Genomic DNA, 60,948 nt, shown 5'->3' with positions numbered 1-60,948 from the left:
TTTCTTGGATTTTCACTTACACCAATCGGTAGAGCAGTGGGGATGTTTCTCGAAAGATGTATTCAGCAGTTCTTAGTAAATGCAACAAATTATCAGCCGAAAAAACATTCAGTAGAGATGTGGCACCACTCCCACAAGAAATAATAATAATCCTGTGACGCAGAGATACCACAAGTAAAACACCACAAGAAACTTACGCCACTTGCCTTAATTCCTGAAAAACTGTGTTTTAAGGAAGCTGTGATGAATTCTATCATCAACTTCCAACGATCCTGCAACAGAGTGACTTTAACCTCAGTCATTATTTTGCTTAACCACAGGTCGAGAGGGCGGCAAACTCTTTTAAAAACATTGAAGTAAAACGTGAATATATGGAGAGATCTGCCCTCTAAATCATTTTCCAACACTTGTTGGTAATAATCATCTGCATTATTTCTCATAAACGAGAGCGTGAATTACGATCTTTTGGAAAAAATGCTTTTCATACCAATAATTCCAAGACCAAGCTTCTGTTTTCGGAACAGTAATTCAATGACATTCACCAAACAAAATTTCACAGCTCGTAATCTTCAACATGAATGAACTGAAGAAAAATTCTTATGTGATATCCATTATTGGACATGTCCGAAAGAACAAATGCAATTTCGATCCCTCACCCATTATTAGTCAAGGAAAACACAAAGAAATTAATAATATTAGCTGCCCGTCCGTATGCACATAATCCTCGGACTCGTTCGGGAATCGGCGAAATGTTGCGAGTAATGAGGATAATAGGTAAGTGGCACATCGGTAGTGTGTGAGTAAGTTGAGAGTTAGGGTCTGACGGGAGACTTGCTACAAATAGTTTGCACAGCTGCGATGAATACTGTGACCCGATGGCGCTGTGGTTCGAATCCCAATCCGACACAAATTTTCAACTTCTGTACCTGATTTAAATCAGTACCCATGGGAAGCCAATGTCATTAATTTCTTCGTGTACAGAACACAAAATAGAATCAAACGAGCTTAGAAATGACGCAGTAACCCGTCTCGAAAAACTTAATACTTCGAAATCTCTTGAAGAATACACCAGTGCATGTGAATACCCGGAAATATAAAGGCGTGCGGAATGATACAGAGGTAGACCAAACTCATCTTAAAGTGTGGAACAGAGTCCGGGCACAGTACATAAGCTAGCACGATATTATCTGGTAATATTGCATTTCGTACGGACTCCTGATACCATGCCGTCCGTCAAACTAAAGTAGTTTCATCGCAACAGCATGCTCCTTCAAACAGAGCTCCATATCCAGGCACGTCTTAACACTTCGAGGTACTGTACCCAAAACTCTTTGCTACCAGAGTGGCTGACTTCCTTTCGGACAAACAAGCACATGGAGTTCTCATCCGGCAAAGCGCGCAACGGAGCGATGGACAACTGCAAGCGAAAGACTGTATCCGATACTGTGGCTGATGAAAATGTTTACGAAAGTGTCTGAGCCGTTACGTGTTGAAGATGGTGAAGTTGTATAGTAATTACAACGTATTTCGGAAAGGGCAAAATGGACTTCAGAAAATCAAAGAGCCCGCTAGTAGCCACATTTCAAATGCAACATATCTTGTCGTGTTTCAGCAACGCCGCCTGTGGCTTTCTCGCACCCTGGACACCGAGGACGTCACGGGTATAGAGGAATGATGGCTGCGTGGGAAGGATACCACGCAGTGATGGCCAAGCGTAAGAGCAGCACTCAGGAATTACTTGTAATAAGAATCGAGATGCAACAATACATTCGTATTTTTACATCTCAAAAAGAGACCACTGTTTCTTCTCAATAGCACTTAGTGTTCACTAATAGATTTGAGTGCCATGTGAAGTCGTTGCTCGTCTTGGTCAGAGTCGTGAAGTACCGTGGCTGCCGTCATTCGATTCTTAATTTCATCAAATGTTACATCGGTGCTAGAGGAGGTTCTTGGTTCACTTTATAGGAAATACAAAAAGTTAGTTATATGTGGTGACTTCAATATTAATTGTATAAGTGACTGTGCAAGGAAGAAGATGCTGGTAGACCTCTTTAATACATATAATCTTATGCAAACCGTATTCTTTACAACGAGAGTGTAAGGGAACAGTAGAACAACCATAGACAACATTTTTGTTCATTCCTCATTACTAGAAGGGCATTCTGTTAGCAAAAAGGTGAATGGCCTTTCAGATCATGATGCACAAATTTTAACTTTAAAAGATTTTTGTGCTGCAACACGTGTTAAATATAGTCATCAGCTGTTCAGGAAAGCTGATCCAGTTGCTGTAGAGACCTTTGTAAACCTTATAAAGGAACAAGAGTGGCAAGATGTTTATAGCGCTGATACAGTAGACGATAAATACAATGCTTTTCTCAAGACAACTATCATGCTCTTTGAAAGTTGCTTTCTGTTAGAACGTTTAAAACAGGGTACTTGCACAAACAGGCCGCCTGGGTGGCTGACTAGAGGGATAAGAATATCTAGTAGAACAAAGTGGCAATTATACCAAAACGTTAGAAACAGTCAAAATCTAAATGCAGCAGCCCATTGCAAACAGTATTGTAAGGTGCTTAAAAATGTTATTAGGAAGGCAAAAAGTATGTGGTATGCAGATAGAATAGCTAAGTCTCAGGATTAAATTAAAACAATGTGGTCAGTCGTAAAGGAAGTTACTGGTCTGCAGAGACAGGTCGAGGATACAGAATCAGTGCGTAGTGGGAATGTCCGTGTTACTGATAAGTGGCATATATGTACAGTATTTAATAATCACTCTCTGAATATAGCAGGTGAACTAAATAGAAACCTAGTCCCAACGGGGAATCATATAGCTCTCTTAGAAAAAAGTGTTCCGAGACTATTACCTGAAATGCTCCTCCATGATACTGACAAGAGGGAAATTGAGTTAATAATTAAATCACTAAATACCAAGAACTCTCATGGATATGACGGGGTATCTAGCAGAATACTGAAGTATTGTTCTATGTATGTTAACCCAGTTCTCAGCCATATCTGTAACTTTTCCTTTAGGAGTGGTCGGTTTCCTGACCGATTAAAGTACTTGGTATTGAAGCCACTTTATAAAAAGGGAGACATTGATAAAGTTGACAATTTTAGACCTATTTCTATGCCATCGGTGTTTGCTAAAGTTATCGAGAAGGTTGTATATACAAGGTTACTGGAGCATTTAAATTCACATAATTTGCTGTCAAATGTTCAATTTGGTTTTAGAAATGGCTTAACAACTGAAAATGCTATATTCTCTTTACTCTGTGAGGTTTTGGAAGGATTAAATAAAAGCTTGCGAACGCTAGGTGTTTTCTTTGATTTGACGAAGGCTTTTGACTGTGTTGATCACAAAATATTACTGCAGAAGTTGGACCATTATGGAGTAAGGGGAGTAGCTTGCAATTGGTTCGCCTCTTACTTTAAGAACAGAAAGCAGAGGATAATTCTCCGCATTATTGAGAGTGGTAGTGGTGTTCCGTCCCAATGGGGCACTGTTAAGTGGGGCGTTCCCCAAGGGTCGGTGCTGGGGCCACTGCTGTTTCTTATTTATATAAATGATATGCCATCTAGTATTACAGGTGATTCAAAAATATTTCTGTTTGCTGATGACACCAGCTTGATAGTGAAGGATCTTGTGTGTAATATTGAAACAGTAACAAATAATGTACTTCATGAAATAAGTTCGTGGCTTGTGGAAAATAATTTGATGCTAAATCACAGTAAGACTCAGTTTTTACAGTTTCTAACTCACAATTCAACAAGAACCGATATTTAGATCAGACAGAATAGGCATATTATAAGCGAGACGGAACAGTTCAAGTTCCTAGGTGTTCGGGTAGATAGTAAGCTGTTGTGGAAAGCCCATGTCCAGGATCTTGTTCAGAAGCTAAATGCTGCTTTATTTACCATTAGAACACTATCTGAAATAAGTGACACTTCAACACGAAAAGTAGTCTACTTCGCATATTTTCATACGCTTATGTCGTCTGGTATTATTGTTTGGGGTAATTCTTCTGATTCAAAAACGGTATTTTTTGGCTCAAAAACGGGCTGTTCGAGCTATATGTGGTGTAAGTTCGAGAACGTCTTGACGACCCCTGTTCAAAAATCTGGGAATTCTGACATTGTCCTCACAGTATATATTTTCTTTAATGTCGTTTGTTGTTAGCAATATTAGCCTACTCCCAAGAGTTAGCAGCTTTCACTCAGTTAATACTAGGCAGAAATCAAATCTGCATGTAGAATGCACTTCCTTGACTCTTGTGCAGAAAGGAGTGCAGTATTCTGCTGCATCCATTTTCATATAAGCTACCACAAGAAATCAAAAATTTTAGCAGTAGCCCAAACTCTTTTAAGTCTAAACTGAAGAGTTTCCTCATGGCTCACTCCTTCTATTCTGTCGAGGAGCTCCTGGAAGAGCTAAAAAATTAAGCAAATTCCAGTGTTACATTGTTGATTTTCTTCATTTAAACTTACGACTTGTCACCTGAATATGTTTTTTTATATTTCATTTTATCTGTTTCTAGTATCGTGTTATAATTTCATGTATTGACTCGTTCCATGACCATGGAGACTTCTCCTTAATTTGGTCCCACGGAACAATAAATAAACAAATAAAATAAAAATAATTGAGGGTAACTGATCAAAAATGGTTCAGATGGCTCTGAGCACTATTGGACTCAACTGCTGTGGTCATAAGTCCCCTAGAACTTAGAACTACTTACACCTAACTAACTTAAGGACATCACACACATTCATGCCCGAGGCAGGATTCGAATCTGCGTCCGTAGCGGTCGCGCGGTTCCGGACTGTAGCGCCTAGAACCGCTCGGCCACTCCAACTGGCGGTAACTGATGAACAACATGCTGCTTCTTTGTGTGAACTAAATGTAACGATATACTTGGCCTCGCCAACATGGGCGTGAAACGTTCTTTGGCCTCACCAGCATGAGCGTGAAACTTTCTCGAAAATTTAAAAGTGCAAACACATTATTTAGCTCCGTCTACAGTATGAGATGACGGAAAGAGATCTTGCATCTGGCGGGCTAGCAAATTCACTTCCCTCACTTCTTTGTAAGAGGGCCGATTTCGATTCCAAGTTGCAGACAAGAAAAGGCTAGCCTTCACCATGATGCTCAGGTTTATGCACTGAAAAAAGTATTAGAAAGTGTAATATTATATTTTTTACTACTGGAATATAAAAGCAGTAATCTGTAGGATCTTTTATATGAATGCGTGGGGTCACTTCTTTCGAACATGGCCTTTTTTATCTTTATTTATTCGTTAATTTTTTGGTTAAACCTTACCACTTGCTACTCAAAAAAGAAAGAAACCAAATGGGCTATAACCCTATATCGTTTCCACCGCTTAGAAAAGGAAGGAAAAAACACCCAACCGTATCGAGTCGTGGCCTGTAACAGTTTTTTGCTATTTCTAATGAATTAAACAAAAAAACAAGACAAACAGGACGACAGAAAATTAAAAAAATACGTCTGACAATCCACCTGAAGAGGGTTCATGAGGAAAATACACTTTTTTGTTGTTTTCGTTTCTTTCTTTTCTGTCAAGCTTACCAAATACAAGGTACCGAGAATGAAACATTCGAACAGAAAAGGGACTCTACATTTTCAATTCCTTGATGATTAAATACCAGACACAGCATTTTCGCAAAAAGTTCACGATAATGTGACATCCTCGTAAAAGGCACAAGGGCCCCGGTCATGCCTGCTCCCATCGCATAATGCACATAATGAAGTGGCTTGTCGTGCATTATGTTCATTACGTCGATAACCTTCTCCTCACCAACGTTCGACTTTTCCTCATTAGCCACGAGAGTGATCGCTTTATCAAGCAGAAATCTATAGATATCATACGTGAATCCTGGTACCTATTTTGACTGGAATTGCTCAGTTGCCCTGAAGATGGCACAGTAAATCGCTTAAAATGGTAGCCAAATAAAATAACAGTTTAGAAATTAGATAGTTGAAAGGCGTTTGATTTGGCAGTCTGTAAAATCTCTCTTCTCTACAAAAAGAAGATTTCAGACCAGGGAGGCGTCATTCTCACACTAAGCACATTCATGTTTCGGCAAACAACGTCTACTTCGATGGGGCTACAGTCCCTCATTTACGGAGAGATGTAATCTTTCCAGGCTGACCATATCCAGTTCCTACAAACAGGCCGTTAAGCTTCCTAGACAGTCATGTCTATGTAGTATTTGTTTTTTTGCTGCCGGCTAAAGGACCCTGGTGACTTCCTTGCGTCAGGGTGGGTAGAGTCTTCCCTCGACTAAACTCATGCAACAACCGCTCTGGCCATCTCGTTCCAGCTTGTAACATGAGAATGATTGGTGTTTTATGACCTTACTACCATTTGCACAAAAGCACAGATTCCAGCGGTCTGCTTAAATGGCTTCGTCGACCCACTTTTCGCCAACTGTCCACCTTCGGGATCGGCTGTCGCTCGGTCTAGTAACATATTTTGCGAACCGGTGCTCTCCTGATCCACTCCTAAGTGGAAAGAGAGGAATGTCTTGGCCTGAAGTCACTCTGTAGGTACAATCCACTGAGCGCTGCTTTCCTTAATCAATCACACATTCAGGTCACTGGACTCAGCATTTGTGCTCCCCCCCCCGCAGTCCATCTCCCGTTATCTGTCGCCACCACTGCAGCCCCTCAGGTACAAGTTCTCTACAGCCTTCACATGCAGATATATGAACATTCTGGCCACAGTTTCCTGATGTGAAAAAAGTCGTAAATCACATATATCAAGTGTAGTACTGGGGAACACCGAGTTCGTAGACCTAAAATATGAATATTAATCTGACTGTCTGTTTTTAAAGAGAAATAGTGCCGTACCACCTCTCTAACGCCCCGTAATCCAATAATTTCTGCATGAGGAGTGTCCCACTTCAATAAAGAAGTTACTGTGACACAAATCAGAAGAAATTATGACACTGTAATTGGGTTTTGAGAATGACGCGCAGGACGATAACAGCTTTGCCAAATAGAAATAAAAATAAAACTCACCCTGTCTTGACCCCATTCAACAAAAGGTTATACACACATTCACTGCTGAATGCCTGCAAGAGTTATGAGATTTTCTGGGTGTCAGAATTGTTCCTGTAGACCCTCAGGGCTTCGACATACATCCCTGACCATAAATACAATGACTGAACCGTTAAAAATATCATGAAGACAGTTAACTAATCCATTTACAACGAAGCTGAGGTCAGAGGTGATTGGTTTCCCTAACCACAATACAACATCGTTGAGCGTTGAGCAGAGATTTTGTGATTCACAGTGATTCAATCCAAGTATTGAGGAAATCTAGTTCATTTCGAAGAACATAATAAATGGGGTAACAGAAAACAAAATTTAAATGATTTGTCTAACAAAGTCCCACTTTACACAAATGACAAAGTCAAAACAAAAACACGAGTCAGTTTCAAAAAATGGTTTGAATGTTAATGTATTTGTTGTGTGTGATTCTTCATTAATCTTAGCTCTTAGAGGAGTGTGACCTTGTACCCTAGTAGACATCTAAAAGTGGTGTTGTCCCTCATGACAAAAACATAGTAAGAAAGAAAAGTTAAAAGAATACATATAACCTACTAAAATAAATACAGCTAGGCACACAAAAATGACAAATAAAAAACACAAACATATTTCAGGTCTCCTACTGCTCCCTTCTCAAGGTTCTTAGGGAGCCCAAAAATTAACTTTTTTCAAATAAACACAGCATTACACTCAAGAGGTGTGTGAGATATTGGATGTCGGAGGCGCAGTGCATGAGTTGGTGGTAAGACAAGGGTCATCCCCTTACCCTTCCATCATCTGTGGTGGCAACGGTGTTTGTGGCAGGACCTGGCTACAGTATACAGCAGCAACAGGAAGGCATCTGGACTATTGACAGACCATAATCATTGGCACATGTTTTAGAGCTGCCTTTTTATAGTAAATATCTACAGAAGCACATATAGAGAGAATCATTACGTAAATATGAACTGATGGTCTTTAAACTTTACAGTATTCTTAATGGAAAGAAGAGCCTTATTGCTTTCTTTCATTTAAATAATGTTCCGATCGTCGATACTTAATCTCTCATCTAATACAGATAAACTAATCATTTCCATTTGCGAAGCCATGTTGCTGCTGTGTATGTCAGTGTTATTGTAGTTTCCCAACACTTTTCATGCACCCCAATGGGCTAAGCACTCACAGCTGGCACATTCATACTGCAAGCATTCTCACACCATGCAACACTTACGTGTAATTATTCTATCCATTTCCAAGTTTAGCTGAATTTAACCCTTCCTACTTTACGCTACTCTCGACTTTGGTACGTCTCCTGATGTTAACTTATTGGATGATGGAGCTTATGTGGCTATCTGGCGCAGAATCTGGGTCCAGTGCTGTTCACTGCCATCTGTACACTCCTCTCTGTGCTGTCATCATATATCAAACATCTACACGAATTAACCATTCCCTCTGAAACTGACCAATAGCTCTCAAAAATCGATGTACAGGTCATCAATTAACAGCTGCTGGAATGAAATAATGTTTAGTGCAGGAAGATTTATATCTTCCGTGTTCATCTGTTCCCATTCGACGTATCCTTCCTATCCATCTATAAACGCACTATCCTGACTCGCACTCCAAGCCCTCAAGTCACGTAATAGAAAAATTTCCCTGTAATGGATCTCTTGTGCTGGCGATCCACAATCGAAATACCACAAGGCAAACATCATTGCAGTACTTGCGATACTCCATAGGCGCAAGTCACAGACGAAAAAGTACCACCAGCCAAAAATATGGAACCATAGGTGGTTACCTAGAAGTGTAACCACACTTGAAATCCACTAACGACAACACGTACCACAACTGGTGATATCCCTAATCGAACCACAGTGATAAAAATAACCATACTCTAACGTCAGTACGTCTCTAGAGTGGGCGACTCATGTTCATCTCTCAAGATATCCTCATCGGTATCGGTGGCATGATTCAGTTCACGCCAAGATCGACTATCGGATCACAAATCAACTTCTGTGGCACCACTATCGCCTCCTCACTCTGAATGGTGGACTAGACCTTGGGTACGCTCCTCCGGCAAAGGACAAATTATCGACTGAAGAAATGAAACCATTCATTCCAAGACGAATTCTGAGAAGAATTGTGTCTCTAAGACATGTGTAAATATTTTTGAATCAAAAATGCAGTTTTCACCTTGTCGCAACGCATACTTTTGCCGTTGCTTCACAAGCTGCTAATTCAGCAGTGTTCAAGTGTTGAACAACCAGTTTTGTCATAATTCCAAGACGTTTCTGCCAAGAAATCGGCCCAATCCCGTCCACGAAATAATTTTCTGGCTATGAGACATGAGAGAATACCAGTACGTCATAAATTTGCCGTAAATTATCAAAGTGGAAACGCTGGACAGAAGACTACGAACGGGGCACTTATTGATGTCACAGTAGAAGATCTTATCCGCTAATTATAATAATAAATCTCTCAAGAAGTGTAAGTGCAAACAAGTAAAGAACAATATACTAAATGACGGCATAAAATACTCGGTAACAAATGAAATCTAACTTTAACTTCATGGAATAACTGTACAAGTTTTATTCTATGAAAGGTTTCACTAGGCGGATTTGGTGAATCCCTAAGGACTTCTTGGATTTCAGTGTTTCGAGTTCCACCGCGTTTGGATGAGGTAGTCCACAAACCCGAAAAGGTCCAATATAGAGTGATTAAAACTTGTGGCATAGATGCTTTTGCTTATTCGGTAGCCGGAAGATTCTGCTGAGTACTTTTTGTCCAATCTGAAACTCTTGTTTCCTAGCTTACCTGTCTCTTCGTACGTGCCACCCTCAGACGTCTGAGAGCCAGTTCTAGAATATTTTTATGTTGGTTCCGGGTTCACGGTGGAACGTCTATTTACTCGCGAATCTGGTCTTGGGGCTGCCAATTTTTAGGACTATTACTGGTGCTATTCTTGTCAGTCCGTGTGATAACTCTTTCACTGCGTCCTGGAAATCATCTAAGAAAGTATCCCAGGTTACGTGCAATCTCGCAAATTAGATGCGGAAAAGATTTCCAAGGCTTTTCATTATGGAAGAAACGATTGGGGATGCCTTGCGAATGCATAAATTAGTGGTGTCCTGTGCCGTATCAACATGGCCTTCCATTTGTTTGGGCTAAACTGAGGTCCATTGTCGGAGATGATTCTGCGCATATGTCCCACTTGTGACAGGATATCCTTGCAAAAAGCCTTGCTCACAGTTTCCGCGGTAGCTTTCTTCAGTAGCGCCAGTGCGACGTATTTATACGTTAGCTCCATGACAAATCGTACGTGGCGGTAGTCCTGCTCGTGCATTAAAAGCCGCGCGGGATAGCCGTGCCAGGGGCCCTGTCGCGATTCTAGAGGCTCCCCCCGTCGGAGGTTCGAGTCTTCCCTCGGGCATGGGTGTGTGTGTGTTGTCCTTCGCGTAAGTTAGTTTAAGTTAGATGAAGTAGTGCGTAAGCCTAGGGACCGATGATCTCAGCAGCTTGGTCCCATAGTGATAACCACAAATTTCCAAATTTCGTGCAAGAGAGAGCCGACATGAGGTCTGTGGCGGCCACATGCTTTAATTTGATCGGAATAATAAGGTACTATGGTGCCTGCATTCTGACTGTTGTGTGTTTCGATTTCTTTTATATCCTTACACACCGCCAGTTCGCTTCTCCCCACCTTCCTATATCTTTGAAATAGCGCAGTGCGTGTAGCTTCAAATACTAACTTGTGGCACCGAAGTGGACGTAACTCAAGTTTGCGTGCCATAGAACTTTATTTACGATTTTATTAGTTGTGCTGACGCGCCACAATGTATGTTCCTCTTCGCCACGGTAGAAAAGCACCCCTGTACCTAACAAATAGAACGGCGTAATTTCTGTTTCTGCCCGGTCCTTGACTCTCCCCATCAAGACTGACAGAGCTAGGTCTTTCTCCTGTTCCTTCCTGATGTCTTTCAAGCTCGCGGTCACATAACTTTCAATGCTACGTTATATGTGATCCTCCTGCAATGGATTTACACTGTTTCTCTCCAGTCTAATAGGTGATTGTGACAACGTATCAGCAATGACGTTCTCTTTCTGAGGTACGAGAGTGATTGTAAAATGAAATTCTTGTAATGCGAGAGCCCAACATCTTATCAGGCTTTTACTGCGGAGTGTTGCTGTGAGAGGAAGCTTTTTGGTTGTTGTAAACTATCGTTTCTCGACCATGCAAGAAGAATCTGAATTTCTCAAAGCCACAGACCACCGCCAGTGTTTCCAACTCGGTGACTGAGTTGCTTTTCTTGCATTTGCTCATGACACGGCTTCCGAAAGCTATGGTTTTGTGTACCATATCACCACCTCCTTTGACCTCTGTAAGATCATAACCCCCAGACCAGAATAGGAATTGTCCATGGTCATACAAAATCATCTTCTGAATTGGGGTGAGACAGGATAGGCACACTAACGATCTCGTTTTAGAGGGTTCCAAATTTATTCTCAGCCGCATCGTCTCAAACTCACGCAGACTTTTTTCCAGTAAGTTGGCAAGTCTTAGTGTTTCCAACTATTTTATATGTGTATAAACCTCTTGTAGAAACTGACAATACCAAGAAACTCACGGAGTGGTTTCTGTGTTGTTGGGATGGGAATTTCCGTATGACTTCTAGTTTTTCTGTATCCGGGGAGTATCCCTCTGCCGTAATAATGTGGCCCATGAATTTGACTTTGGACCTCCCGATACATGATTTGGCTATATTTGCAGTAACACCACACTCTCTGAAGATACGGAGGATTTCCCCAAACAAATGTGTTTCCTCCTTTTCGACTCCGCAATCAGTAGGTCATTCACAAAGCCGATGATTTTTCGCTTAGTAAAGTCACAAAGGATTCTGTCTAGTCCCCAAATGAAAGTAGCCAAAGAGACATACAAACCAAATAGTAACCGCTCTAATTGATAGCGTTTAAAGAACCTAAGACTTGCTCTGTATTTTCGGGGTCGGGTCCGAGGGCTATTTGCCAGAAGCTCTATCTTGAATCGATCGAGAAAAAGACAATGACTCCGTGGAAATTTTGTAGCAGCTCCTCTAGCTTTTCGAGTATATCTGATTCCGGTTCATCTATTATGTTGATTTGGCACGAATCTAGCACCAAGTGAATTGTGCCGTCTTGTTCCCCAACCAGAGTAATCGTATTATCCTTCGTGGAGGTCGCTGGTTCTATATCATCGTCCAGCATTTGCTTAATTTTCAAGTAGACTTTCTGCCGATGTGCGAATGGTATCGTACAGGGAGGAACAAAATATTAGTTGTGATCCTGTAACCGGAACGCATATTCCAAGTTTCTAATAGCACCTATCTTTGGCAAGAATACATCTGCGCTCTCTCTTAACTGACTCTCTAAATCCTCCTTGCTGCGCTTTGGATCATCGTGAAGATTGCTCAACATGCAGTCTATTGCACTAAGCTCCTCTTGTGTCATCGGTCTTCTTCCGCATCGACGTGGTGGTCCAGTATTTGTCCAATAATAAGTAGTGAAATTAAATTTATTGCTATAAGAATAGCCAGATGTCCATTTGGAAAGTCCAATCCAAACACTATCTCGACAGACAGAGCGGAGACTACCAGGAAGATTGTCTCTACCATATGGCCTTTGTGGTTAACCACCAGTGGATTCTGGAACAGCTCATCACTGTGCTTCCCCATCAACGAACCTTTTATTCTTGTTGTAGTGATTTTGAGCGCAGGCCATGTGTGCTTTTCAATGCATGTGTTGTATGCATTCTCTTCATAAGGCCGTAATGTGGCTCACACTATCGATAATTCTCGTCAGCACGATGTCACCTATGGTTAGATGAATGATGGAGTGTAAACCCTGTCTGCTAATTACCTCTTCCGATATTATGCGTGGCTTTGTTTTGGGCTAATGCCACAGAAGTCACCTGCTACGGTTTATGTTTCAGGGGTTCGTTGATCTGATTTCCGTTGCGTTGTTGTGGTGACCACGTTGCTGTCCTCGCCTACCAATCCTTCCATTATTCCCTGTTTGCCCTACTTCCAGACCGACTGCACGAAGTGGTTAGAATTTTGTTATTTCTCACCTGTTGCTATTTCCGTTTTCGTGAAATTTACCGCCTTTCGTCCCCCGTCGGCTTCTATCGTTCCATTGAGACCCATTATAAAATCCTTGGATGTAATACTAGTTTCTTGTTACCCAGTTTCTATTTGTATTTTAGCCGTTATTATTGCTTCGAGATGTACCTAGAGAATTTTGCTGATTATGTCTCATTCAGTCTCATGCGTTTAATGCTTCCCTGATTAAGACTAACTCTCGTAGAGCGCTTTTGAATGACTCGATAGTGTCATTACAATTGCCAATGAGCAGTTACTGGCACCTCAATGGCAGTTTCATTCATCAGTGTTGCTTTATCTCCTTATACGGATGGTCCAGGTAAAAGGTCTTGTTGACAAACGCCTCGAAAACATTAACCGGACTGCGGCACCCCTATGCTGCGTAATAGCTTCCTGACACAACCTCCTTTTTAATCTTTTTCGGGTGTCCTGTGACCAGTAGGTATTTAGGAAACCTCTCTGAATTCGCCGTAACTGCGGCAGTTCGCTGCAACGCTACGCATTTCCTCTCCTATTGAATCTTCCAGGTATCCTCAGACCAATTCAAATTTCTATACTAGTGTCCATTACTCAGGTAGCACCCTAACATACTGAGCAATCCATGTCTTGGAGTGTGCTGAATTGTTGTTCTCTTTGCAAAAATTTATATTTTGAATTCAGAGAAACTGTTTTACTTCGAAATATTCATAATTTAACGCCCCTGGACTTCCTCTAAATTCTGGCGCACATGCGCCCAGCATTTCATGGCCGACCGATCCCTGAATGTTGCTGTATCTTTGTCTTGTGTCATCAGAGTCACGTAGTAATTTTTCCGTACATCTGAGTCGCGCGCAATTGTGGTGCGGCTCGGCAACTTGTGCACTACGCAATTATGACAGCGCGCTCTCGGCCGTGCGTTGTACCCCGTTAAAGAAGGCGCTCCTGCAGTAATCGGTCTTTGCGTGGATGTGGCTCCAGGTTGGGTTGCAAAATTTTGGCTTTGATATTCCTGGTAACCGACGAACTCATGGGGACGTGCTGTTACTTCTGGTTGAATTTCTGCTCGAGTAACTTGTTCGCACATTTGTCCCTTCTCATCCGACAGCTCATTCTGCTCGTCTTTGATTTCTAACATTTCTTCCTGTGTCTTTTCAGCTACTCTTTATGCCTGTATTTTTAAGAGCAGAAATAGCCTCTTTGGTTGTGCCTTCTTCGACCTTTGCCGGCGCTGCCAGATCTCACGCAGTCTCGGCATTTTTCTTTGCATCTCGCGCTACTAATCTGACTGTCCTAGCCTCACGTCTGGACTTTACCGCTCTTTCTAGCATCTCGCGTGACGTTCCTCTAATGTCTTCAGACTCAGCTTTTTACCCTTAACTTCATTCCTGACCTGATTAAAGTTTTCGACAAACTCATCGGACTTTCTCAGAATTTCCTTAATTTCTTTCATTTCGCCGTTCTGTCACGTTTTCTCATTGTTGTTTCTCAATTTCTCTGATTCCACTAATGAGTATCTCCTGCCTTTAGTCATTTTCCAGTCGTCGTCTCTTCTATGCCTTTAACATAAACTGAATGATTGATTATTGCTGCTTACTTCAAGCGACGTAACCTGGACTAGATGCAGCGATTCAGCCGCGCGGGGTAGCAGTGCGGTCTAGGGCGCCTTGCCGCGGTTCGCGCGGCTCTCCCCGTCGGAGGTTCGACATCTCTCTAGGGCGTGGGTGTGTGTGTTGTCCTTAGCATAAGTTAGTTTAAGTTAGATTCCGTAGTGTGTAAGCGTAGGGAACAATGACCTCAGCAGTTTGGTCCCAAACGAACTCACCATAAATTTCCAATTTTTTCCAAGCGACTCAGCTGCTTCATGGGGCATTGCTCCCGACATCGGACTGTTACTTTCCCTGACTGTACCTCTTTCAGTATTTAAAAAACCTTCGTGACCTGCCTCCTCGGCCTCGTTATCCCATTAATTTCCTGAATGAAGTGAACCCTCATTATTTGAGTATTTTGCTTCTGCCGCAGCGATTTTCCGCAGTTCTGTCTTGTTCTGCATGAAAGCCTTTCTCTCTACACACACGGGGTATACTCCTCGCAAGCATTCAAGTTAGATGCTACTTTCGCAAGTTTCGATTCTTATGCATCACATGCCGCATCTCTACTCTGATCTTCTTTTAAATAATACACACATTTATGCCTAAGCCAATGAAACAAAACCTACTCCAAAAAGTCGTACATATCTCCATAAACAAATGTTTTCCACAGAAGCTTGTACAGCGCTGTTAGGAACAGCGCAACATCAGACACGAAGTCATTGACAAGACAGAAAATGGTTCAAATGGCTCTGAGCACTATGGGACTTAACATCTGTGGTCATCAGTCCCCTAGAACTTAGAACTACTTAAAACTAACTAACCTAAGGACATCACACACATCCATGCCCGAGGCAGGATTCGAACCTGCAACCGTAACAGTCCCGCGGTTCCGGACTGAGCGCCTAGAACCGCTAGACCACCGCGGCCGGCGACAAGACAGAACAAGGAGCAAAAGTAGATAATACAGACAAGACATACAGTGAAATAAAATGACTACAACATATTACAAATCACTGAGATACCACGGATAGGCTAAAAATTGAGTGTAAATGGTCTCGGTGCACCATAGCGTCATTTCGAAAAATAGGAAAAACGCGCGTATGCTCCGCAAGGTAACGCACTAACTACCCCACAAAAGTGCCATTGTTGTAGATCGTGGCTAAGAGTAATCTATTGCAAGCCTTCGCTTTCTTTAATCTTAAATATATGTCCAAATGATGCTAAATGTTATTGTTTATACATAATGAAAAATGTCATCTTTTCAATAACCTTCAAACTGTGCGCTACATCCTCAGCTTTTGTATTAAGTTAGACAATTTTCTCAAGGGACTTTTGTTCCCTATATCAGCAGTCACCTTCAGAACTCAGATTAATAATCAAAGCAGCTAATTTAATAAGACTGAACCTTGAATTGCTGGTGTGCCCATGTATCGCCACAATAAATAAAAACAGCAAATAGTTGAGGAAGTATGAATGAGAAGACTGACGTATTTAAGTTTAAGAAAATAATGTCAAGTTTTCATTACTCCTTTTACAACTACAACGAGCTGACACACCTTACAAAAACAAAATGGCAGCTATTAACCAGAAAAGGGATGCTGCTTGATTGGCAAAGTATTAATTGGGGTGGATGCTATACAAATTCTCACCTTAATTAACCCTTTTGTATACATGGATTCACCATGAGGCCCAGCTCTATTAAAATGGAATCAACTCCGACCAAGTACACAACACTCTAAGTTTCACTAGATTGCAGGGAGTTGTGACTACCATTTAACAACCCTACGGTTTTGTAGCAATACTTTACCCTGTCTCCTTGATTCAGACGGCAGCAGAAAAGGACGCGCTGTGGGCCCGGAGCGGCATGCTGCGGCAGCTGAAATGTTCTAACGCGTCTAGGAATATTTAAAAACTACTCGAAAACTTTCCTGCACAGCCCTGAAATCCAGACAGTTATCAATGTGAAGTGCACCCCTTCACTGTTCTGGCAAAAACAACTCGACTCACAAGCGCGGCGGTGCGTCCTGGAAGTTTCAAAAGTCAGACGGCCGACTCAGGACAAATAGGTTCACCCTCGTCATGATATGGAATTCCACCGTATTTACAGTTGAAAACTAACCCTGGCTCTTAGTTCACCAAAAGCTACAGACCACAAGTGTCACCCACTGTCGAAAGGCCTGAAATTTTCCACCAGGAGAGGGCTAGACGACGAAGGAAGCAACGAATCAGAATCACCTTCTACCAAGCCTCGGTACGGAAGCTGAATTTGCGAAAACGAAACCGCCTCCACATTGTGTCAACCCAATCTAACTGTCCTCTATCCATTTAATCTGCCCTCTTGACTGTTCTGTTGCCCTGGTAGCCAGTCCAGACACACCACTAGGATTGACATGCTGAGAGAACAAAGCTCCGCTATATATATCCTGAGAGGAGCCAATCACCAACTCAAAATCTTTCTTGTCTGAAGAAAAGAAGATTTTAGACTGGGTCAGCGTCATTCTCACGGTAAGCACGGCCATCTTTCACCAATAAACGTCTCTCTAAGGGGGGGGGGGGGGTGTCTTGAGTCACTCATTTATGGGGAGATCTAATAGTTCCAGGCCTTAATCTTTCCAGGCCGACATTTCCAGTCTCTGAAACAAGGTTATTAAGTTTCCCAGATAGATAAAATACATGGTCCACACTCCCTTCACTAAACAAGTGCACCAGCTGATATCTATGTATCGTCCCAGCTTCTAAAATGAGACCGTTCAGAGTTCTAGGAAATTCCCATTATTTGAAGCTCATAATGCATCAGTCTCTCTTAAATGGCTTGCCCCACCCACTTTCCGCCAACTGGCCACCTTTACTATGGACTGTCACGTAGCCCAGGTAAATTTTTTTGTGAACCGGCGCCCTCCTGCTCTGACCGTAAGCGGAAAGAGCTTGAGTGCCACGGTCAGACGTCTCTCTGCAGGTACTGCTCACTTAGAGCTGCTTCCCAGAATCACTCGCACAGCCAGGCCACTGGACTCAGCATTTCTCAGTATTTCCCCCCCACAGTCCATCTCTCTCCCTCCCCTGCCGCCTCCACCACCGCCCCTCACGTACAAGTTCTCTGCAGGCAACACTTGCAGTTATTTAAACATTCTGCTCACAATTTCCTCATATAAAAGAGTCATAAACCACATATACAAAATGTAGTTCTGAGAAAACGGAGATCATGCGGTCGCAGGTTCGAATCTTACCTCGGGCATGGATGTGTGTGATGTCCTTAGGTTAGTTAGGTTTAAGTAGTTCTAAGTCTAGGGGACTGACGACCTCAGATTTTAAGTCCCATAGTGCTTAGAACTTTTGTTGATGTTCTTCTTATATCGTCCTTTCAAGTTTGGGCAAGAAGAGAATAGAAGCTTTCGAAATGTGGTGCTACAGAAGAATGCTGAAGATTAGATGGGTAGATTACATAACTAATGAGGAGGTATTGAATAGAATTGGGGAGAAGAAGAGTTTGTGGCACAACTTGACAAGGAGAAGGGACCGGTTGGTAGGACATATTCTGAGGCATCAAGGGATCACAAATTTAGCATTGGAGGGAAGCGTGGAGGGTAAAAATCGTAGAGGGAGACCAAGAGAAGAATACACTAAGCAGATTCAGAACGATGTAGGTTGCAGTAAGTACTGGGAGATGAAGAAGATCGCACAGGACAGAGTAGCATGGAGACCTGCATCAAACCATTCTTACGACTGAAGACAACAACAACAGTGCTTAGAGCCATTTGAACTAATTAAATTCCGTCCGTCTTCTTGCAAGAACCCAGTTATTTGTTTTATTTAATGCCCAGACGTGTGTCACCAAAGTTGTTTCACCTCTAGTCTTTTTTTTTCTTTTTTGTTTCTGAAATGTACAGAGTGTTACAAGGTTTTTGTTAAATCCGTCTAAGGGTGATAGGTCATGTCATGGAGAACAACTTTTGTTCGAGACGAAATGTTCACTGTTGGCTAATTTCCTTTGTTGCTCGCCAGGTCTGGGACGATGAGACTTCACCTAACTAACAGGGTCTGCTACCCCATTAAAAGAAGCAGTGATATTAAACAAGAAAACCATAAGAATGAGCGTGTCTAGGCAGAGAGAAGGCACTTTAAAATCGAATTCATAGCTTTAGTTGTGCACAGCCTACCTCCTTTCACGTGCCACAGGTGTCTGGAGTACCGGCTTCATACACTTCCTACATAAAAACGCTACAGGCTGCCTACACCCTGCCGCCTCAGAAGAATAATAAGCCTCAAAAAACGCCTGATGAAGTCGGGAAGCCTCAGCATCCAATTTGCCTGTAACAAAAATTGTTCCTCATGACAAGAGCTACCACACAGAGACGTTTGTCTAACAGACTTTAAAACATGTAGACACATATATTGTAGTCTCGGAAGTGTTGAAATTAGATCTTCTTGGTGTCACGATTACATATGCAATTCACCATTTTCATAGATGTGTGCCATGATGCTTGGTGTTGTTCTGGTTGACCTGTCCTGATCAGTGCTTCCTTTTTATTCGCCTCCTAAACTTCTTGTTGTTACTGTCCTTATGTTTAAAATGATCTACAAAATTCGGTAAAATTTCGTTAAGTTTTTGGCTTGAAGACTGTTTGGTGTGGTCTACTATTTATAGTTTGTGTTGCAGGTTTTTCATACCTTTTACTTACGTGTTCTCGTCCTCAGTGTGAATTCAATGTGTTATTATGTCTCTGTGGCCTAGAGTCACTTTTCTCTGCACATTTATGTTCCAGATTCAATGTTTACAGTCGTTAGTATCACTGATTTTTAATTACGATTGGCAGCCGCTAGGTTTGTATGTGTTCCATTATGTATTCATTTGTGTGTGTGTGTGTGTGTGTGTGTGTATGTGTGTGTGTATGTGTGATTTTTGTTGTATGTTGTTTGATAGTATGTTGAATAATGTTCTCCTGCTACCGTTTAATCACTGATAACCTCTAATTGCTAAGCTCATGCCGTTCTTATAGCTGACCTGTCCTGATCTGTGCTTCCTTTTTATTTTCATGATAAGTTGTTAAATTCCAAAGCAAATTTACAATATGCTATCAATAGTGAACTGATCACTGGGCTGAGTTGTAATGAGCCGCGACAGTATAGAATATATAGTGGTGGGCTTCTCCACCTTAAAGTTAGGCCCCATGTATTTAATCCAGTGTCCCACTTTTTCCCAGTTTTACAGGGCTTTCATGCACTCTCGACTTATTATGGGTAGCCATTGGGGCCATTTGAACCAGCCATATTCCGAGGATTTGCACTGAGACTAATGAGCCACCGCTCCGCATCAGGGGACAATTCCACATGGTGTGCGGGGCCCATAAAATAGTGTCCACACCATACACACCAGCTAAACACTCCGTTGCTCGCTGGGCGAGGGAAAGGCTTTTTCATCATCGACATGTCGACATGGAGCAATGAGGCACTATGGGGTTCATGCGAAAGCCTGCCTTTTAGAGAGCGCTCAGGCTGATTTTAAAGGTTTGCACTGTGGTTGGAGCAGATCTCCATCTTCGCTCCTACAGACACTCAGAATGATATGAGAGACTGCACTGCAGATGTTACGCTTTACGCTTTCTTCTTTTTAGATAGGTTTTTAAAGTTGTGGAAACTGATGGTTCGAAACTAGGGCAATCACTTGACCATCTCTTCAAAATTCTCTTTCCCCATGCTTCATTTACTCAAGATCTCTATGCGATCGCAAAGGAAATCGAGCAGATGGGGCATATTCATGGTAAACAGTTTCTCATCTGCTCCGACTTCCCTAGTCCCTACGATCATTGCAGCACGTGTACCCAGCAGAGAAAATAGACCACTTAATACATGGCGATATGTATTTCCATCAATAGTGGGGGAAGCGATGTCATTCTGTTGGCCACTGGGAAATATAGGAATCTGGGGAAATAAATAAAGAGCGCAAGCTCTAAAGGAGGCCTGCAAGGATCGAGACATGGTTCTACGTACCTGCACCCTCGAAGCTGTCATTACACTACCACGTCAGGCTGGTGTTGAAAGACCATAAGCTTAGGTTGGTGATGTTAGCTAGCCAGCAGTGGCGTCCTTAATGCCAGTCACCCAGATAGGATGAAGTGACCATGGACCACCTTCGAATTACTCACTGTCCCCTTCCTACTCCAGTGAGACGACCCAACACCCGAATGCCCCAACGTGCTCCCCTCAGCCCAGTCTGTGGTGAGGTCTGTGGTTTGCAAATAACTGTAAACTATATTTTAAGGTGCACATTTATATTGTGATAAACAGGTACAAGCCCTCTGTTTTAGCTGATGATGAGACGAGGGTGGTAAATCTTTCAGTACTAATCCCAGCCTCAGTTTTAGACTAGAGATTTTAGTGTGTTGGAGAGCGGCTGGCTCATCCCTTGTAACCAGTGATCAACCAACTGCAGCTATCTGCTGTATTCTACTAATTATGCGATTTTATGGCGTTCTTTATGTTTTTCCTTTCAGCTGATGGTTTAATAATTTTGGAACCTTTGTTGACACTCTTCTCAAAAAATTTTAGAGCAGCTGCTAAACAATTTCCTGTCTCGAAACCAAAACACAATATTATATTCACCGTCATCACGAGGATGGTGGTTGTTCCTAGTAAGATGACGTGCAGATGTGGAGCGTACACTGTCACTATTTCATGTTCTTAAATATTCACAGCATCTTGCTCTGAATATTAGACATTTCTGTCCCACATATATTCAGTCAAAGTCTCTGCAAGTAAATCTGTATACATGTGCTTTGTTGATTTTATATGGGTTATTGTTGATGTGGTGACTCTTACTTGTATGTGTTGTTTCATATGTATGCAGCAGTTTTTTAGTTTTCTGATAATATTTCCTATTCTGTAGCTTATTTGTTGCAATTTATCAGTGCATTCCTTATTTTTCTACTGTCTACGTTTCTTCATTTTGTGTTTGTTGTATATTCTCTGCAGCATGAGCATTGTTGGTGTGTTGAGTTGTAATACTACTGTGTGTATTTTGTGTCAGTTGTGCTGTCAGCGTTTTGATCTTTAGCTTCAGTTTTTCTAATATGTATGACATGTAACAGTTTTCTCTGAGGAGCTTTGTGATTATGTTTAGGTCTTGTGTGTATCTTTATTCACAGGAATTCTGCTTATCTGAAGTTGGCGTATTTACGTTCTGTTGGGTAGTGAGACGTGCTATGTATTATCGTACTATTTGTTTTGGGTTTTCTGTATACTGAGAATCATCTATTCTGATGTCTAAGAATTGTTTTAGTTTCAGTTGTGCCGGCCGGAGTGGCCGAGCGGTTCTAGGCGCTACAGTCTGGAACCGCACGACCGCTAAGATCGCAGGTTCAAATCCTACCTCGGGCATGGATGTGTGTGATGTCCTTAGGTTGGTTGGGTTTAATTAGTTCTAAGTTCTAATGGACCGATGACCTCAGAAGCTAAGTCCCATAGTGCTCAGAGCCATTTGAACCAAGTTTCAGTTGTAATGAGGATGTTCAGGTGGTCAGTATTGATATCTTTGTATGTCTGCACTATGCATCTACCAAGAAAATTATGTAGTTAACGTAATTGTTTCAATATATTTCTCTGTACTGGGTGGCTTTTATTATGTCCTGAAAGATTGTGTTTTCAGGAGGGGTAAGCGAAATATACCATAGTTTAAGTATAGATGTACAAACCCACAGTGTATCATGCCTGTGTTTTTTGTAGTCCATTAAAATGTATAACTAAACATATAATTATCAAATTAGTATAGACCTTCCACAAACAAACAGTAAACTACTGTTGTGATGCAACAAACTGGGGAAAGAGGAGTGGGGAGGTCGGGGGGGGGGGGGGGGGAGGACCTTATAGGAGGTATGGATGAGTAGGAAGTACTGCTGCCATTTTTATACTGCGCTGGTAAATTGCCTCAGAACCCATTTGCTAGTTTGTTTGGCTGAAGCTTGGTAAAGGCTATATGGGGAAGCGACAGAAAAATCAGAGATGACCTAGTTCAGAATTTTTCTCTAAAGGTTCGTACTGAAACCACCACTGCACCATGTAATCGAAATAATATCCTGTGAGCAGCAGGACAACAAACAAAGCCAAAGATACATGCAGAGGTTACTCAAAGTACAATATTCCCCATTGAGGTTGATAATGTTAAAAATCTGGTTACTAGAGTCCCAAGAAATTATTCCTGGGTATTTTTGGGAATTATATTACGACTAATACACCATCTACACCCAGATTTCCGAAATGGACATATGCCTCCACTTGCCGACCCCCTTTTCCTCTTTGTTCTGGTACCTATGATCAGTCCGTGGGTGTCTCCAAAGTTTCTGTTGTTTGCGTAGGCGTAGTGTTGTTGTAGAATAATGTGCATGTATTTTGTTACATTTTACGTTGACGCAATTGGGGAATTTAACACTGGACTGATTAGCAAATCAGAGCAATGCTATCTCTATGTAGTTCCTTTCATACATGGTGAACGATGTTCTCCCCTTGGCTGCCTCTGTGATCACTGCACTGTGTGTCTTCAGCTTCTACTGTATGTCTCTGTTTCCTCCTCTCTGATTGTCTTGTTATGATAGAGAGAGTTTCTGTTCTTTTTAACAATATGCCAGATTCTCCTGCTATCAGATCTCCGGTTGACCCTGCAGTGAAGTGTCCTCCATCGTTCCTTTCTTCCTGTTTCCTGATATATTCAATTTCTGAAATTAAGTTTTCTGTTGTTTTGTACGTGGCAAACGTATTTAGATTTTGTATGTGCCCGTTTTGGAGTGTTCCTTCTTTCTGTGTTGAGAACTTGATTGTTGTTGAATTAGCAACTCTCTCGTAGTATGTACGTTTTGTGTTATTGTGTGGAAGAAGGTGAGACACAACGAGTAACCTTAATAGTGTTACGCATTCATTTCACCATCTCTCAAAATTAATGGCACTCCTAGTAATTAACTAATTCCTACCAGAGTTTCATGGTATAAAATACGAGTATACGCATTCAATTCAAGTGTGACGCACTTTACTCTGTACGCCACAAACATAACTAACTGATGAATCTCCACATCTAACAAGACCGTGTCGGGCTGTGTCTTATTCAAAGACGTGTTAAACAGAAATGAGAATACTAAACCAGGGCTAAGGTACTAAGAATAACATTTGGTAAGTTACATGTCTTCTTGATGCCAGTATAGGCTGCCTCATTCCAATGAAGCTGAAATACTAAACACCTTTTTCCAAAGCTGATTCACAGAGGAAGACCGCACTGCAGTTCCTTCTCTAAATCCTCGCACAAACGAAAAAAATGGCTGACATCGAAATAAGTGTCCAACGAATAGAAAAGCAATTGAAATCACTCAACGGAAAAGTCCACTGGACCTGACCGGATATCAATTCGATTCTACACAGAGTACGCGATAGAACTTGCCCCCCTTCTAACAGCCGTGTACCGCAAGTCTCTTGCGGAAAGGATGGTTCCAAATGATTGGAAAAGAGCACAGGTAGTCCCAGTCTTCAAGAAGGGTCGTCGAGCAGATGCGCAAAACTATAGACCTATATCTCTAACGTCGATCTGTTGTAGAATTTTAGAACATGTTTTTTGCTCGCGTATCATGTCGTTTCTGGAGACCCAGAATCGACTCTGTAGAAATCAACATGGATTCCGGAAGCAGCGATCGCGTGAGACCTAACTCGCTTTATTCGTTCATGAGACCCAGAAAATATTAGATACAGGCTCCCAGGTAGATGCCATTTTCCTTGTCTTTCGGAAGGCGTTCGATACAGTTCCACACTGTCGCCTGATAAACAAAGTAAGAACCCACGGAATATAAGACCAGCTGTGTGGCTGGATTGAAGAGTTTTTAGCAAACAGAACACAGCATGTTGTTCTCAATGAAGAGACGTCTACAGACGTTAAAGTAACCTCTGGCGTGCCACTGGGGGTGGTATGGGACCATTGCTTTTCACAATATGTATAAATGACCTAGTAGATAGTGTCGGAAGTTTCATGCGGCTTTTCGCGGATGATGCTTTAGTATATAGAGAAGTTGCAGCATTAGAAAATTGTAGCGAAATGCAGGAAGATCTGCAGCGGATAGGCACTTGGCGCAGGGAGTGGCAACTGACCCTTAACATAGACAAATGTAATGTATTGCGAATACATAAAAGAAGGATCCTTTATTGTATGATTATATGATAGCGGAACAAACACTGGTAGCAGTTACTTCTGTAAAATATCTGGGCGTATGCGTGCGGAACGATTTGAAGTGGGATGATCATATAAAATTAATTATTGGTAAGGCGGGTACCAGGTTGAGATTCATTGGGAGAGTCCTTATGAAATGTAGTCCATCAACAAATGAGGTGGCTTACAAAACACTCGTTCGACCTATACTTGAGTATTGCTCATCAGTGTGGGATCCGTACCAGGTCGGGTTGACAGAGGGGATAGAGAAGATCCAAAGAAGAGCGCCGCGTTTCGTCACAGGGTTATTTGGTAAGTGTGATAGCGTTACGGAGATGTTTAGTAAACTCAAGTGGCAGACTCTGCAAGAGAGGCGCTCTGCATCGTGGTGTAGCTTGCTGTCCAGGGTTCGAGAGGGTGCCTTTCTGGGTGAGGTATCAAATATATTGCTTCCCCCTAATTATACCTCCCGTGGAGGTCACGAATGTGAAATTAGAGAGATCGCGCACGGAGCCTTTTCGGCAGTCGTTCTTCCCGCGAACCAAACGCGACTGGAACAGGAAAGGGAGGTAATGACAGTGGCACGTAAAGTGCCCTCCGCCACACGCCGTTGGGTGGCTTGCGGAGTATAAATGTAGATGTAGATGTAGATGCAGTGAAAGGTGTCCATATATTCTGTTCTGCAACTGACAATCAACGACCATATCTCACGGCAATTGCCACCTCGCCTTCAAGTCGCTCCTTAGCTGTCTCTAATGTGCTGAATGCATCTCATTTGGTTCCTACAACTAAGGAAACTTCTTTCTAACGTCGGGAATCTATCCCAGAGCTTCCGAGTGACAGTTCGCCCACCACTCTGATATGGAGACAACTGTTTTATTTCCTTAGATATCACACACCAAGAAATTAGAATACTTTATAATGTTGGCAATAGTGCTATTTTAAATCTGATCTATTGATGGCTGTTTGACCTTATGCATAATGCATAGGGCTTCCCATCTTTCTCATTTTGTATGCCATCAGTATTTACAGACGACTACAAACCCTGCGAAATACAAGTACTTATCTATAGACATTGTTCAGCAATTCGAAGCCGATAAGGACAGAAGGACATCGCTAATTGTCACGTGATAATAAGAACGCTAATGTTTCTAAACTTTCTCTAGTTGAGACCCTGGAGCTTGACACCAATTATTAATCCACGAAGGCCGCTCCATATTTATATCATGCTACATGACCTTGTTGTATCTCTATAAGTACATCTATTCCGCAAGCCAACGTACGGAGCGTGATCTGTGTTTCGCGAAAAATAGATAATTTTTCCTGTAGCTATCCGCATTTGTACCAACGGCCTTGCCGCAATAATAACACCAGTTCCCATCAGATCACCAGGCTGGGCTAGCACTTGTATGGGTATCCATCCGGTCTGCAGAGTGCTGTTGGCAAGCGGTGTGCTCTCAGCCCTTGCGTGGGAAACTGCGGAGCTATATGATTGAGAAGTTGTGGCTGCGGTCTCGTAAACTGACCTACGGCCGGGAGAGCGCTGTGCTGACCACATGCCCCTCCATATCTGCATGCAGTGTAGCCTGTGGGCTGATGATGACACGGCGGCCGGTAGGTCCCGTTGGGTCTTCATGGCCTGTTCGGTCGGAGTTTAGTTTCTCCCTTATCTGCGAGGTTTGTGTCCGCGAAGCATTTATGTAATACTCTCTTGTTGATCTGGTCTATCAGTAACAAATCTACTGGCTCGCTTCTGAATTGCTTTCATGTCTTTCTTTAGTTCGATTTGGTGGGAATCCCAACACTTGAACAGTATTCGAGAGTTGGCCGCACTAGTATTCTAAACGCTGTCTCCTCGTAGATGAGCTACACTTTCCTAAAATTCTCACAAGAAGCCAAGTAGATCATTCGACTAATCTGTTATCATCGCTACGTGTTCATTCCATTTCATATTACCTTGCAACGTTACGCCTACATATTTATTCGACGTTACTGTGTCATGCAGCACAGTACTGGTGCAGTATTCGAATATCACACGATTTTTCGTCCTACTCATCTCCATTAAATTACGTTTCCCACATTTGGGGTGAGCAGCCATTCATCACACCAAACAGAAATTGCATACAGGTCATCCTGTGTCATTCTAGGGGATTACGTATGGTAAAAATGGTAAAAAAATGACATTTCTGATTATTACGTTTTAATAATATTTGATATGACCTGAATAATTTGATACTTCATTTGTCGATTAATTCCAATTGGAAGTGTACTTTTTATCATTTAAAAGTTAATAGTGCAAGTGTAAAAATATCCGGTCTTTCTGCATTGACATGCTGTCTCTGGAACTATTCATTCTCTAAAGTTATAGTTTTCAGCTATTTATTCCTTGAATTCATGTTAAATGGTTGGATGCACTGTGTAAACAGAAATGGCAGTATTGCGCATGCATCTTGTGGATTTACTTTGTGGGTGTAGCTGTAAACATAGTGGTTTGGTGTACTATTACACGTTCTTATACCTCTTCTCAACATGACTAAAGGAAAGAGTTCTTTTAAGTATAGACGTTTCCATGGAAATCAGCATACGTCTGTATCTGATTCCAGAGCCTATTCTGAAATAGATGTTTCACAGGCAAACAAAAAGGACACGCCTATTAGTGCTTCGAGGAGAAAACTTGGAAACCATGAGGATTTATTTGTTGTCAAAAGAGATCATGTAAATAGTTTAGGTTATGTTTTATTAGATTTGAGTGCAATAGGACAAGTTTTACAAGATGCTGTATCATGTAAGGGTTTTGGTGGAGAAATTAACATCTTTGGGGACACATCTGCAAAGACTGGACTAGCTATCAAAACTGTTGTACAGTGCAAAGTTTGCAGGCTCTCTATGTCATTTTGGACTTCTCAAAAGTGCAAGAATGACTTGTCTAAGAGCAATGTTAGATTCTTATATGAAATGAGATGCATAGGTAAAGGATTGACTGCAGCTCAAGTATTATATGCAACAGTGAACATGTGAAACCCACCAACCAGGTCAAGTAAGTACACAGAAGTAATTGGTGAATGTGTCAAAACAGTTGCTCTTGCTTCTATGAAAGCCGCTGCTAAAGAAGCAGCAGAATTATATAACATGACACTTATTTGTGGTAGTCGATAGCACATCTCAGAAGAGAGGCCACACATCTAGAAATGCAGCTGCAACTGTCACTACTGTAGTCAAAGGTAAAATTTTAGACATCGTAGTATTAAATAATTGCTGCCATCAGTGAAAATTAGTTGACAAGGAAACAAGTGGAAGACATAAAATAAATTGTGCGAAGAATTATGAAGGAACTAGTGTGGGTATGGCGGCTGCTACAGTTGTTTCTATGTTCAGACGCTCACAGTATTAAGGAGGTGTGTGTTACACTGAGTACTTGGGGGATGGTGATTCGAAGGCCTTCAAATCAGTCGTGGAAAGCCACCCTTATGGTGAAAAGCATATTTTGAAGATTGAATGTATGGGCCACGTTCGAAAACTGATGGTAATACCCATTCGACAATAGAAGCAGACAAAAGGAAAAGAGAAGTTATCAGATGGAAAGACTCTAAATGCTAAAGGAAGACTTACAGACAAAGACATTGATGAACTCCAACAATATTATGAAATTTCAATAAGGAACAACACACATGACATTTAAGGAATGGAATGAGCAATATGGGCTACATTCTTCCACAAATCATCCACTGATGATACACCCATACTTGGTATTTGCCCACCTCGTGCTGATTTATGGCGCAACTACCGCAAAGCCCTGGCAGCTGCTACAGAAGAACGATTTAGGCACAAATAACAACATACCATCTGCAGTGATAGAGGTAATTAAGCCAATATATAGAGAGTTAGCTCATCCTGATCTTCTTTCCAAATGTCCTCATGGTCGAACGCAAAACCCGAATGCAGTGACAGTAACACCAATTCACGTAGACTGATACACCAACAAACTCTGTTAACATCATTCACTGTATGATCACGATCACGGTCAAACAAGATGTCTTATGTGACACTCTGCCAATCTTCACGTCTACCCTACGACACAGTTCCTTACAAAATCGCACACACATGCCACTGCACTACCATTATTTAAGCCAGCATTGTAAGGTCTCATGGCAGTCTGGTAGCAGTTTTATGACACTTCCAACGTTCCAAGTCTGCCACTGTGATCTTTTTAACGAAGGGAGGGGGGGAGGGGGGGGGCTTGATTTATATTTCGCCCCGTGAGTTTCATTTGATTATGTGTCACCGTTATGAAGTAAAATCCAGCAACGTTCCAACCATCGTTGTACACATCAGGTCGATTTCTTATGACGTGCTTCTATCTGGATACCAAGGCTAGAATTTTGTATAAGTGTAACAGAGTGTCACAATGCAGCGCTTCTGATATACATACTCTTCTACGTCCTTTCCTTTGTCTAACTGAGAATTTATTACACAGGGTACACCCGAAATGCAACAGCAAATTTGGTGGGATTGTAGAGAGTGTCTTGACCAACAAATCGGGAACGGGAAACCGCTCCCAGAAGTTTCATCCAACGATGCTACAAAGGGTCCAAGTTATAGACTCCGGCGCCTGCTACCAGGCGACCCCTTCGGCAGCAACCGTGACTTTGTACGCTGACAGACCTAGGCGGAATGTCTCGCAGTGTACGTGAACAAACCAAAGGGGATGAGACGTCGTAGTTGGGAGCTCCAGTGCTAGGCGCGTTGTAGGGCCCCTTAGGGACAAGGCTGCCAAGGAGGGGAAGAATGCCAAGTGCACTCCGTGGAGTTCATTCCAGACGTGGAACGGGTCCTTCCGGATACCATGAAGACCACAGGGTGCAGGCAACTGCAGATGGTGGCTCTCGGCGGTACCAATGATGTGTGTCACTTTGGATCGGAAGAGATTCTCTCTGGTCTCGAGCGACTAACAGAGGTGGTAAAGGGCACGAGTCTGCTTGCGAGAGCTCTCCTATATAGCATAGTCGACAGGATCCATTGCGGTCCTCTGGTACTGTGCCGCATAGAGGATCTGAGTCAGAGGGTCAGACGGTTTTGCGACCGTGTAGGCTGCAGATTCCTCGAAATGCACCATGGGGTAGTTGGGTTTCGGATTGCGCTAATTATATCAGGAGTCCACTACACGCGGGAGGCTGTGTGGCGTGGACTGGGCGGATTTTTAAGGGCTTAAGTCTTAAAGGGTGCAGATCGAACACAGGACGAACGCAGATCCAGGAACCATCGGTATAACTGTTGTAAACTGTCGTAGTTGTGTTGGAAAAGTACCAGAGCTCCAACTGTAAATAGAAAGCACTGATGCTGAAATCGTTATAGGAACTGAAAGTTTGCAAAAGGCGGAGATAAGCGCAGCCGAAATTATTGCGGAAGAGCTAACGGTGTTCAGAAAGGATAGGCTAAACACACTAGGCGGTGTCATGTTTGTGGAGTAATGAAATCTAATCACGAAGATGTTGTTCGACTTTCTGCTAATGATGGAACTGGTCGTAATGTGTTTCGAGCCACTACGAGCATTAATTGATTTTTATTCACTTTGTCTTGTTTGCGTTTCGATTGTGCTACTGCAAGAGATGCTAGGAAGGCTGATGACAGACTTGCAGCTATTAGAGATGTCTGGTAACTCTTTATAGACAAATGTCAAACGTGTTATACTCCAGGAGGGAACGGGACAAACGATGAAATGTTCGTAACCTTTCGTGGTAGGTGCAAATTCCGCATGTATATGCCTAAGAAGCCAGCCAAACACGGCCTCAAAACTATGTGCCTTTGTGATTCACGAACATTCTATTTATGCATACATTTGTCTGCACAGGCAAAGGGGCAAGTAGGAATATACTATCAATTCCAAGCCGGCCGGGTAGCCCCTGTGGTTCTAGGCGCTACAGTCTGGAGCCGAGCGCCCGCTACGGTCGCAAGTTCGAATCCTGCCTCGGGCATGGATGTGTGTGATGTCCTTGAGTTAGTTAGATTTAATTAGTTCTAAGTTCTAGGCGACTGATGACCTCAGAAGTTAAGTCGCATAGTGCTCAGATTCTTTTGAACCATTTTGAACCATCAATTCCAACACAGGATGTTTTGAAATTAGTAACACCAATTGAGGGAAGCAACAGAAATGTGACAGTAGACAATAGGTTCATTTCACTTGAAATGTGTGATCAACTGGAAGCCAAAAAATTTACTGTCTTAGGCACTGTAAAGCCAAAAAAAACCGCAGATTTCAGAAGAGTTCAAACCAAACAGAATGCGCCCGTTAGAATCTGCATTATTTGAGGATAACGAAGGAAAGACAATTTGTTCTTATCTTCCTCGGAAAGGTAGTGCTGTTTTGTTGCTTTCATCTATGCACCTCGATCAGAAAATTAGTACTCAAAAGAGAAAAACTGAAATGATCATTGGCTACAATGCCACCAAAGGAGAAGTGGACGCACTGGACCAAATGTGCGTCAACTATTTGGTGTCACAGCGAAGGCGCGGATGGCCAATGTCTGCATTTTAAACATAGTAGGAGTAAATGCTGCTGTTTTACTACAGTGCACCAAACAACTTGATCAAACCGATGATTTAAAAAGAAGAAAATTACTGAAGACGCTTGGAATGGATTCAGTAAAACCCCATATACAACGTCGACATGTCCTACCTCTTTCTCGTGAACTGTGAGCCATTGTTGTTAAACTTGGCGGTACTACTCTTGCCTCAACATCTTCAGAGACAGAACCTATGGGGAAAGCAAGGTGCTACATGTGTGCAAGAAATGCGGACAAGAAACCAAAATAGTGTGTGGAAAATGCTCAAAACATGTTTGTCTCCATCACACATTTTCAGTTTGTGAAAATTGTTTGTAATCATATCTGAAATAAATAAAAATGTTTAGTATATTCAGTGATAAAAGTGCTGTTCAAAATAAAATTTCTGTACATTACAATGCCGTTTAACTTATTGGGATACTCCGAGAACCCACTAGAGTATTAGCGTATTAGCATTTCACTAGAGTAGGTAAGGGTTAAACATAACAGGACAGAAGTGATGACACTTTCTGCAGGACCTGACCATCATTTTGCGGGACAATGCTCAAGCACGTACACTGCAAGCTGTTACTGATTTGTTTGACTGATGGGGCTGCTAAGTGCTTTATCACCTACTGCACTCCCCTGACTTAAGCCGTCGTGAGCTCAACTCGATTTCTAAACTGAAAGAAGCACTTCACGGCATTCGCTTCAGAGCTGCTACAAATTCGTCGGGCAATGGACCGCACCACTCGAACTGTCAACACAGCTGGCACTGCTAAGAATATCCTACGATTTCCACATCGCTAGCAACGTGTTATACACAATGATAATGACTGTTCTGAAGGTCAGTAAAACTTTGAAACACGTATCTATTTCGTACGAGCTGTATATAAATAGTTGCCGCTATTAATGATCCAACCCTTGTATTTCACCAACCACGGCGTTCTTTCAGACGACAGACTTAGCGGCGGAATTCTGATTCTGTTAAATGCACAAACCTCCGCTCTCTCGTCGCTAATTGTCTTTGTCTCCTTTTAATAACTGTGGCTCTCCAGTGACGGATTTCCAGCCTATACTTGGCTGACAAAATTTGGCTGGTTTCCACCTGCAAAAAATATTCAAATGTGTGTGAATTCCTAAGGGACCAAACTGCTGAGATTATCGGTCCCTAGACTTACACACTAGTTAAGAACAACGCACACAGCCATGCGCAAGGGAGGACTCCTACCTCCGGGGGGAGGGGCCGCGCAGTCCGTGTCATGGCGCTTCCAACCGTGCGGTCCTAACATAAAAAGAAGTGACATCGTCACGTAGAAGTAAAACATTTGTGTTATAAGAATTAATTAGAAATTAACCTGTAATATAAATCAAGAGTAGTATTTTAGAGCGTCATGTGTTTTGGAATAATGCCTATTTCTTATGTTTCAGCACACAGCCTTGAGGTCAACGATTCGCCAGATTTGACAGCAGGTGAGGGTTTCAGCAAATTACGCATCTGATCGTCGTTCAGAGTGCACGTCAAACTGTATCTGCCCTCTGACTGAATGGGTAAGCAGTCCAGAGGTCAGACACTAGTAAGAGCATTTAGCCTCTGTCCAATAACAGAACGCCTTGACACCTTGTAAAGGATTGTGGTGTTTAGACCAAAATTTCGGCTGGGACGGCTTTGCTTTTTTTTTTTAGTTTCAGCATACGGGAGAATTTTTTTTTTATTTTAATCATGGGAATCAATAACTACGAGTAGAAAATAATGCGAACGCGATACAAATACAGTAAAACCTAGGCAAGTTCCCTTTTAAAAAAAGGAAAAAAATGTCCGCTGTGAGGCTGAGAAATCACCGGCTGATTGGCGGCGGGCGAAACAACGCTAGCAGCTACGGTGGGCGCGGTTTTGAACAACGTATGTCCGCGCATGTCGGCCGCTAATCACAGCAACCCCCGTATATATTCCATTATATTCTTTTTCTTTTGTTTAACGTCGGATTCATCCGTCATCTACCTCGGGTAAAACGGAGGCATAGATAGCCGGAGTTCGGACGACCGTGATTTTAATGTGCTGCTGATACCAACTGCGGCGTAACTGTTTACACTGAAAGATTTCCATTATTGTAGGTTATTGTTAGTATTCAGTAAAATTAAGCGTGCTAGACAAAAAATTATTCACCCGTATGCGACGTCACACAAGTTCCATGTAACGCATCTATCCCTGGTAGCGCCTTCGCGGAGAAAGAAGTGTACACTGCATTCTCATCATGAAGATGTAGACGAAAGGTAATACTTAGTACCCAACAGGGGAGAAATAAACATTCCGGCTCACGCCCACAATAGTTTGAATGGGGTGAAGCCATTGTATGGAAACGCCGTCAAAAAATCACAGAACTGCCTCCAGACTGAATTAAGTCATTCATATGATCGTTGATTCACTCGATGTCCTGTGTCATTTGAAAAGAGGAAGAATCTCGGCTCCTCTACGCCTTCAAACAGATACTGTTAATACCTATATAGTTTGGCCCACTAAAAAACGTGAAGATTTATACGCGGCTATAAGGAATGGCTATTGCGAAGAACTGGTCCATTGCAAGCACTGTTCATTCGGAAACTTATTGTGATAGACGTGTATTTACTGCCAGCAGCAATTCTTGTTGGGTTTGAAACCGATTGTCGCTGGCAAGGCATGACACTCGTCTACCTTAGACTCTGTTTACATCTATTATCGCTCCGTGTCTCATTCCTGTGAGAGGAGCACCATCACTCGTAGACACGCTGAAGATTTCGCTTCTTTATTCTCCAACAAATCCTGAAACTTCATTCACGGTATGGTCATGCGCATGCCCAAACTCGATGTCAACTTACGTGACACTTTACCACACTCCACGGCGACCTTAGTGCACGTGTTATGTACAAGCTACTGGCAGATAAACACCACTGCAGTGCCATTAAGTACAGGATGATAATTATTGAGCTGTAAGAAAAAACATAAATTAGTTACAAACTACGGCGTGCACACACTTTATTCAATATGTACGCATCACTACAGATATTCAGATTTAGGTTGTGGCATGTTCGACATGCCTGCTATCATTGGTGATAGTGAAATTCTGCATGACCCACTGAAGTGTCGGCTCAGCGATGCTGTCGATGACCTGAATGGCTGTTTTCAGCTCAGGAATAGTTTTGGGGTTATTGCTGTACACCTTGTCTTTAATATAGCCCCACAAAAAGGAGTGGCAGGTGTTCAGATACAGAAAATATGGAGACCAATCGAGGCTTATGCCAGTGGTTTCTGGATAACTCAGAGCCAGAATGCGGTCGCCAAAGTGCTCCACAGGACAACAAACAATCCCCTGCTTCGACTGAGTCGAGCTCTGTCTTGCATGAACCACATCTTGTCAAAATCGGGTTCACTTTGGAAGATGGGGATGAAACCATCTTCCAAAACCTTCACGTACTGTTGGGTAGTCACCGTGCCATCAGAGAATATCAGACCGATTAATCCGTAACTAGATATTGCAAACCACACAGTAACCCTTTGATGGTGAAGAGACTTCTTGATAGCGAAATGTGGTTTCTCAGTCTCCCAAATGCACCAGTTTTCCTTACTGACGAACCCATTCAAATGAAAGTGGGCTTCGAAGCTAAACAAAACAATACAGCGAATACTAATTCGCGACATTCCCCGCGGTCGACCGTGCAGTTTGAACATCATAAAGCAAATCGTTCAGAAAAATATGACGATTTCATTTCATATAGTTCAATAACTGCCACCCTGTACGTTAGTAGTGTAAAATCTCATGTCAGCTCAGTAACAGTCTTAAGCTACCTTCAGTGATCCAAATCGGCCAACGTGCTTTTTCAAGTGCTTGGCTTTTATTTTAACCGACGATCTTATTCTGAGTGCATGGTGCCGACATGAAGCAAAATCTAGCAACGATCTGGCTACCGTCACATCATAGTTACGTGGTTTGGGTGAAATTTCTGAACTGCAAACATGTTATGTAAGCATCACACCTCGTAACACCTCAACGCTCCTGATATCCACACTCTCTATGCTTGTCTCGCTGTGTGACTGAGTAATTATTATATAAATTCTTCAGTTGCGTTGCCATATTGTCCGTAATTGGCTTAAAATTCATGGGGATACTTTTTTCTGTGGCAGCAAATACATGAATTTGCGTGTTTGTCTTAACAGATGCGTTTCGCTTTATTTAGGTAAATCATCATCAGTTGCCTGCAGTTTAAGATATTTATAATTTGATTTGTTTCTAAGATTGAAAAACAGTTCCTTAACAATTTCCTGTTTTTTACTTACGGTGATTTCTACTTGGTTGCTCGCCTACATGAAGAAATAGCTTCTGTTAGCACGTCTTTGGCTTCTTTCTTCATTAGATACTAGCAACTGTGAACTAAATCTTCACTGCTTTGCAGAACTATGCATTTTTACGCTTTACACAGCACATTTTGCGCACATCACTGTAAACTATTTGTTTTGAGCCATCATACTTCTGTATGGTTTGATGCTAATCGCCACGAATTCTTCTCCTGTGCCAACCTCTCCATCACAGAGTAGCTCTTACAACCAACGTCCACAATTACTTGATGGACGTATTCCGAGCCCTGCCTTCCTCTACAGTTTTTCAGTTTTCGCCCTCTAAAGATCCCTCTGGTACCATGGAAGACAATCCCTTACGTCTTAACATATGTCCTATCATCCTGTCCCTTCTCCGTGTCAGTGTTTCCCACATATTCCCTTCCTCTCCGATTCTGTGCAGGACCTCCTCATTCCTTACCTTATCAGTCAAACTAATTTTCAACATTCTTCTGTAGCATCACATCTCAAATGCTTCGACTTTCTTCGGCTCCCGTTTTCCCACAGTCCAAGTTTCACTACCATACAATTTCGTGCCCCAGACATAGATTCTCAGAAATTCTTCCTTAAATTACAGCCAATGTTTGATACTAGTGGACTTCTCTTGGCAAAGGACGCCATTTTTATCATTGCTAGTCTGCCTCTGATGTCATCCTTACTCCGTCCGTTGTTGTTCATTCTGCTATCTAGATAATAGTATTCCTTAATTTCATCTACTTCGTGACCGTCAAACCTAATGTTAAATTTCTCGCTGTTTTCATTTATGTTACTTCTCATTACTTTGGTCTTTCTTCGATTTACTCTCAATCCATTTTCTCTACTAATTAGAATGTTCATTCCATTCAGCAGATCGTGTAATTTTTCTTCACTTTCTCTGAGGATAGGAATGACATCAGCGAATTGTAATCCTTACTTTCATTTCCATCATTGCCTCTTCGATGTAAAGTTTGAACGGTAGGGATACTTTGTTCTTGATCGTTCACTCTCATTATTCCCTCTTGGCTCTTGTAGATAATGTCCATTACCCGTCTCTCCCTATAGCTCAGCTCTAGTTCTCTCAGAATTTCGAACATCTTGCACCATTTTACATTGTCGAGCGCTTTTTTTCCAGGTAGACATGTCCTATGAACGTATCATGATTATTCTTTAGTCTTGCCTTCATTATCACACGCAACGTCAGAATTGCCTCTGTGGTGCCTCTACCTTACCTAACGCCAAATTTGTCGTCTACTTACATACCCTCAATTTTATTTTTCATTCTTGTGTTTATTATTTTTGTCAGCAACTTGGATGCTTGAGCTGTTAAACTGATTGTGCGATTATTCTCGCACTTGTCGGCTCTTACAGCCCTCGGAACTATGTAGAAGGTATTTTTCCGAAAGTCAGATAGTATATCGCCAGACTCATACATTCTACACACCAACGTGAATAGTCGTTTTGTTGCCATTTCCCCCAATGACTTTAGGAATCCTCATGGAATGTTATCTGTCCCTTCTGCCGTATTTGTTCTTAAGTCCTCCAAAGCTATCTTTAATTCTGATTCTAATACTGGATCCACTATCTCTTCTGAATCGACTCCTGTTTCTTCTTGTATCATATCAGACGAATCTGCTCCATCACAGAGACCTTGAAAGTACTCTTTCCACCTATCCGCTCCCCCCAGTGTATTTAACAGTGAAATTCCCGTTGCAGTCTTAATGCTACCACCGTTGCTTTCAGTTTCATCGAAGGTTGATTTGACTTTCTTATGTTCTGATTCAGTCCTTCCGACAGTCAATTTGTTTTCCATTTCTTCACATTTTTCCTGCAGCCATTTAGTCTCAGCTTCCATGCACTTCATATTTATTTTACACCTAAAAGACTAGAATTTCTTTATTCCTTAGTTTCACTGAACATTTTTGAACTTTCATCAATCAACTGGAGTATTTCTTCTATTTGCACAGCTTCTATTCTGTTACCTATGTTTTTCTTCCCAACTTCTGTGATTGCCCTTTTTACAGATGTCCGTCCCTCTTCAACTGTACTGCCTACTCAGCTGTACCTTGTTGCCGTATGTGTAGCCTCAGAGAACTTCAACCATATCTCGTCATTCCCTAATACTTCCGTAACTAACTTGTTCGCGTATTTATTATTCCTGACTGATCTCGTAACCCTGAGTCTACTCTTCATCACCGCTCCATTGTGATCTGAGTCTATATCTGATCATGAGTATACCTTAAAATCAAGACTCTCTGTCTGCCCACGAAGCAATCTAACTAAAATCTTCCCGTTATCACCCGGGCTTTTCCAGGTATTTCTATTTCTCTTGTGGTTCTTGAACAGAGTATGCGCTGTTACTTGCTGAAATTTACCACAAAACTCGATCAGTTTTTCTCTCTTTCATTCCTTCTCTCAAGCCCATACTCTCCTGTAAACGTTTCTTCTACTCATTACCCTACAGTTCTATTCCAGTCTCCCATGACTATTAGAAATTTCGTCTCCATTTACGTGCTGCATTCGCTATTACTTGCTGATATTTACTACAGAACTCGATCAGTTTTTCTCTCTTTCATTCCTTCTCTCAAGCCAATACTCTCCTGTAACCGTTTCTTCTACTCATTCCTCTATAGTTGTATTTCAGTCTCCCATGACTATTAGAAATTTCGTCTCCATTTACGTACTGTATTCCCCTTTCCGTATCCTCACGTAGTTTCTACATCTCTTCATTTACAGCTTGCGACGTCTTCATGTATACGTGAGTATCGGTGTTGGTTTGCTGTTAGTTCTGATAAGAACTGCCCTCTCACTAAACTGTCCACAGTAACACTTACAAACAGAAAAATAAACGGAAAACAGTTGTGTACGAAAATGTGTGCTGCCCACAACGTAAGAAAATGCATAGTGATGCAAAGCAACGAAAAATTAGAGAACAAATATGAGTACCTAATGAAGAAAGAAGCCAAAGACGTGCCAGAAGACGGCATTTCGTCATGTAGGTGAGAAACCAAGCAGAAATTAACTTACAGCTATATTAAATACACCAGGTTTCTCCATAATGAATTTCACAGTTTTTCCATAAGTCTCATAGAGCTTTTTAATATTGTCTGCAGATGATATAATCGCTGATATACCTGGCTTTGAACATACTATAAATGCTCCTTCATAAGTTTCCCATACGTCATCAATCGTGCGCGTGGAACTTCAAATATTTGCATCGAAATGTCTTTAAAGAAGTACTTATCGCAATCTGAGAAATTTCTACGAATCCTTGTATTCCATAATTCATTTCACTAGCACTCTTCTCACATGTCAGACTTTTAGTTCTGAAGCTAATATTGTAGACATACATCATGAACTGCGTTCGAATCCAAAGATGCTAAAGCACTCGTGTGAGGTGAGGTGAGGCTGGGAAGTACGTTGGTTCCAGTCGTGGTTGTGGAAAAATTGTCACTTTCTGTTTTTGGATTACTAGGAATGGAGATGTGGAAGTGTAAAGTTGTGAATCACCAGTCTCTGTGAGGTCTCATGAGGCGAGGGTCTGCGGCAATGTTATAATGCTACGACTGTTGATTAGAGACGTTAAGGTACGTAGCCGACCACGTACTGTTCAAGAGGTGGAGTTAAGTGCCGGCTCTGGGCTTCACTCCCACATATCCGTTAATCTGTAACTACAGAAACACAATACTGCACTTTACAAGCATTCACCACATTCATCCACTCGACACAGATACACTCTTGATACTTAGTAACAGGTCGGAAGAAGGCAATTGAAAATCACCTTCACTCTTACCTTGCCAAATTTCCTGCATTTGCTCTCACACTTATTCCCTGAGTTTGGTGCTACTTTGACTCTTTCTCATACACTCTGATTTTATTAATTATAACATTTTCGTATGAAAAGTAATGGGGGTGAAATTACAGAAAAATGTACTTTAATCAACACGGTGAAACATATCAGATCAGTTCTCAAAGCCTTGTATAAAGCAGAAACACCTAAAAGCTATATGGAAGACAGCTGCTCAAGAAGCAAGTGACTTTCGAAGTCTGAGCAGTTCACGAATGCAACAGTACTGGGAAAGTTCGATGCATGATACCAATACAAAAGAAAATTTAGTACGAAAAGCAAAGTCCCATTGCGGAATAAACTCACAAATTGGAAGCTTCACAGAGAAAACGCAAACGCTAAATGCGAAACTTACACAAAATTCAGTGAAAGAAGCTCCAGGCAGGAGTTGGATACCTCTCGATATCTCTGTGACGATATACTGCCCGCCGTCCCGAATACCAAAGTTAGTGGTCTTCGTTTCACCCCACACCTTTTTGGAGTGGAAGATTCACGAGTTTTGCCAAGGTGACAACTGAGAATTTTTCATGTGATGGAAGCCATCATGAGTCTCTCAACATGCACTTATTTTAGTTCTGTAAACTGAGTAGAAGTTTGTACAGATCGCGCTCTCTCCTCGTTTGACCGAAAATTTGTCTGGGCGCGAAACGCAGTTCGTTTCCCATGTTATGTACGGTGAAATATTTGTGTCTCATTGTTTCAATATGGTTCAAGGAAAGTCTATGAACATTTCTAACGGCACGCCAGCCCCTCCTCCAGGAAACTCCCAATTCCAACAGTTCTGAAAAGGCGCTTTGCGATACCTCTGTCTGAGACCGCTGTTACCTGAAGCGCCATCTTCACGTAGCTACACTGCTTCTGAGAGAATTCATGGAAACCTTCGAACTGTCCGCTACTCGGCCACTCAGTGCCTAAAGGCTGCAGATGGTCTCTCTCACCAATTCCAGCAACGGGGAATTTTACAAGCTCAAACTTCATTTACAGACCCTGTTCCTCCGTCTAGAAAAGTTAGGGGAATAAAACAGGAACGTATTCATTTTTGATCGCTGAGCGACATGTGACAGTTACGTCACATCATCCTGTTGTCCCCCGAATTAATGAAGTTCCCTGCACACTAGTCCTATATCGTCACTGCTTACGTCTTCGTGACACGGCAAGAGAAGGGAATTTCTCCTTAAATTTAGCATCGAAGCTGAGCAAGGAGAACTAAAGTCCTACCACTCTTCCAATAAGCAAATTAATGAAGTCCCTGTATCATTACAAAAATTAAAACAATTGTGCCATCGACGCAGCTTCTGCTTCTATGAGCGTAATTCGAAACATACTTCGATATTAAAAAATGGTAACTTTGGTAAACTGGGTACGTTTCTTTGTGATTCTGTGCACTTTTGACATATAAAGTCATTTTGCATAACAAAGACAGAATTTACATTGTGAATTATCAACGTCTACCTCACTTGTCTAAACATACAAACAGTTGGGAAAGGAAATCTACTAGGTACACCATTCAATAGGAGCACCACTTGCTCTTCAAATAAAAATATTATTATGTGCGTGTGGATTCAAGTGTTACTCTGAGCAGTGTTGTTTATGCCAGGTGAGTATGCAAAATTAATGAACTGTGGAGGTGCAAACGAGTGCTTTCGTAAATTTATCAAACAACATGTAAGCGGGCACAGGGTCGCTGACAAATGTCGGGAGGCGAATCCGTTCATCACACAGGCGGGCGTTGGGGAAGGCAGCCACATGTTTAGGTACAGTTGTGGTGGCTAACCGGGTTACAGGTCTGATGGTGTGAGGGTTACGCGTATCCTGGACGGGGATTAAATTCAGGTGGCGGTAACCCGCTCTTTGCCACTGATCGTGGACAGCCGCAATAGCCGTGGGGTGGTCTCGCTCTGCGTATCTCCGGCTACATCCTATGGACCCCTAAAGCACGTCGAAAACCCGAATAGACAAAGCGGATCATCGCTCATTCTTCTGCAGCCTCAATTTGTTTGTCGGAACTGAAGTAGACTGGTTTTAGAAATCGGTGAAAATTCAAAAGTTGAAGCGCAACCACGGCAAAGCATTTACTTAATGACATTATACTGTTGAATGGAACCTAAAATATTTAATTATTTAAAGGCCTACCGTCATCTGGCAACATTTTGGTGGATTGTACCTCCCATACGCTGCTCTGACATTATTCTCAGGCATTTTCTCGGCAGCTGCTGTTATAAAAACTGTAGAAGTGGATGATGTAGAGACAGAGATGAAAAGTAAGACGGCTGCATTCTGAACAGTGATTAGAAAGTAATCTGTGTTATATCTAAGCAACAAGTGTATTTTAATGCATGTTTTGTTTTACAACGGAGTAGTCGTGACCTGATTCTAACTCCATTCCTAAATGTTTCAGAGCACAGTCGTCAGGCAGTCAAGGAAGTTGCGGCAGGTAAGCCTCAGGTCTTAGTTCGGAGTGAATATCCCTGTATCTGCCCCTGCAAGAGAATTGCTAAGGAAGCTCGAAGGTCGGACACTGTTAAGGGCGTGCCAGTTCTAATAAAAGAATACCTATTAATTCAATAAAATGTTAAAACCAAACTTTGGCTTGAGACTGGCTTTAATGTTGCTTTTTTTTCAGTTTTGGCTCACGGAAGGAATTCCTTTTTTATTAAAGAATCGTTTTTGGCGAGTAAGATAAAATGCGATATAGGTTGCTGTTTTAACAATTTACACTGAAAGTATTATTGTCAGTTATTGTTAGCATTCTGTAAAGTTAAGCATACCATACCAAAGTTAATCACCCGCAGTAGATATTTTGTTAATACCGTGTAACAGTGCAATAACGCATCTAGACCCTTTTCTTTAAATTTTCCTTCTGGCTTCATACAGCCAGCCACGAACTTTTCTCTTGTGCGAACCTCTTCATCTTAGACTAGCATTTACATCGCAATATGTTGTTCTTTGCTTGTTTGATATATTTGAATCTCTTTTTTCCTCTACGGTTTGTACTCTCTTCATCTCCCTTGCCTCTCGATATCTTAACATATGTTCTTCTTGTCAGTGTTTCTCATGATTTGCTTTGTTTGTCAATTCTTCGAAGAAACTCGTTATTCTTTATCTTGTCAGCACACCTATTTTTCGGTATCCTTTTGCTGCATAATACATCAAGCGCTTCGATCCTCTTCTGTTATGGTTTTCCCACAGTCAACGATACACTTCCGCAGAACACTATGCCCCGAACATTCACTCTCCGATATTTCTTTCTTCGATGAAGACCTGGGTTTGACACAAGTAGATTTTTCTTCGCCAGGATCGCACTCTCTCCCTCAGCTAGTCTGATTTCATGTTCTTATTGCTCCGTCCTTCATTAGTTATTTTGTTTCCAGAGAAGCAGATTTCTTGAACTTCGGATGCTTCGACCTCATCTTGATAACGGCTTCCATTCAGGAACGAAGGAGCATACTCATTATGAAGGTGTAGAAGAAAGGGAATATTGGGTCACCGACACTGTTGAAAAAACATCCTGTTTCTTACTGACTGTAACCTTAATGTATGGGCACAAGTCATTGTATGATAAACACACGCCGGCCGGGTTGGCCGAGCGGTTCTAGGCACTAGTCTGTAACCGCTCGACCGCTACGGTCGCAGGTTCGAATCCTGCCTCGGGCATGGGTGTGTGATGTCCTTAGTTTAGTTAGGTTTAAGTAGTTATAAGTTCTAGGGGACTTTTTTTTAGAAACACACTGAAAACATTACAGAAACACTTCCGCGATATATCCTCCACAGGTTAAACACCACAGCTGGCCATTGATTCACTCGATGTCCTGCGTCATTTGAAAAGAGCAAAATTCGGGACTTGTCGGTGGCCACTATACGCTTCCAGTCTGCTATTGTCAATTCTGGTGTAGTTTGGCCCATTTGAAGACGCGCAGTGCAGCCTTACACGCTGCTGTGAGCAGTGCCTTTTGCGAAGTAGCCGTCCATTAGAAGCAGTTTCATTCCCATTGTTAACTTTGTAATTTATTTGGATTGAATTGTATTTACTGACAGCAGCAATCCTTGTAGAGTTTGAAACCGACTGCCAGTGACAAGAAGTGCCACTCGTGTCCATTCCTTGACTCCATTCAATATTCTCACGCAGTATTACGGTCACTGTTCTCACGCCTTATTACATTTCTGAGACTGGAATACAATTCCCGCTAGAGAGGCTGTAGAGTCCACGCGTAGATATACACTGACATAGCCAGCAACTTAGTTCAGGGATTGGTCTTCGGCATGTGCACATACGAAAATATTTTCGCGACATTCTGCGTCATCTGCACGTCGACCCATATTGCTGCGCTTATTCCGTAGAACAAAATGGCGCAACACACCCCGGCACCCGTTTCACTTTCCGTTAACTATTAGGGGCGATTAAGAAGTTTCTCCGCCGAAGGCCTTACGGTCCAGAATCGGTATGCCAGTGAGGCAAAATCGCCAAGGGTACTGAGGCATTCATCCCATCGATGCAACAGTTTGAATATATCCGTTTGGTGAAACACTGTGTTCGCTGCGTGATGAAGTCCGTAACGGCCTGCTTCACATCTTCGTCCGACAGGAATCGTCGGTTCTTTAAGGCCTTTTTGAGGGACCGAAGGCGTGGTAATGGCGTGGGGAGAGATCAGGACTGTATGGCGGCTGCTCGAGGATCTCCCGCTTCAGATGGAGTAACTTGGCCTCCCAGAGCGACCACCGTCTTGTGTCGAATGGCGACCAGCACAGAACTTGGCGCACCATTCCACAGAGTTGGCTCTTCTTTCTCCTGTGGATGTCTATCGGTGTTTGTCCTTCAGCAGCCAAGAAAGTAATAGCAACTCGTTGGCCCTGCTTGGACGCATTTGGTAATAACATCGCCGTAGTTTACGTTTCCCCATTTACCGTACGTGCGTCACAAAAACACGAATGCTGAACTAATCTCTTTCCTGCATGTCGGTGATTGCGTATGCGCATCAGAGTCACGTTTCGTTCCATATAGGCAGCAGCAAGACCGTCAAACAGAAATGCTTTAATCTCCCGTTATACTTTCGATAATCGGTGTTCATTGATCGCAAAAGTCGGACTGTTGTTTCCAGTTAGTTAGCTATTTAATTAGATGTTCCAGAAGCACGATTCTTTTATCGAAAGGAAGTGAAATGAGTCAGCCTACAGGATATATATTCATTAGTGTCAACATTAATGCACATAGTCATGCTCATGCGACTGCACAGAAAAATAAGTTTTTCTTTATTTAATTACTATTTTTAATACAAGGCACCAGTTCTTACATAGTAGTTCTTCAGTGGAATATAAAGAGTTGTCCAGAAGAAATAATATTACGTTAGATTTAAAACTGCTTAGCTGCCTTTCAGACATTTCTCGTTATTGGGCAAATGATATAAAACTTTGGTTGCTGCATATCGAAATTCCTTTTGAGCCACTGTCAGTTTCAATTCTGGGTACTAAAAATCATTTTCTCCTCTGGTGTTTTAGGTATGAACATCGCCATTTTTGTCCAGTTGTGATAGATTACTTATAACGAATTTCATTAACGAATATATGTACTGTGATGGTACAATTAAAATGTGCAACTCTTAAGAGGTGCCTGTATGGTGAGTGAGGGTGAACAGCACACCTGCTCGCTGCTTTTGCAGTCATTACTTTTTAAGTGTTGAGTACGAAACAAAATTATTAGAGCGCATAATCTTCTCACTGCTTTGTGCACTAACTGGTGAAAGTTACTAGTGGTATCAGTTATGTGGTCCGTTTAATGATCATAAGTTAATACTACTTTGTACGGTAGTTAAATTTTACGTAATATTTCCATCTTCATTCCATTAGAATACGCAGGGTGAGTCACTAACTATTGCCACCTAGAATAACTTCCAAAGTACTATAGGAGCAGAAACGTTTGTGGGACAAATGTTGCATTGGACAACGGGGGCCATAATATGACGTTAGTTTTTTTGTTGCCAGGTGGGGTCGCGTCGGAGATATGGTCAACTTTTTTTTTCTAATGGGATGCTATAGTTTGGTACTTATTTTCTGATAGCGGCTATCGAGACGAATCCAGTCATGTGTAACAGTAAGGTCACTGAATATCAATGAAGGTCAGAAAAGTGGCATAAAAGTCCATTTACAGAAGGTGTTCGAAGTGATGACCATTGGTATCAAAGCAGTGCTGCAATCTTCTTATCATGGATTGAGTAGTATTGCTTATCACTTCGATACTTATCGTAGCACATTCTCTGACAATTCTCCCTCGTATATCGTGCAAATAGCAAATATTCGCCGAATACGGCGTATCGATCTAATGTGCACTGACATGTAAACACTACTCGACGGTTTCGAAATACAGCACTAATAGGAACGCTAAGACTAGTATCGTAGAATCAAGTGAGTGTGAATGATGTATTCCTTCGAAGAACAAGTCGATATGCTTCTTATTTACGGAGAATGGCAACGAAATTCAGTGAGAGCTAGAGATTATACGCTGAAAGATATCCTCAACGTGCTCACCCTACACGTCGTACTTTTAAATACGTGTATGATAAACTGAGAACAACCGGATCTTTAACGCATCGGAAACATATCCGGCAAAGGAAAGTTACTAACGAGGAAACGGAAATTGGTACTCTTGCCACTGAGGTTCGAGAGCCTTGTGTTAGTTCGTGTCAAATCGCAAGGGAATCTGGCATGAGCCAGAGTAGTGTTGTTCATGTTCTGCATCGCGATAAATATCATCCTTACCACATCAATTTCCATCAAGAATTAACTGGCACAAATTGTATGTGTCGCATTAATTTCTGCTGATGGCCTCAACTTCGGATTCAGAGGGATGACACATTTATTAATTTGATTTTATTTACTGACGAGGCTACATTTACGAACCATGGAAATGTTAATTTGCATAGCATGCATTATTGGGCAACTGAAAATCCATGATGGCAGCGGCAAGTTGCACAAAAGAACCGCGGTCGGTGGATGTATGGTGTGGGATTCTGAAGAACAGAATTATAGGCCCCTATTTCACCGAAGGAAATGTTAATGGTAGAAAGTAGACAACATTCCTGCAAGAAATATTGGGCTTGTTATTGGAAGAAATACCTTTGGGACCTAGGAACAGAATGTGCTATCAACACGACGGGTATCCGGCACATTTTTTGCCGATGGCTAGAAATGAGTTAACAGAGACAATTCCCAAAACGTTGGATTGGACGCGGAGGAGATGTGTCGTGGCTGGTTGGTTTGCCAGACATGACGCCTCTGGATTTTTTCTTGTGAGACATTGTTTATGGAGACGTTGCAACTACATCTGAAGATATGCGAGAGAGAATTGTCAGAGCATGTGCTTCAATAAATGACGATGTGATAAGGAATACCACTCAATCCATGATAAGAAGATTGCAGCACTGCATTTATACCAATGGTCATCACTTCGAAAACCTGCTGTAAATGGACGTTCATGCCACTTTTCTGACATTCGTTGACCTTCAAAGACCTTACTGTTAGACTGTTAGACGTCATTGGATTCATCTCTATAGCCGCTATCAGAAAATAAGTACCAAACTATAACATCCCATATGAAAAAACAAAGCTGACCTTCATACCTCTGACGCGACCCCACCTAGCAACAAAAAACCAACGTCATATTATGGTCCCCGTTGTCCCATGCAACTTTTGTCCCACAAACTTTTCAGCTCCTATCACACTTTCGGAGTTATTCTTGGTGGCAGTAGTTAGTGACTCACCCTGTATGGTCTTGCGAAACTGATTGAATTATTTTAAAAACACCCTGTATTTTTCAAGCGACTGACTTAAGAGGAAGATATTTTTGCCACTGTAATCCCATCCGGGAGGCATATGGAGCGAGAAGATGAAACAACATTTAAGAGAAAAAGTGTTTTCGTCAATCACCAACAATGAAATGACGTACCGTATAGGAAATATAATAATTAAGATATGTACCTGTAATATCACATATTCGATGTGTATCTAAGGACCTAACTAGCTGCATTCACTCTGTGGTGTTTCTCTTCCACAAGGTCTGCCAACGTTGGAGGATACCACGTGGCTGGGCCCAGAACATTAACGGCACCGATCAACATTTCCTGCTCGCCCTAAACCAGGTATGTCCTTGCTAAATGTTTGCTACCTTAGTTACAGAGTTAATATTGACCATGGAGCATATGTCCTCTCAAATGAACCAGTCCCAACTGTAGGTACGATGTTCAGTTTTACAGGGATCAAGCCTCTGACAGTCTCCATACAAATGTTTCGGTTGCTCTTGAAAGTGCTGTCGTACGACAGTATACAAAATAATCCTATAAAGTACAAAATAGCTGTATATGGTGGAAAGTTTGTTGATGTTAACGATCGAATCAGCCTGTCAACAAAATGGCCGCCCACATGTTGCGAACTTTGTTTCTAGTACGCCGCAAAAGTTACCCTGGGACGCTCTTACGCATCCGCCATATAGTCGCGATCTCGCCCGATGCGATTTTCTTATTTTTCGAGCGTTGAAGAAAGAAATTCGTGGTTGTCGGTTTGCTTCACATGAAGTGGTGCACACCTGAATACAATCATGGTTCCGCAAGATACTGCAAACAATTTTCGGTGTAGGCTTTATCTTTCTGACCTCACAGTGGGATAAATGTACTAACAGTTACGGCGAATAATATTGAAATATCAGAAAGCTTACTTACTTTTTGTCATATATGTCTTTGACTTCCCCTTCTGCGTCTATTTTATACGAGTTTCGAAACCTCTTGAATAGCACACTACTGTACTAGCCTTTTCAAGAGTTTTAGAGTGTCCTCTAATGAGATAAATAGTTCCAGTTAAAAATCTAAACTTGCTTTTTGCTCTCTGTTGAAATGCGAGATAATAGGGTCAAAAGAGGTTACGTTACGAGTCCTCTCTCCCCCGCCCGGCTCCCCTTCCCACGCCTATATCTCGTATCGATTGTGAAATGTTCACAAAACGAAGGGAGTGTAACGCCTTATGCGGCTCATACTAGGGTAAATTAACTCGGTGACAGGTTAATAAACAATGCAGAAATAGAGGAGCAAGTGAGGTGGAACCGCGTCGAGACATTACGAGATTTTTTTAAAAATGATGACAAAATGAAGTTCACTGAACGGCGAAACAAAACAGGAGCGCGCTGAAGGTCCCTTGTCTGGATCTTGCACCCCGTTGGGTCCGGATCCTTTCTCTGATTGTGAGGCAAAGGGCATTTACAGCCTTTACATCTTCGTCTGAGGCAACTGTTGTATCGGGCTCCTTATGATCCAGATAACCAAAATTGGGACGTATTTTAAGGTGAATATTTTTAGCATGATGTTGAGTCAGCAACTGTAAAATGTAATTACATTAAATTTCAGCCTCCAGTTGCATAAGGAAAGAAACTTTAGCTAGGTTTCGGATATGATAATGAAGCCTTCTTCAGAAATGTCACAATATAAAATCAAATTAACATATATCTGCCATGTGTTAATTTATTATATATTGTGACATTTCCGAAGAAGGCTACATTATAATAGCCGAAACCTAGGTAAAGTTTCTTTGCTTATGTAGCTGGAGGCGGAAATTCAATATAATTGTATTTGAAGATCCTTCCTCGTTCCACGCATGGAATTGATCAGGAAATGACCATGTGTCAACATCGACCTCATGCAAAACTTCATAGAGTCTGCGCCGTGAATGGCTAAGTGTGCTGAAAGATGGACCTACATGCTGTTAACGAGAGGCAGCACTGGAGGACGCACAATGTCTCTGAGGTATCTCTGTGCCAGAGAATAGCTACAGGAGCTCAAATGGTAATCGAAAGCAAGACACGATAATGGTTGGGGTAATACAGTGATAGAACTTGTCCTAACGCTTCGGGGGCTTTACAGACTCTGTTGACAGATATTTGAGAGAGCTAGAACAGTCGTTATAATGCAACACCATTACTCAGAAGTCCACGCTACCCAGATTCAGGAATTGTCTAAACGTAGTCGTCTATGTTGTGGTGCTATCGACACCGAATGCAGTGTCGTGGCTTCTGCCAGTGTCCAATAAATTATGCAGGACGACACAGTGTGTTGCAGTGAACCGATTACTTGTGCCAGGGTAGCAAGTGGTAATGTGAATACGATGTACCTCGGGCTCATTATGGTGTTGCTCCCTCGGTGTGATTAGAGTTTCTCGAATACAATCTAGACGATTCTGTAATTTCCCTCATGTTAACGTTCAGTCTGACAGTGGGTCATATCTCTACGCTCCATATCATAATGGACTTCAGAAGATCATTCTGTATGCTGACAACAATAATTACTCAGGAAAACTCTAATGCTGCTGACGTGTTCTTCATGGTCGTGCACGAGGCTCACAAAGATGCCGAGGCAGTCCACGCCCATTATAAATAGCTTTAAGTTATAACTGGAAGGTGAGACCAACACACGATTAAATTTGTAAGTGATTTGGGGTTGAATAAGGAGCGAAAACTAGTACACGGAGGTGAAACCTTTGGCAGTAACAATGGCTCAAACTTGAATGGGCACTGTCTCGAGCTGACCTAGAATGACAGATACGGTCACGTCATGCGAAGCTGTTTCACTCTGCGCCAGAGTTCGTCAGTTGGAATCGTAGTAGATGGCGAGTGGTGGTGTGGCATTATCTCAGTAATGAACGACTATGTGGTTTCAATAGGTGAGAGGCACTCCACGCTATCACACCAATCGTGGCGCTCACACGTCGATGACGCGTACAATCTGACAACGTTCCCTCCCCTTTTCAGAATACCCCCATACGAATAGTCCAGTCTGATAACGTAGCAGAAACGGAAACCGACTGTAAAGACAACGTTGTGCCAATCTTGAGCCCCGCGTTGTTGGGCGCACCATTTTCGGTGTGATTGTTTCTTCTATGACAACAAGGGAAACCAGCCTATGGTTGCTAATCTGACATTCAGTAGTGGTCCAGAAGTCGTCCCACTGTCCGTATGGACACTTGTATCATTGCAAACAAGCCCAGTTTCTGACTCAAGAACCATAACGCGGCTGTGCGATCCTGCACAATCGAGTGAACATTATGTTTGTCCTATCAGGCGCTAGGTATGTGGGGCTCCTGCCATCCTGCGTGAAGTTGAGTAAGGCCATTCATAATCCATCTGTTCCATATTCGCATGATAGTCATGGTATGAAAGCGAACACTAGCAGGGATGTCACAGGAAGGCAAACCGCAGTCTCGGCAGGTGACGATCGTGCTCTTGATGCTGGTATCCGTTTCTCTGTCACACAGACAAGATCCTATCACAAGTAATCAAGTGTACGGTTAGATTTCTGTACGAGAAACGCGGTACCTTATTTACAGGATGTACAGGCAGATTCAAAAGTGCGTTAACTTTTAGAAACGCACCAGTTCACGGAATGATGTACTCAGAGAGGTAAAACGTGACACACTTGCCTGAAATGATCTGGAGTTTTATTCATATGAGAACCGAGTGCAAACCTACCAACAGATGCCTCTCAAGAGCAACACGTCAATGACGCCGCATGCAAACTCGAACAAGTGCAGAATTTGGGCTGCCGAAAATTCTAAAGCCATCATGGAAACACCACAGTATGACCAGAATCTCACGCTGCGATTTGGATATGCCACATCAGCCGTGATCGGGGCCTTTTTCTCCAAGGAAATGCTTAGTGCTTTTTTTGAGACTGTCAGTGTGATTTTTTTTCTGGGTACGAGGTACGCCCATATGCTAGAACACCATCATTCTTAGCCTTGCTGATAAACACCTGTTGGAAATGTGACTTTTTTGTAGGATGGTGTTCCACCTCATATTTGCTACACGTGTGAAAGATCTCTGGCGCACATCGTTTGGTGAGGATCGCGTGTTGAGCCGTTATTTCCGCCATGCTTGGACCCCCATGTCCCCAGACCTCAATTATTGATTGTGGGTGATCGTCCGACCTCGTTACCAGTACAACATCCAACGGAATATTCTCACCATACATGCTGACGTGCTATACGGTGGTAATAACAACATTGTCCTTCGGCTACATATATTGTTGATGAACGACAGACAAAATGTTGAAAGTTTCTTATAAAGGACGTCGTCTTTGCTAGAAAATCAATTGTTATACTAGGTACTGCTTTTGTGTCATATGAAGTGACATCTGCTGGTCATTTTTTGCATTTTTTGTTTCAATAACACCCTATATCATTTCAAGAATGTGTGTCAGTTTTTACCTCTCTAGATAGATTTTCCGTAAAGTACTGAATTTTCAATTGCTATGGATTTTTAGACCACCCTTAGACGACGCTTTTCCTTCCTACATTGTCCACTTGCGTTTAAATGCTAATAATTTGCATGTACAAACCTGTAGTACAGTGCATGTCAGTTTGATGTTTGTTGCATGACTCCTTCATGGTGTTGCAGTTTTAATGTTCCCCGGTGACTAGCTTGTAAGCTATGATAATATGCTCACATGATGATAACACTAATGCACTCAGGTATCCATTGTGATACTCATTCAACATTGCAACACTCACGAAGTATTAATACACTTGGTGTGGATATGTATGTGTTCATTTGGATATGTATGTATTCATTTCCTGCCGCACGGAGTGGCTACGCGTTTTCTGGCGGCATGTCCCATCCCGTCGGAGGTAAGTATAAGTACTGTGTAAGTCTAGAACGCGATGACCTCAGCAGTTTGGCCCCTTAAGAATTCACACACATTCGAACATTTGTTCATTTCTTCCAGATGCTTGACTTTTTTACCAGTGTTTCTGCTATCAAACTAAAAAATAACTTATATATGACCGTTGTACTAGAAACAGACGCCAGCGCGTGCATGACGCAGTAGCTTAGTGTGGCCTGGGCTGTCTCTTTCAGACGGATGACACCTTCCAAAATTGCACCACGCCGACTGGCACGACGGGCGTCTGCCGACACCTTGCCGCCTGCTTACTGCGTGACTTCGAGGAGAAGCTGGACGTCTTCCTTTCGGGTTACCTGTGCATCATCAAGGGCGGGTAAGGCTACATTTGTGTACCTGCCGTGTTCACGGCCGACTTAGCTGTCAACTGCTCGGAATTCAGCATTTTATTTAAATGTATCATTTTACTTCCATATAATATCTGAAGTAGCGTAATACAGTGACGAAAAAAATCGCAGCACTAAAAAATAATTAATGTGGAGTGATGGGAATTCGGGAATACATTTAATTTGTCTTTGTAACATATGTAAGTGATCAACATTGAGAGATCAAGTTAATGTAAGTCCGAGATAAGCTATTGCAAATGTGAAATGCTGGCACAGTAATAAACGGTGTGACTGCCGGAACGTTAAATGCAAGGATATATTCAACAGCAATATGTGGGCGAACATTATCGTGTTGGAAAACATCCCCTGGAATGCTGTTCATGAATAGTAGCAAAACAAGTCGAAACATGAGATGGCCGTACAAAACTGCAGTCAGGATACGTGAGATAACCACGTCAGTGCTGCTGCTGCCATACGAAATCGCATCCCAGACCACAAATACAGGTGTAAGTCGACGCAGGTTGGTTGTAGGCACTGAGCTGGCCTCCTTCTAACCAACATTGCCATCACTATCACCCAGGCAGAACCAGCTTTCACCAGAAAACACAACAAACCTCCAACGTGTCCTTCAATGAGCTCTCGCTGGACACCCCTGAAGTCCCAAATCGCGGTGGTTTGGGTTCAGAGGAATGCACGCTATAGGGCGCGTGGCTCGCAGTTGTCCTGGAAGTATCCAATATGTAACAGTTCGTTGTGTCTGGCCTGCCAACTGCTGTTCAGATTGCTGCTGCAGATGCAGTACGATGCGGCAGAATCATAAGCCGAACGCGATGAGCTCCCTTCTCGGTAGTGCCACGAGACCGTCCACAGCCCGGTCGTCTTACGGCCGTGCATTCATTCCCGTATTCACCGGTGCCAGCAGTCATGTACGTCACAGAAAGAACATCCAGCTTATCGTAGCCCTATTACACGACCTCGTTAAAACTCAGTGAGGTGTTAGTAATTACCACTTTGTCGCATTAAAGTCATTCTTGACTAACAGCAACTCACCGCTTCCAATCTCAAAGGTAGCTAACGTTCACCAACGTCACAGGGTGTATTTAAAGCAACCCTGATTTTCATTCGCATAGTGACGCTACTAGTGCCACTCTTACGCGACAGGCGCGAAATCTGAATAGGCATCACCTTTCAGTTGCAGAAACACGCCAACCAACTTTCGTTTACGTGGCCCAATTCATTCTTCATGTCTCGATTTGCTTTCCACGTCAGTGTAGTTTATTTCATGAATTACAGAAATAACAAATGAATTGTACCTTGATTTATGAAGCCATTGACTGAGCAATATAATGAAAGTTACTCAAGCCAGTGAAGCTACTCTTCTCTCCTTTGGGGAGCTCTAAGGTAAGCATTGTTGCAGATTTATACCAGCACTACAATTACTGGCAAAGAAAACCAACGTTGCCGGCCACTGCAGGTGCTTACGTACGCAGAGTCTTTAAAAGTTAGTTGTAAGACCTTAAAATCCACATTAAAAATAAATGGTATGATAAACTGATAGTAGTATGATAAACTTATAAAGTTTAGACGTCGGGGTAGTACGTAGTTTCATGACACGCTCCATAGGACTACGGTACTGAGTAAAACGTCGCAACATATTGCTTGAGAAAACGTAATCTACGTCATGCGTAGCAGCGGAAGCTGTAAACCTACATCTGCATCTACATAGATACTCCGCAAGACACCGTAGGGTACATGGTGGAGGATATCCTGTGTCATACCCTCCCGTTCCACTCGCAAATAGAGAGAGGAAAAAATGACTGTACGCCTCCGTATGAGCCCCTAATCCCGTATCTTATCTTTGCAGCCCTTACGCGCGATGTATGTTGGAGCCAATTGAATCTTTCGGCAGTCAGCTTCAAATGCCAGTTCTCTAAATTTTGTTAATTGCGTGTCCCAAAAAGAACGTCGCGTGCATTTGAAGGATTCCCACTTGAGTTCCCGAAGCACTTCCGTACGACGTTTTGTTCGAACTTACAGGTAACAAATCTAGCAGCCGTCCTCTGAATTACTTCTATGTCTTCCTTAAATCCGGCCAGGTACGGGATCTCAAACGCTCAAGCAGTATTCAAGAACAGGTCGCACCAGCGTCCTATATGCGGTCTCCTTTGCAGGTGAACCACTCTTTCTTAAAATTCTCCCAATATACCAAAGTCAAACATTTGTCTTCCCTACCACAGTTTTCATATGCTCGTTCATTTCATACCGCTTTGCTACGTTACGCGCAGACTGTTAAACGACTTGAATGTGCCAAGCTGCGAACGTCATAGCTTTGTTCTTCCTACTCATCCGCATTGATTGACATTTTTCCACATTTGGGGCTACCTACCATTCATCACACAAATTGGAAATTTTGTCTAAGTCGTCTTGTCTCCTCCTATAGTTAGTTAACTTTGACACCTTGCCGTACACCACGGCATCAACAGCAAACAACTGCAGACTGCTGCCCACCCTGTCCGCCAGATGGTTTATATATACAGACAACAGCGGTCCTACGTCACTTCCCTGGGGCACTCTTGGGGATACGCTCGTCTCTGATGAACAATCTCCGTCGGGAACAATTATCAGTTAAGAAATCATCGAGCCATTCACATATCTGCGAACCTATTCCATATGCTCCTGCAATGGAGCACCGTGTCAAATGATTTCCGGAAATCTATAAATATGGAATCTGCCTGTTGCTCTTCGTCTATAGTCCTTCGTTTATGATGTGAGAAAAGGGCAAGCTGAGATTCGCACAAGCGATGCCTTCTAAAACCATACTGATTCGTGGACATAAGCTGCTTAGGCTGAAAAAAATGTTTTATATTAGAACTGAGATGTGTTCAGTGATTCTGCAGCAAACTGAGGTTAGCGATATAGGTCTGTAATTTTGCGGGTCAGTTGTTTTACCTCTCTTATGTACTGGAATCATCTGCCTTTTACTCCAGTAACTGGGGACTTCGTACTGGGCGAGAGAGTCACGATTAATGCAAGATACGTAAGGGGCCTGTGCCGTAGCGTAGTCTTTCTAAAATCGAAATGGGATTCCATCCGGGCCTGTTGATTTTCAAATCTTTAAGTTGCTTTTCTACGCCAGGTATGCTTATTTCTATGTCGGTCATAGGTCAATTGACGGTATGTTTCTACGGTTCTCCTGGGTAAACGATATCTTGATCGTGAAATTTAGAACTTCGACTTTCGTTTTGCTGCCTTCAACTATCACACGAGGCAGGTCAGCAAGGGACTTTGAGCCACTTAGCAATTTTACCTATGACCACAATTTTGTTCTCTGTCAGATATTTTGCTGTGAGTGTGGCGCTGGTATTTGTTGTATGCTTCGCGCATAGGTCTTTCCATAGATGCACGAATTACTAACCTTCGCTTGTCGTCGTTTGTGCGTCCCCGTCTGAACCTAGAGTGCAACAGCCTCTGCTTCTTCAACATCTCATGAATTTCCTTATTAAACCATGGTGGGCCTTTTCCATCTTCTATCCTTTCACTAGGCACGTACTCTACGGACCACAATTTACAATCTGCTTAAACCTTGGCCATAATTCCTGTACATCCCTGTTACTGGTGCAAAGTAATGGCAATTCATAGTCTAAGTAAGATGTTTGCTTATCTGCTCCAGCTAGCAGAAACACGCACCTCGACTTCTTGATTGATTTCTTAACTTTCATAATCGTAGTTGTTATAATGGCATCATGATCACTAATCCTTCTATACAGACTTTGTGAATAACGTTCGGCATATCAGTAGCTACAAGTGCGTGAGGGCTCCCAAACTAGCTGCTCAAGACAACTTTCAGGAGGCGTATTCAAAAGTGATCGCATGAATGTCTGTTTGTACTCCCCGTGGTCTAGGGGTAGCGTCTTTGATTCATAATTAAAACGTCTTCGGTCCCGGGTTCGATCCCCGCCACTGCCTAAATTTTGATAAATAATCGGCATTGGCGGCCGAAGACTTCCGGCATGAGAAGTTAGCCTCATTCTGCCAACGGCCTTGTCAAAGAGGGCGGAGGAGCGGATAGAGGTTCAGGGAACTCTCTTGTCCTAGGGGTGGGAAATAATCCCTAAAGGCGGAAGAATCATCAATGATCAACGACATGAGGATGCAGAAGGCAATGGAAACCACTGCATTAAATACACGTAACGTGTATCCACAGGACATGTGGCCTGTAATTGGAGGAGTGTCATGATGATCTCTCCATTGGCAAAAGATTCCGGAATAGTCCCCCATTCGGATCTCCGGGAGAGGACTGCCAAGGGGTAGGTTACCATGAGAAAGAGATTGAATAATCAACGAAAGGATAACGTTCTACGAGTCGGGGCGTGGAATGTCAGAAGCTTGAATGTGGTAGGGAAACTAGAAAATCTGAAAAGGGAAATGCAGAGGCTCAATCTAGATATAGTAGGAGTCAGTGAAGTGGAAGGAAGACAAGGATTTCTGGTCAGATGAGTATCGGGTAATATCAACAGCAGCAGAAAATGGTATAACAGGTGTAGGATTCGTTATGAATAGGAAGGTAGGGCAGAGGGTGTGTTACTGTGAACAGTTCAGTGGCCGGGTTGTTCTAATCAGAATCGACAGCAGACCAACACCGACAACGATAGTTCAGGTATACATGCCGACGTCGCAAGCTGAAAATGAACAGATAGAGAAAGTGTATGAGGATATTGAAAGGGTAATGCAGTATGTAAAGGGCGACGAAAATCTAATAGTCATGGGCGACTGGAATGCAGTTGTAGGGGAAGGAGTAGAAGAAAAGGATACAGGAGAATATGGGCTTGGGACAAGGAATGAAAGAGTAGAAAGACTAATTGAGTTCTGTAACAAGTTTCAGCTAGTAATAGCGAATACCCCGTTCAAGAATCACAAGAGGAGGAGGTATACTTGGAAAAGGCCGGGAGATACGGGAAGATTTCAATTAGATTACATCATGGTCAGACAGAGATTCCGAAATCAGATACTGGATTGTAAGGCGTACCCAGGAGCAGATATAGACTCAGATCACAATATAGTAGTGATGAAGAGTAGGCTGAAGTTCAAGACATTAGTCAGGAAAAATCAATACTCAAAGAAGTGGGATACGGAAGTACTAAGGAATGACGAGATACGTTTGAAGTTCTCTAACACTATATATACAGCAATAAGGAATAGCGCAGTAGGCAGTACAGTTGAAGCGGAAGGTAGTGCAGGGAAGGTAAGACGAAATGGCTGCAGGAAAAATGTGAAGACATCGAAAAAGATATTATTGTCGGAACGACAGACTCAGCATACACGAAAGTCAAAACAACCTTTGGTGACATTAAAAGCAACGGTGGTAACATTAAGAGTGCAACGGGAATTCCACTGTTAAATGCAGAGGAGAGAGCAGATATCGGAAAGAGTACATTGAAAGCCTCTATGAGGGAGAAGATTTGTCTGATGTGACAGAAGAAGAAACAGGAGTCGATTTAGAAGAGATAGGGGATCCAGTGTTAGAATCGGAATTTAAAAGAGCTTTGGAGGACTTACGGTCAAATAAGGCAGAAGGGATAGATAACATTCCATCAGAATTTCTAAAATCATTGGGGGAAGTGGCAACAAAACGACTATTCACGTTGGTGTGTAGAATATATGAGTCTGGCGATATACCATCTGACTTTCGGAAAAGCATCATCCACACAATTCCGAAGACGGGAAGCTTAACAGCTCATGCATCGAAGCTGCTTACAAGAATAATATACAGAAGAATGGAAAAGAAAATTGAGAATGCGCTAGGTGACGATCAGTTTGGTTTTAGGAAAAGTAAAGGGACGAGAGAGGCAATTCTGACGTTACGGCTAATAGTGGAAGCAAGGCTAAAGAAAAATCAAGACACTTTCATAGGATTTGTCGACCTGGAAAAAGCGTTCGACAATATAAAATGGTGCAAGCTGTTCGAGATTCTGAAAAAAGTAGGGGTAAGCTATAGGGAGAGACGGGTCATATTCAACATGTACAACAACCAAGAGGGAATATTAAGAGTGGACGATCAAGAACGAAGTGCTCGTATTAAGAAGGGTGTAAGACAAGGCTGTAGCCTTTCGCCCCTACTCTTCAATCTGTACATCGAGGAAGCAATGATGGAAATAAAAAAAGAAAGGTTCAGGAGTGGAATTAAAATACAAGGTGAAAGGATATCAATGATACGATTCGCTGATGACATTGCTATCCTGAGTGAAAGTGAAGAAAAATTAAATGATCTGCTGAACGGAGTGAACAGCCTAATGAGTACACAGTATGGTTTGAGAGTAAATCGTAGAAAGACGAAGGTAATGAGAAGTAGCAGAAATGAGAACAGCGAGAAACTTAACATCAGGATTTATGGTCACGAAGTCAATGAAGTTAAGGAATTCAGCTACCTAGGCAGTAAAATAACTAATGACGGACGGAGCAAGGAGGACATCAAGAGCAGACTCGCTATGGCAAAAAAGGCATTTCTGGCCAAGAGAAGTCTACTAATATCAAATACTGGCCTTAATTTAAGGGAGAAATTTCTGAGGATGTACGTCTGAAATACAGCATTGTATGGTAGTGAAACATGGACTGTGGGAAAACCGGAACAGTAGAGAATCGAAGCATTTGAGATGTGGTGCTATAGAGGAATGTTGAAAATTAGGTGGACTGATAAGGTAAGGAATGAGGAGGTTCTACGCAGAATCGAAGAGGAAAGGAATATGAGGTTCAAAATGGTTCAAATGGCTCTGAGCACTATGGGACTCAACTGCTGAGGTCATTAGTCCCCCAGAACTTAGAACTAGTTAAACCTAACTAACCTAAGGACATCACAAACAGCCATGCCCGAGGCAGGATTCGAACCTGCGACCGTAGCGGTCTTGCGGTTCCAGACTGCAGCGCCTTTAACCGCACGGCCACTTCGGCCGGCGGAATATGAGGAAAACCACTGATAAGGAGAAGGGACAGGATGATAGGACATCTGGTAAGACATGAGGGAATGACTTCCATGGTACTAGAGGGAGCTGTACAGGGCAAAAACTGTAGAGGGGGACAGAGATTGGAATACGTCACGCAAATAATTGAGGACATAGGTTGCAAGTGCTACTCTGAGATGAAGAGGTTAGCACAGGAAAGGAATTCGTGGCGGGCCGCATCAAACCAGTCAGTAGACTGATGACCAAAGAAAAAAAAAAAAAAACTCCCTGGAGTGAATCCATTGACTTCCCAGTCTACACTCAACAGGTTAAATTCGCCTGCTACTAATATTTCATGATCGGAGTATTTAGTTCATTCTTTGAATGACTAAAACTGCCCCAGAGGAATCAGGTGACCGGTAAAAATATCCGACAGTTAACTGGGTTTCACCTACACCAGTTATATGCGACCGGCCGACTTCATTGTCGCACTCAACTTCGACCTCAGTAGAGACAATGTTGTCAGCTGCAAATGAAAATTCCCCCTCCTATGGCCTCTAATCCTTCTTTTTCACTAAATATCTCAGAGCTTCCTACTTCGGGTTTCAGCCAGCTCTCACTCCCAAGAATAATTTGAGCGTGAGAACTTTCGTGGAGGGCAGTGAATTCGGGGAATTCATTACGAACACTTCGACAATTCAGTGATAAAATTGTGAAAGTCGAAGTGTATTTATTCTGAACGCCGTATGGCTTCCCTTCCTGTGAATCGATTGGCGAGTGGTCATCAGAGCACCTCAAACTACCGCCTAGCGTAAAATAACCTGATGTGCACTCCATAAGAATTCTGCTACCGGAGTAGCTGCTTCCTTAGTGTAGTGCACCCCTGACGTATCGAGGGGAGTCATACAAATCCCCAGACGATAGCGCAGGTCCAGAAATCTGCAGCCAAGATCGTCACAGAGTCGACGAAGCCATTGGGTGAGAATCTACTCGGCTCCATACCAAAGGACCCCCATTAACTCTGGGAACGATGCTGCAAATTGCGAGCTCTACTTGCACCCCGCGGGCGAAGCCAGCAGTCTTCAACACCTCCGCCAGCTCCTTGTATGAACTGAGGATCACCTCAGAAACCATTCGACAGGTGTCGTTGGTGCCGACGTGAGCCACAATCTTCAGACCACCGCACCCTGCAATCTTGATAGCCACCGACAAGGCCGCCTCCATATCTATACTTAAGTTATTATGATGTAAATTTACGACTGTATTGCTACTTTTATAGGAAACCACTGTGAAAATATGTAATTGAGATACAAAATTTATTACATTTTGGG

At 42.4% G+C, this 60,948-nt stretch overlaps 1 long non-coding RNA gene across 1 annotated transcript; it reads left to right on the top strand.

Moving 5' to 3' along the window:
- Nucleotides 1–1,689: 1,689 nt before the first annotated feature.
- On the top strand, nucleotides 1,690–52,598 carry LOC126457827 (uncharacterized). The gene is made up of 5 exons (XR_007585531.1): nucleotides 1,690–1,714; nucleotides 32,889–32,930; nucleotides 42,048–42,083; nucleotides 47,695–47,778; nucleotides 52,533–52,598. It is a non-coding gene; the product is annotated as an uncharacterized LOC126457827 (long non-coding RNA).
- Nucleotides 52,599–60,948: the final 8,350 nt, after the last annotated feature.

This window comes from Schistocerca serialis, chromosome 1 (genome assembly GCF_023864345.2).
Source record: "Schistocerca serialis cubense isolate TAMUIC-IGC-003099 chromosome 1, iqSchSeri2.2, whole genome shotgun sequence".
Classification (NCBI taxonomy): Eukaryota; Metazoa; Arthropoda; class Insecta; order Orthoptera; family Acrididae; genus Schistocerca; species Schistocerca serialis.
Note: the sequence above shows the minus strand (reverse complement) of the source record. Positions and strands in the feature narration are given on the sequence as shown.